The sequence below is a fragment of the Hibiscus syriacus genome, unplaced genomic scaffold (genome assembly GCF_006381635.1).
Source record: "Hibiscus syriacus cultivar Baekdansim isolate YM2019G1 unplaced genomic scaffold, ASM638163v2 tig00000002_pilon, whole genome shotgun sequence".
In the NCBI taxonomy this organism is placed as follows: domain Eukaryota; kingdom Viridiplantae; phylum Streptophyta; class Magnoliopsida; order Malvales; family Malvaceae; genus Hibiscus; species Hibiscus syriacus.
Genome location: NW_024061752.1, coordinates 12,487 through 84,575, shown reverse-complemented (window position 1 = coordinate 84,575; position 72,089 = coordinate 12,487). Strand labels below are relative to the sequence as shown.

Here is a 72,089-nt window from a genome sequence, read left to right as displayed (position 1 = left end):
ACTTCTTTCTCTTAGTGTTTCTAAAGTTGTTCTCTCTATACTTTTCGATCAGAAGTACAATACCGCTAGCAGTCTACTCCGATTTCGGGTGTACGAAATTTGGAGCGACCGTGTTAATCTCGGGGGGCGATAAGCCTATTGGAGCGATTACACACATCGGGTCGAATTCGTTTCTAAGGCAATGATCTTTACCACGACACAGTTTACAATTTCAACTTTTGAATTATTATTTATTTTTCTAGTCAGTGTTAACAGTGTGATTTTGTAGTCCATATTTCTAACAGATACTACAATATGTGCATTCATGATTTCTTCATGTTCAAATATTATTAAGAGATTTTTTTTTAAAAATCCTTAATAATTTGTATTATATAAAATTTTGTTTGAACATTCTTATACGTGTTTATGTAATTTGGTTAATCTTTTTCCCCCATGATTTAGGCTTTGCATGGTTGGGTGGTGTAAAAATGGAAAGGATAGGAGGGGTGAAAAAATGAAGAAAATAAACTGAGTAGAAAATAAAAGAAAGAAAGGAAATGAGAAGATCATCGTTTTCTATCTTCATAAAAACAAATTATTCCAATTTTAAAAATTGACATTGTGGTTGATATGAATTTATTCAATTTTTTTAAAAAATATGTCACGTTATTAACTGATGATCAAAATAAAATAAAAACGTAATTTTGATAATTGGGATATTAAACGTGTAATTTAACCAATACTTTTATTAGAAAAGTAAGAGAACTAAACTCCAAGCTCATGACGAGTGCAAGGACTTAGATGATATTTTAACCGAGGTTTTTTGTTGAACGTTTGATTTGGTTTAAATATTTTAGAGGTTTTATACTACGATAAAATTTAAAATTTAGTTTCTATATTTTACTTTTTTGAAATTAAGTTTCTATATTATTTTTGGTTTGAAAATCTTGATCTCTCTCAAACTTTTGTTCGTTTATATGGTTAACTGTTGATCTCACAATTATAAAAGGATAAAAATAATTTTTTAGTGTCTTATGTTTATAATTTATTTTATTAATTGGATCTTTAAAAATAAATTATCATTAATTAGACAATAATATTATATTAGAATTTTTAAATCAACTACATTTATAACCTTTTTAAGAGTCATGTTAATAAAAGCTATAAACGTAAATAATTAAAACAGAATCCTGACGTTTGCGAATGGAGCAAACTGGGTTGGGAGGGTCGCCCTCGCATCTGCAATACCCGATCTGAATTAGTCGGTCAATAGATTGGATACTAGTGATTAATTCAAAAAAATATTTTTATAGGTGTCGGGTCAGAATTAATAGTAAAGTTGAATGAAATCAGATGAGGAGCCAAGATTTCCTATTAGAAACAGTAAGGATTTAATTTTGTAACAATATAATATAAGGACTAATTTTTATTTTTTAAAAATAATATAGGGACCATTTATATATTTAAACCTTTAGCTTTAAAAAACTTGAACATGTAAAAATGAGTACTACTCCCCCATACAAAGCATCACTTCCGTTAAAATCGTTTTTCGGTTTACTCTCCTTCTTTCCCGTTTCAAAATTTCCATTTCCAATTTTTCTGATCCGACGTACTAACATCCATTTCGATCCAAAATCCTCAATTATTTTGGTGAAAAATGGCGACAATGACGAGCTTGATTGGGCTGATAAACAAAATCCAAAGAGCGTGCACCGTCCTTGGCGATCATGGCGGCCAAGGAATGTCTCTCTGGGAAGTTCTCCCTTCTGTTGCTGTTGTTGGTGGCCAGGTCTAATTTCATATTCAATCTATTTTTTAATAATTTATTTTAAATTTTTATGTTTACACATTTTTTATGGAAGAATAGAGCTCTGGGAAATCTTCGGTTCTGGAGAGCATTGTAGGAAGGGATTTCTTACCTCGAGGATCTGGTAAATTTTCGTTTCTTCTCCTGGAATTTTGAATTTTAATAATAGACTGAAAAATAAGAAACAAAAAACACTTGGATGTTGGAATTATAATGCAGTGTTATTACTTATTAGTTTTGCTAAATACATTATTTGAAAGGTGTTATGAATCACGATTAAATTGGATTTGATGCACCACAATCATGTTTATTATTATAATGTAATTATGATTAAATCGACACCTACCCCTATGCTATGTGAAGCTAGTTATGTTGAAGAGCATGCTTCTTTCAAAATCTAATTTTTGTTTTTTATTTCTTGCACTATAAGGCATTGTTACGCGGAGGCCATTGGTGTTGCAACTTCATCAGTTAGAATCTGGGACTGAATATGCAGAGTTTCTTCATGCGCCAAGGAAGAGGTTCACTGATTTTGGTATTTTGTCCATTGTGATGCTCAGTCATTTTGACTTTTTACTTGGTTATCTATTAATGTTCTCAAAATTATCCTTTCCATTTTCTAGTTCTTAGTATATCTTCTCCATATAATGATTGTTTACTTTGAATATGATTGTGCTCCATATTCAGTCAGCTTTTTTCCCTTTCATTAATCATTACTTTTCATGTTCTTATTTATCGAAATTCAGGTGATTATAATATTAAAAATTAATGAGAATACTGTTTATGCAGCTGCCGTTCGTAAGGAGATTTCAGATGAAACAGATCGAATAACTGGGAAGACAAAACAAATATCTAATGTTCCAATTCACTTGAGCATATATTCTCCACACGGTCTGCACTTCTGCCTCCCTATTAACTGTATAATGAATGAGAGTTATTCTATTTGTTTGTTAATGCAAGTTATTTATTAAACAAGAATGGTGAAAAATTAAAAATCATGAAAGATTTTATTTGGATAATTTGTGTCCACACACTCTTCTGATGCTTTTGCTAATATTAAGTTCTATGAACACTTTTTGACATACCCTCACCAAAGCGGTATATTGACTCTTGTTAAATTCTGTATTTATGACTAATGTTAACAATCATGGATTAGTAGTTTACCGTTGGGTTTTCATTTTTATACTCATTCCCTGTAACACCTTATATTTCTATCCTGATACACAGTTGAATCTTGTGGATCATTCAGCCGAGCACACTAAATTGTGCTCTTGCTATAAACCTGTTCCATTCTCAACTGGGAAAATTTACTCATGGAAATATAAAACATGGGGGGCATCTTTCTTCTTCTTCTTGCAATTATATATGAAACTAACTACATTTATGGAAGTTCTGATTCTAACCTCTCCATTCTGTTGTATACTGAATTACTGATACAACTCTTATTAAATATTGCTCAAGAAATTGTTTGCTCTTCTCTCTGGTGTTTCCTTGAGTGAAAATATGAAAAATAACCCCATCTTAGGACAGCTCAAAATTCATGCTTTCAATATCGAATCTCATTCATCTAAAATGAAATTGGATTTTTCTTTCTCTGTTGAAACACCTAGTTTTTCAAGAATTAAGGGCCAAATACAATTGGATTTTCTTGTATATGTAACAAAGAATAGAACTGCTTGTCTGAATCATGACTGTAATTTCCATAAATATGACTCTACTTATCGAATTAGTTTAGTGTACACTTGGTTGTACCAGAATCATTAAATGTTAAAACTTGAAACATAAAAGAGCATTGCTTTTCATATAGAGTACTTCCATCAAGAATTTCTTAAAGGAGGACTGGAAAGTGGTGGCTGGTGGGTGTTCTGCACCCCTTGGCAGCACCCTCTTCGCCCGGAACTTATATGGCTCTGCCGCTATTTCATGTAACTTTGTGACTGTGTATGCTGGCGCATTATGATTGGTCATTCATCACATTAGTATGTTTATTCTCTTAATTCTTGTTTTTCTTAGTTCTCTTGTGGCAAAGTCGAGATTTCCTTTTTGACATTCATTACATCTATTTGGTTAAGCCTTTTAATGTGTTTATTGTGTCAATTTTTATGACTACAATATGTTTGGTTTTGTTTGTCAGTTGTCAACTTAACACTCATAGATCTTCCTGGGTTGACAAAGGTTGCCGTAGGTAATACCAAAAGTTCAATTCTTTTTTAACAAGCTAAGATTTGATCTCTCTCTCTAAGCATACAAGAATCCTTAATCATAAATGATGCATCTATTGCTTTTGCAGAAGGACAGTCTGAGACTATAGTCTCAGATATTGAGAACATGGTTCGTTCTTATGTTGAAAAGGTGAGTTACTTGACTTTCTGATATCTTGAAGGGTGATAATCTTTCCAGTGCTAAATGTATATGGCTCAGGTATACGATATTCTGTCAATGAATAAGAAAAATATAACCCTCAATCAAGAGCCTGTAAATCAAGGAAATACATGATTAATGTAGTTCATTACATATCCCAAATTTGAGAGGAAAAGATGATTGTCTAATACAAAATGAAAAGATGGATAGACAGAGAAATAGTACTAATGTGTTTTTTTAATAGCATGTGGTGATTATAAGGTAGTATCTCTTCATAATCTTTCTTAGTTATTGGCAATGCGCACACGTTTTGCAGACATAATTGCTCAAACCCGAAACCTCTAGGGAGAACAACACTCCCTTTTACCACTTAGATCACCAAGTGGGTTTAATTGATACGTGTTAAATAGGAACAAATGCACAATTATACAATAGATTATTTTTAGATAGTTTAGGGTTATGCATTTAAAAAACAATGTTCAGTTCTGAATTTTGGTTAATAAAATGGCCTTGTGTCATATCATCTGTGCCTCTACCATGGGGCAGTGATGGAACTCATTAAAATTTATATTCCAATGCAATGCCACGATCTATTCATTATCATACAATCATAAGGCTCCGCTTCACTTAATAACTCATGCTTATAGAGAATATGGCCATGATTTTGTCCAACATTATTGAATTACAATGTATTCATGCATATTAAGCATCCAACATTATCGTCAACATTACATAGGGTTAGGCAGGAAAAACAACATAACATATTGGGTTTTAATACCATGTTAAACATTCAACTTTGGATTGATTGGTAGTAAGTGGAGGGGCCCGATTTTAGTATGAGACGGAAAGAAACCTGATATTTAGCAAATGTAGGATAGCATCACTTAACAGGCATGACGCAAACAGCGAAAAAAATGGATTTTCCATGTGGGAAAAGATGCTGGAACATAAACAGTAAAGAACAAGGAACATAAATTGGGCAATAAAAACATTTTTCTTTGGATACATACGATGCCTTCAACCTGAGAGCAAATGGTTTTAGTTTTGGCCCTAATGTCTTCAAAAAGCCATATTTAAATTTTCTTTTGGCCCTAGTTTAGTGTCTCTTGTACCTTCATTATGTTTCTTATTCAGTTTCTGCTTGAAAATTTCAAATTTTGTAGCCTAACTGCATCATATTGGCTATTTCCCCTGCTAATCAAGACATTGCCACTTCTGACGCCATAAAAACTTGCTAGAGACGTGGATCCATCAGGTATTCGAAAAACTAGCTTTATGTACATATACACCTATAAGCATTGTTATGCAATAGGACTTGTCCGAGGAGCAAGTCAAATTACTTTTTTATAATATTTTCAGGTGAAAGAACTTTTGGGGTGGTTACAAAACTTGACCTCATGGATAAGGGAACAAATGCTGTGGACGTATGTATTTAATCTTACATACTGCATCAGTTGCTCGGTCATAGAATGTTCGCTTATCGTCTGCTGCAAATGTTAAATGTAGATAGCAGTTTAGACAAAATTATCCTCAAGGACATGGAACATTACCATATAAGTCCATGGTTTTTTCCATATCTGATTATTGCCTGATGTGTTCATTTTAAAACCAATTCTTTCATTTTACTTTTCTTTTGGATGTGGTATATATTTGCATATAGTTGTGTGGCATTGGTGCATCATTATATTCAATGTACAAGCAGTCAGGAAAACTCCCATGTAGTTCTTAAACCCAATAACACATAAATTATATAGTTACCCAATATAAATCTTTCAGGTTCTTGAAGGAAGGGCATACAGGCTTCAACATCCTTGGGTTGGAGTTGTGAATCGTTCTCAAGCTGACATAAATAAGAATGTTGATATGATTTTTGCACGTCAAAAAGAGCGTGAATATTTTGAAACAAGCCCTGATTATGGACACTTAGCGAGTAGAATGGGATCAGAGTATCTTGCAAAATTATTATCTGAGGTCTTTTTTCGGGTTTTGTTTAGTTTTTTGTGTTAATTTTAAATATTAATAACTCACAAAAGCTTTGGACATCTAACTAATCCTTAATCTTTATTGTTTTAATTTTCTCATATTTCAGCATTTAGAGCTTGTTATCCGGCAGTGCATACCAAGCATCATTGCTTTAATAAATAAGACCATTGATGAAATCAATGCGGAGTTGGACCGCATTGGCAGGCCTGTTGCAGCTGATGGAGCGGTAACAGTGTAGATCTTTCGTAAACGGTTTGCTTAGTTGTGAATGGGATACTTCCTCTGTCTAGTTCACGCTAATTGTATTAAATGTACGTACAGGCCCAGTTATACACAATTTTAGAACTCTGCCGTGCATTTGACCGTGTCTTCAAAGAGCATCTGGATGGAGGGTAAGGGTAAAGTGCATAATTTTTCAACTTTTTTAGTACTTAGCATTGAAACTTCTGTACTGGTTCTGTCTTGATTTATTTTATGTGGTCAGATTACAAGAAATCTGATAGTGATGTATAATCTTCCTAATCTCCTTTAATGTAGCCCACAGTTCCTATATTTAAAGCTAGGTCATTTTTCCTATTCCAACAATGTGGTTAACTATGCCATTTCCTGTAGTACAATTCTAAAAACAGTAAGTTGTTGCTTCAGGCGACCTGGTGGGGATCGGATATTTGGAGTTTTTGATAACCAATTGCCGGCTGCTTTGAAGAAGCTACCGTTTGATCGTTATCTTTCATTAAAGAATGTCCAAAAAGTTGTCACAGAGGCTGATGGCTACCAGCCACATTTGATTGCTCCAGAACAAGGATACAGAAGGCTCATTGATGGGGCTATCAGTTATTTCAAAGGGCCAGCTGAAGCCTCCGTGGATGCTGTAATGTTCTTACTTGTGTAATACCTGGGTTAGCTTTCAATTCTTGGGTATGAACTTATAAATGGAAACAGCAATTTCTTTTACTTTGAATAAACACACTCATATCGAACACACATTGTTATTACATTTGGTTTTCCTAAAACAGTCAAATGATTCCTTTATAAAGGTAAATGTTGAACATTTGGGAGTTATATTTTCTTAGACTCTCCTAAGCTTTCAGTTCACAGTTATGAACATATGATAGATGCAAAAAGAAATTACTGTTACTTTGAACAAACACACTCATACAAACACACATTGATATTACATTTGGTTGAAAGAGCTTGCTTTGATATTACTCTTATTCTGACTGTTGAATGTCGCATGCTTTGATCTTCAGGTGCACTTCGTATTGAAAGAGCTTGTAAGGAAGTCAATAGCTGAAACACAGGTAAATAATTCTTTATTCACTACTTTTTATTTGCTAAATAAACTTGTGCTGTCAGTGTGAAAGTGGTAGAACTTGATCATATTGGAGTTTATAGGTTTTTCACTCTTTTTTATTGTCATATATCTCGAAGTCGTAGAAAGCTGTTGAATTTACAAGAGATCTCGCATCTCTTTCTTATGTGTATATGACCGATACTGATAGTATTATGTCGAAATTCAGTAACTCTTTTGAAGTAAACTGAGATTGTTTATGAACTTCGGTGTGTGTCAGATGCAAGTATTTTTCGAATTTTGGAACTTTCGGTTATGTCGTAAGCAGATGACATCTTCGAAAAGAGACTCATTTCCCAAACATCTGTATACTGTATTCTTAGAACTTTCCAATTAATCAGTCCTAATAATCAAGCATGCAGATTAGTCTAGCTGTATGCATTGGATTTGCAGCATCTTCAGTCGTTCTTCCTAGATCATCAATGTAAATTTATGTTCTTCAGCTGTAGACAATATGCAACTTCAATGCACCTGCAGGAACTAAAGCGATTTCCATCGCTTCAAACGGACATAGCTACTGCAGCAAATGAAGCTTTGGAAAAATTCCGTGATGAAAGTCGTAAAACGGTGTTACGGTTGGTGGAGATGGAATCCAGTTACTTGACGGCCGATTTTTTCCGGAAGCTTAATGCCGAACCGGAAAAGATTACTGGGAAGAAGTCTAGTGCAGAAGCAGACAAGAATGCAAAAACAGACGCAAACCAATCGTCCACCGGTGAACGTTTAAGTGAAAGTTATCTAAGAAGGATTGGTATGTGATTTCTTTTTTTAAGCTCAAACTGACATACATGGAATATGCATTGTCCAAGGCATACTTGGACGTAATAAATATAGGGATATGACCCTTGAAGAAGATGGCAAAACCTGATAAAAATTGAATATGGCCGTGCCGAACACATTACCTGTTTCTTGGTTCAGGATCAAACGTGAATGCTTATATAACCATGGTTTGTGATACACTGAGGAATACTATTCCGAAAGCGGTGGTTTATTGCCAAGTCAGGGAGTCTAAGAGGTCTCTATTGAGCAACTTTTATGCTCAAGTAGGAAGGAGAGAGGTAAATTTGTTGTACAATATTACATTTTGGAAAATTTTAAATAAATCTATGTCCGATATATTTGGATACTAGATGGGTACATGACACTTCAAGAGAGGTTAAAAGAATTTGTTGTCATTGTCAAATAGTTGAGAGTCTTTGAATATATAATACACTGTATTCACCCCAGATTTATAAAAAAAATGAAAAATTCTAGAGAAATTGACACCAAAATCTAAGTAACATAGAAGAAAAATCAACGTGGGAGTATGCTAGTCATACGTGCTTTAAGATTAAACTTCAACTGCCGAAAATATTATCGGTGTAATTCATTGAGAAATTAAGTTAGTTTCGAAATTACTTGGATTCTTTATTTTTATTCTATAATATATGCGTTTGATATTTATATTTGACACTTTCTTAAACATGATTGCATGTGTGTCCGTATAACATAGGTTAATTCTCTATCTAGATTGTAGAAATTTCTGAAGGAAAAAACTCATGATAACAATGTTTAAAAAATCAAATCGAAATTCTAGCCGATGAGATTTCCGATCATCTGATTCAATCGAATGATAGTGAAGTTGGATTTTGTGTTTCCCCACGATTTAGTTTTCAATGTGTAATAGTTTTGTTGATAGATAACTCGTATGCATCATTATTAAATTTGGACATTAAAGTTATCATCATTCTCCAATTTTTATTTTTGCTTAATAAATAAATGTTTCTCTTTCAAATCAATAAACATCGACAGTGACGGATCCACCTTATTACTAGAGTAGATAAATATTTATCCTGAAATTCGAATTTTTTTCGATTACTTATCTATTTTGTTAATTGTGCTCATTGAGATTTTATTTGTATCCATTCATTTTGTGTTTTGTTAACATATGTGTGTCCATTCTTATAAATATTTTTAGATCAATAACTGATCATTGATACTTTTATTATTATAATCGAAACACTGAATAACAAAAAAAAAAACGTACGAGATGGTATGACATATGTATACATGAAACAAAAGAGACTGCAGCTAGACCAAACGTGTAAGGAGTTTAGTGAAATATTGTTGTCAAAGAAATCACCTCGGATACAGTTGTGTCGAAGAAATGTCAAATCATGAGTCCGGGTCCTGCCTGCTCGCTAAGCACAACTCGTGTAGTTCATTAAGTACCCATTCCTCGCCGGTGCGTCCACCTAATACCAAGACCCTAGTCCCCCCAACAACACAAGTACTGTGACCCCAAGCAAGTTTCGGTGGTTGTCCGGGAACATTGAGAGTCCTCCATGACGGTTTCTCGTTTGAAGGATCGAGAAGGAAGAGCTGAGAAGGAGAGTGCAACCCAGCAATCGAGCCACCAAATATAGTTATCCTCCCGCAAGGCATGCTTACTGCAACGTGATCAAGACGAGGAGGAGGTATGACGGCATTTTGGTTACTGATGCTGTTGAAGGCACTACAGTCCAGTTGCCTCCACTGTGGTTCTTCATCCTCCAAATCAATAGTGTAGGCTTCACCCGATCGGAGTTGTAAATTCCCGCTCTTTGCGAGCCCTCCGAACATAAGAATTTTAGTACGACTGTAAACTGAAAGTGAATGGCCCAATCTAGATGGAGGTGTCAATGTTGTTGGAATCTCTTTCCATATTGGTTTTTCAGTAGTGAGATCCAAAAGGTAAGTGTCACTTAGTAGCAGCCCGGCATCTGCACACCCACCAGAAACAACCAACTTAGAACCATCGATTGTGCACGAGCTATGCCAAGATCTCGGAAGAGGGGGGCTTCCACCAAATACTTCTTTCCATGTAGGTTGCTTGGCATCCAAGTCGAGAACAAAGACATCATTGAGCAATCCTTGCCTTCCACACCCTCCGAATAACACCAGCCACGACCCATTCAGGCACGAGAGAGTGTGGCCCCATCGCCCTGGAGGGGAAGATTTCACACTCACCTGTTGCCACTCGGGATTTGAATCATCAAGGTTGAGAACAAATGTGTCATCCATTGGCTGCATATCGACTCCCTCCCCTCCAAAAAGCACAAGACGGTTCCCTGCTGCACATGTGCTAAAGTTGCAACGTGAAGGCTCCACTGCACCTCCAACAGTCAGTTTCCTCCAACAAACTGCCTCGAGAGTGGTCAGTTCTCGGGTAAGACGTCCCCACCCGAACTTCTTAGTCATCGTTTCCAATGTACCAGTGACTTCTCTTCCCCAGGCATTTTGACATACCATCTTCCTCACATGCTCGTTTTTAGTTAGTCGGCGTACCCTTCTGCAGACAGACCCAATAGAAGCAACATCCCTTGGTGTCAACCGTGTTAAAATGTTATGTGCCAAGACTTCATCGGAGAGTTGAAGTATCCCACACATTTCGTTATGATAAATGAACGATGGATTCCCGGTCAACTGAGAGCATTTGGCTGACTCCAACTGTTGATCACAAGTCTCCTTGAAAACCGGATATGATACATGTTTCAGATTCAGTTTTGCATCCGAAAAAACTTGAATACTGATAACGTGTGTGACGATTCCATCATCATCATGTATAGGTGTAAGTTTTAATGTGTTCACGAATGGAGTGCCGTCCTTCCTGAAATTCACAAGTTCACCTTGGAATTCAATACCTTCCTCAAGACATCTCCGCATCTCGGAAACAACAAAAGGATCTACCAAAGGGTGCCGTCTTTGAGCGCATCTGTCTCTATACTGTAGGAATCGACTAAAACAAAACAAAACAAAACAAAACAAATAAAACATCACATAAGAAGGAATCATAAATGAAGGAGTATTGCTTTAGGCCATATTGAACAAATCAACAATATGAAACAAATCAGTTAATATGGCATCTCACCACAAAAGTTATTTGATAGCCATCAAAGAGTAGACAATTATTGCAAATTTGTTAAACTGCTAATTTGAATCAAGCCAGAAAAAACTTTACAAAGTGTCTCAAATTTCTATATATGATCTATTAGAGTTTGATTAGATCATTTAATCCGTAAATTTGATAATCAGAAGCTAGTTGGCGCGGTGAGTTTCACGTACAATTATGTGCCCGGATCATAGCCATACTCTATCAGATAAACAGTCACAACTTATTTCAATCAATATTGGTCACACAAACTTAGAATAACAAATAAAACTCCATGAATAGTCAACTTTCTGCTAAAATTACTCCAAAAACAGATCTGCAAATCTTATGCTAAAAAATAAAAGTGTATTTACTTTGGAATTCAATTTCCCCCCCCCCCCCCTTCTTACTTACGTCTCATCGTCAAACATTATTAGAGATGAAAAGAATAACAGAAACTAAGATATGTTACCAGTTCCGGCCAAGGACTTCATCGGCATGATAACCGGTGAAAACCTGAAAGACTTTGTTGACATAAATGAGGGGAAAATCAGGTTCAAGAGCATCGGAAACAACGAAAGAAGTGGGAATTGTAGGGTAAGGCCATGGCTTTAAAGGAAGCTCGCTCTTTCCTTCTTTTTCTTCTTCCCTTCGTTCAAGCTTTTCTTTTTCATCTTTTGAGAAACGCTGCCGTTTTCCACTGCTTAGCTTCACTTCTAACATTTTTGCTTCTGTTTTTCTCTTCTCGCTCTGTTTCTATGGGAATGTTGTTGCCTTTACTTTCCCACGCTTCAAGCTTTGTTTTACTTTGTGCTAGATATTTATGTTTTTAGATATTTATTACCCAAAATACCCTTCTTGGCCTAACATTTTTGTGAACATATCTTGATTTTTTTTGGAATACTACTTGATTTTATATTTAGGGTAAAGTATATAAATAGTCACTGAACTTTTCAGATACTTGCATTTAGGTTCCCAACTTTTAAAACTTGCAATAAAGTCACCAAATATTTAGTTTGTTTGTAATATTTAGGGTTTAGACTTGTTGCTTCAAGTTCAATTTATCATGACAGATTTTGAAAATGGATTATGAATTTGGGGTTGAGCATGTAATTGAAGTATTTTGGAATTTGAGGTTTAGAATGTAATTGAAATATTTTGGAATTTGGGGTTTAGAATGTAATTGATGATTGTGTTGCAAGTTTTAAAAGTTGGGGGACCTAAATAAAAGTGCCTGAAAGTTCAGTGACCATTTATATAATTTATCCTAACGGCAGTGAAATGACCGTTACGTTAGGGACCATATTGTAAACGAACTAAATGTTTGATGATTATATTATAAGTTTTAAAAGTAATGGGGATTTAAATGCAAGTATATGAAAAGTTTAGTGATCATTTATATACTTTACCCTTATTTTTTAAGATTTAAAAAACTTTTCCCCGGTTAAAGCCCGTGCTTTTTAATCAAAAACGGAGAGTAGCAATTTGGTAATTAAACGAAAATCAAGTGGCAAGAGAGAAGAGTGGAAGTCCACGTCGGAATAGTGGAAAACACGTGTCGAAGGGAAATCCAATAAAAAAATATCTGAGACGATCATGCCACCCCATCATTGTTCGCTTACGTATGCATATGTATTCTCTAAAAAATGAAGATATTTTAATATATATATATATATATATATATATATATATATATATGAATCAAATATATATGTATATATACCTATTTAACCCTTGTTCTTTGAGTATAATTGCCATTTTAACTTTTTACTATTTTTAAGTCAAGTTAGAACTTACTTGTAATTCTTTTATCACTTCAGTCCAATGTCATTTAACCATTAAAACAAAGTGATGTGATCTAATTAGAGGCTGTCACATGGTAAAATAATTAAAAATGAAAAACTTTTAAAAATAAGGATAAAGTATACATATAATCCATCAATTATAAGTAACTACTTTGTTGAGTCTTCCAACTATTAAAAGGTACAAAATAGTCTTTCGATTATAAGGCGTTGTTTTGTTGAGTCTCCCGACTATTAAAAGTTACAAAATAGTTAATCGACTATTCATATGTTCCAAACTCATCATTTCCGTTTAAAAATTGACGACCTTCTGAGCATGATGTTAACATATTAACTGTATATAATAAAATCATATTTTTAATGATTTCTAGTGGTATTGTCGTTGCTTTCAAGTACTGACTCGAGGATATAATGTTTCAAGCATTGACTCGATGACATAATGTAAACGGAGAATCAATCCACAAAATATAGCTCAACCGATTTTGTGATCATATTTTATCATATCCTAATCATCATGTTAACATTCATATCAGACGACCGCTAATCTTTTAATAGAAAAGGATGAGTTTGGAATATATGAATAGTCAGATGACTATTTTGTAATTTTTAATACTCAAAGGACTCAACAAAACAACGCCTTATAATTGAAGGACTATTTTATAATTTTTAATAGTCGAGGGACTCAACAAAATATTACCTTATAGTCTAGGGACCATTTGTATACTTTACCTTAAAATAATTAAAAATTCCTTTTATGCATGCTCCCATTTTCGGTGTTAATTGTTGGCCTACTTTCAATTTCTCTGGGTGCTGAAGTATTAAGCAATAACAGGAAGTGATAGGGATATACATTTGATCGAAATTTAATGGGTTTCTAACTAATTCGATTCGAATAAATTATAATTTTATTTTATATTTTGAATTTGAATCAATTTGAGTTTTTTTTTTTAAGATTAGGATCGAGTCAAATTTCGATTTATGATGAAAAAAATTGATATGAGATGATAGTATTTCTTATATATTTAGATATATGGGTTAGTGCAGATTTTTACTTCAAAAATTAAATTAAATTTCAAGTTGAATAAAGACCTCTTAAATTCGAGTCAATTCAAATAGAAAAATATAATATTTGAATCGGATTCGGCTAGACAAAATCTTGATTCTCCCGACCTATTATCATCTATGTCTAGAAGTGATAGTTGGTCGAATGGGCTTATATATTTAGTTTAATTTCATAATTTTAATATCTTATATATTAAGTCTCTACATGATTTTATCAAAATCTAACTAATTATATATAATAATAATATTTGTGTAATTGCGATAAATTCACTTGAACATTTTGGGTTGGAGTGGGCCTAAATGCCAAGAAGTGAAAGCCCAAAATATGTTCATAATCAGCCCTCCACCGCTCCACGCCACAGTCGATCACACTAGAGATCTGCTACATCGTTAAAACCTAAACCAAAACCAACTAAGACTCTTTTCTCAGTTCCCCGTTCTCACTCAAGTACTCAACAACGCACAAATTTGTTGAAGAACAGAATAAAAGGAAGGGGGGAAAAATGGAATCTCAGGATTGAAGATGAAGCTAATCTCTGCAACTCTTTCTTTACCAAAATGCTCGTATCTCTCCGCAATATCTTCCACATCAACCGCAGAATCCCTATCAGAGTAAGCCACCCATTACTTCTCTCTCAAAACCTTCATCTCATCACGTTTTCCCCACCATCCAATAACTCTCTTGTTGTCTACCCTTTTGTTTTATTCACTAGTTTTTGTTTCGAGATCAAGCTCCCATTTGGGACCAAGTCTAGTTATAATACCAACAATTTTTTAGTTGATTTCGATAAGGAATCGTTGGTTAAGAGAATGACCCGAAGGTTGTGAATTTGTTTGGTTCAAGCTTGGCGCCCATTTGGGTGTCTAAGGTTTTGATCGGTTTGAAACAGGAACCTCATTTGGCGTTGAAATTTTTCAAACGGGAGAAAACCCAGAAAGGGTTTAGCCCAACGAGTGAATCATATTGTAGATTAGTGCACATTTTTGTTTTATAGCAAAATGTATTTTGATGCTACTACTGTTCTTAAGGAATTCATTTTGTCAAGGCGTGGAGTAGTGTTTCCAGGTTTTGATTTTTTCAACGTTCTTTGGTCCACAAGGAACGTTTGTCCATATGGGTTTGGGGTGTTTGATGCTTTGTTTAGTGTGTTGGTGGAATTGGGATTGCTTGAGGAGGCTAGCAAATGCTTTTCGAAAATGAAGAGATTTAGAGTTTTGCCTAAAGTTCGTTCTTGTAATGCATTTTTACATAATATTTGTAAGTCAGGGGGAAGAAACCGATCTCAGAGGTTTTTGGAGGAAATGATCGGGGCTGGCATTGCTCCGTCGGTATACACCTATAATATAGTGATAGATTGTATGTGCAAAGAAGGGGAATTGGAGACTGCAAGAATGCTGTTCAGACAAATGAAAGAGATTGACTTAACACCGGATGTTGTCACATATAACTCCCTAATTGATGGATATGGAAAGGTGGGATTATTGGATGAAGTCCTTTTATTTTTTGAAGAGATGAAGAACATGGCGTGCGAGCCTGATGTAATTACATACAATGCCATGATAAACTGCTTTTGTAAATTTCTGAAGATGCCTCGAGCCTTTGAGCTTTTTTTGTGAAATGAGGAATAAGGGGTTGAGACCAAATGTTGTTACTTATAGCAGATTTATGGATGCTTTTTGCAAGGAAGGGATGATGCAACAAGGGATTAAATTCTTAGTTGATATGAGGCGGCTTGGTCTTTTACCCAATGAGTACACATATACTTCTTTAATTGATGCAAATTGTAAAGCTGGCAACCTAACTGAAGCATTGAAGCTGGCTAATGAAATGTTGCAGGCAAATATTGCCTTGAACATTGTTACATATACAACTATAATCAATGGTCTTTGTGAAGCAGGGCGAATAGAGGAAGCAGATGAAATTTTTCGGGCAATTTTGAAAGCTGGATTAACTCCTAATGTGCAAATTTATACCACTCTCGCTCACGGCTATATGAAACTTAAGAAGATGGAGCATGCCTTGAATCTTTTGAAAGAAATGAAGGAGAAAAACATTAATCCTGACCTCTTGTTGCATGGAACTGTCATTTGGGGATTATGCAATCAGGATAAGATAGAAGAAACTAAAATTGTAATCGGTGAAATGAAGGAATCTGGATTGAGTTTAAATCCTGTCATATATACTATAATCATGGATTCTTATTTTAAGGCAGGGAAAACCACTGAGGCACTTAATCTGCTAGAAGAAATGTAGGATCTTGGTATTGAAGTTACAGTTGTTACTTTTTGTGTTTTGGTTGATGGTTTGTGCAAAGCAGGATTGGTTCTAGAGGCAATTAATTATTTCAACAGAATGCCAGAGTTCAATTTACAACCTAATGTCGCAGTTTATACAGTATTGATTGATGGCCTCTGTAAAAAGAATTTCATCGAAGCAGCCAAAAGTATGTTCGATGAAATGCCAAGTAAAAAATTGGTTCCTGATAAAACTGCTTACACTGCTTTAATAGATGGAAATCTAAAGCATGGAAAGTTTAAGGAAGCTTTGAATCTGCGAAACTGGATGATTGAAATGGGCATGGAGCTGGATTTGCCAGCTTACACGTCCCTGGTTTCAGGCTTTTGCCGATGTGGTCAGTTACAGCGAGCAAGAGAATATGAGATGATAAGCAAGGGTATCCTTCCTGATGGAGTTGCAAAACAAAATGGCTAAGAGGGGTTTAATTACTAGTCCCGTCCATCATGTTGTTCCAAGTGTACAAACTTAAGGTCTAATTGTTAGGTCATCTTGTTCAAGTTGTTTGGATAATATGAATAGGACTGGGGTGTACCATAATAAAGAATAAGAAGCTGAAGGTATTTGTTGTCGTGAGAATGCAAACAGATTTGAGTAGATTCGTCAATAAAGGATCCATGGTGTCACATTTTAATGATGCCAAACCGTGACGACGGTTCATTTTGGAGTCAACTGAGCATTTGATGTACAGTGCCTAGATCATATCTTCCATCCCTTGATGCTAACTGGTGAGTTATAGTCGCAACTGATAACTTTGGTTTCTTCAATGTGTAGAAACAGTGGGAAATGTGCATCTTATTGATACATAGCTTTTATAGGATGAGATTACAGTTTATGAACAAGAAAAACTACATTTGTTTTTCTACTCTTCCATATTTGCTTTTATTTCTTATGTTATCATATAATATTGAAAGTGACTGGGTTTATCTTTGCTTGGACAGTCTAAAAGGTTGTGCCCACAGTACTAAAAATGTTAGAGAAACTAAACATTTCAAAGAATTAAAGCAAATCTATGTTACTCAGACTCAAGTGTGAGTGTTGGATACGCTATGTGTCTGACACAAGATTGTTCAATCTTTTTCTAAGTTTTCCATGCATTTGGAGGGTCTTTGTATGGTCATGTATACATACTTATGTCTGGATGTGCCTGTCATGATTGTTGGACACATGTACGTTGAGGAAAATGAAGAGCCAGAGTAACATAAAAACAGCTACAGCTATTGTTGTTGCCTCCAAAAGTTGTTTTGTACCGACAAACTGCCATGGTTACAATATGAACAATTCCTGTCGTGAGCTCATAGTCTGAGCTTACATCTATGCCACATGAACATTTTCTGAAAATTTCTGTCATCTTTTGTTGTTCAAGAATCTGACTGCCCCTTCATTTGTGAATTAAGACGTCCTCTTTCTTTGTTAGCTTTCTTGCGAGGGTTGCTTTTCAGTTGACCTGTATCATTCTAAGTACATGGGTTTTCATTTTATTATTTTTTTATTATCATTTAGGTAATGCAAAGCTGCGTTTGCTGTCAGGAACAATCTTCTACTCTGATTATCAGTGCAGATAAAGAGTTTTAGAGCAGATGATACTGTTCTCTTTATCAGGTAAATTTTAGTATCATATATATATACACACACACACGCGCGCGCCTGCATATGTATATGTGTGTGTGTTCCTCTGTTTTATATGGGGAACAAGTGCCCCAAACTGTTAATGGATGTCTTATCTCAGTTTTTGATTCCTTGTTTATTGATGAGTCTGTATATCTTGCATGTCAAAATTCACGAATGCTAATGATACGTTGATATTGGTTTCTATAGTTACTTTGTTGATTAGAGTTTCTTTGTTCATCAAGTTTGGAGCAGACAGTTATAGTCTCAAGTGTCCATGTTTTGACTTATGAGTTTGGTTGCTTCTTTAAGAGGACACCCCCTAATTGACATTCTGACTAACTATTTAACTTAATTTTTTCCGCAGAATCAACTAATAATCGTTTTTAGAAATGGAACTTTTTGACAAATAATTACATTGGTTCAGAGTTCTAGGATTGCTGATTTGTTCTCAGTAATGGAGTTAGTGAACATGTGTAAACTGACCGCAAAGGCTATGTTTGATCTACAAACACAGAGGAGATCAAATGGGGCGTTGGAGTTTGAATTCCGGGATGTGCTTCGATGTTGAAGCTGACGAAGGAGAATGTGAAAGTGCTTGAAAAGCTTTTTTGGGATAGTATTTACCAACTCTTCTATACCTGACTCTGGTCGAGCTGTGGGTTCGATTGATATAACACAGGTACTTTAAGTTGGAGGCAGTAGACGTCTGGCATGTAGAGCTCCGGGGCATAACAGGGATTGTGTACATCAGAGACATTGATAGTGAAGCAGAAAACTGCACATACTGTAGTCGATACCCCTAATTGGATTTCAGGGCCCTTCTTCATTGAGCCATTGAGGAGAACGTAGCACTGACAAGGCAGGCCATGTTTGGCCTGCAAACATAGCGGAGATCAGACGGGTGTTGGAGTTTGAATTCCTGGAAGAGTCAATGAAGGTTCAGTGGATCTATCTATGGATTGGAAGAAACGTGAAGTGTTCGGAAAAGCTTGTCCGGGACAGTGTTACCTACTCTGTTATGCCTCTGATTGATGGGCAGTTGTGGGCTCAACGAGTATAAAACACATATACTTGGTGTTGTCTGGCGTCTAAGAAATGCTGGGCATATAGCAAGGATTATATGTGTCGAAGACAACAATAATATAATCCTAAGCCAGACGGACAACGGTTGATACTTCCGAGGCATTTTTGTCTGAGTTCGAATAATTTGCAAAAACTCGTGAATATTTCTTCTGTGTCATTGGCATTTTTGTAAACACTAGTTTAAGGTTTGTAAGCATTTTATTGTTTCAGAGCTTTAGGATTTAAAAATACATCTTTTTTGTTTAGAAATCACATTCTTTACCATGCAATACGAAATTTTAGTTAATTTTACTTAACGATTAATAGAAGTGCTTATAGTTAATAAAGAAAGCCTTTAACGGTCTTTTGTCTTGGTAAAATCAACTTTGCATTACAAGGGTACCAATAAAATTTATTTTTTTAACATAAAATTAGTATTTATTTATATTATTTTAGATCTCATAAATCTTATTTTAATACGAAGAAAATCAAATTGATTTTGTTTTATTATATTGATAGATGAAATTTGAGATCTAAAATATATTTTATGGATATTGTTTTTGTGTAAATTTTATGATATTGTTTTTAAATTATACTAATAACTTTTAAAAATTATTATTATTATTCTAATACAATTTCGATTCAGTTTTTGCCCTGAATAAAAAAATCTAATGGGAGTCGGTTGCAAAGCAGACCAGCGTGTTATGCAAACAGGAAGGGTCATAGACCCCAGGGTGGGACGCCATATATATAACTGTTACTGCCCTGTCTACGGTATATATATATTTGAAAGATGGACATATATACATTTTATTTAAAATACCAATATTTAAATATTTTATGTTATCTTAATTAACATATTTAATGTATGATTTTAGTAGATGAATTAAAAGATTAAAAATGAGAAAGAGAGGGAAAGTGGGAGTGGGAGTGGTGGGCTGAGGGTCGTACTCGCAGTGCTTGTCAAAAACATGTCTGTAGTACTTAAATGGTCGAGGGCCATGGGCAAGTGGATGAGGCGACGCCACATTTCACCATCGGCTCACATGCATGGAACCATCCAACCGACTTCACATGTATCTCTTTCTTTCTCGTCTTTCGTTCTTGTTCGTATTCCACCACTTTCACTTTCCTTCAACTCACCAATTGCTGAGTAGAAATGGGGGGCGTCAGTGGATCAATGCTAACCCAAATTACTTCAAATTTGGGGTTTCAAATACCAAATCCAGCGCTGTCCGCCGCCCTTCTTCAACCTCTCTTGTACACATTTCATGCTTCCTTTCTTGCTTTGCAGATTAATGTACCGTCACCACCTTTTCTTCAAGTACAACTACTTTTCAGTAGTTATTGACAACCCCGACACAATTTATAAATATATTCGTTTGAACGTAAAGTTTTAAAAAATAGAATAACATTATCTTTTATCATTAAAATCATTTATTGGATTTAATATTAAATGAAATATTCATATATGAGAAGTTAAAAAAAAATTTGGAATAAATTTATATTAGTTGCCTTATACTTTCTTACATATTTTTATTAGTAAACGTATGGTAATATAATTTATTCATAACACGTGAAATTGTAAATAAAGAACAAACACTTGTTATAGAAACCCTCTCTCTTTTGTCTTCGATGAATGCAACTTGTAACTTTTAAGGAAAAATACAATAAATATTGAAGAAGAAATTTAATTTGTTACCTAACTGTTTGACTTAAACCTACTATGATGACGTTGATGGAAGAATTTAGGGTTCCTTCTAAAGCAATAAATTTCTAGTGTATTTAGGGTCGGTTTGATATTATTTTTGAAAAGTAATGTTGAAAAGTATTGTAAATAGATATTTTTAAAAATGTCTTTGAAAAATAAAATTTAATTGTTTAGAATTACGGTTAAAAAATGGATTTGAATTATAAAGTGTCAATTTCAAACATTATATTGTAAATTGAAAATATAGTTTTTGAATTATATTACACTTATAGTCTTATTCATAACAAATTCGAAGTAAATTTAAAATAAAATAATTGTATACTCAACATAAATATTATAAAAAAGATACATTATTTTGTATTCAATGAAAATATTTATAATTAAATAATTTAAACATTAATAAATAACTATACATGTATGTGTATTAATTTTAAAATGAAATAAAATAAAATGCAGTTTTATTTCAAAAGTGATTTTCCACGATAAAAGTTAGAAATTTTAGATTTTGAGATTGAATTAAAAAATCACTTTTTTAGATATTTAACAATATTTATGGGATAAAAATCATTTTTTTCCTTATCAAAAGCATTCCCAAACTGAACGGTGGGTGCAAAATCATAGTCAAAAGGTGGTGTTAAAACCGAAACTACTTATACATTTGTATTATTATTAGTATACTATATAGAAAATATATAAAATTAATTATATTTAAATATTCAATATAATAATACTTATACATTATTTTTTATTATAAAATCACGTCAAAATTTAACTACTTTATAATTTATGTATGAAATTAAACATTCTGAATGTACATCACTTTTGATAAGCATTGTTGAACGTTTAAAGTTTAAACCTTATTTTGCAGCATTTTTTTAGAAATATTTTTCATTTATTTTTTTAAAAAAAAAAATAACACTTTTTGATACGTCTAATATGTATATATATTTGACACGATGATTATATCCAATATCGGAGTGGGGGGAAAGAGATAACATAGGAAAAGGAATATGAAAAGAAATGGACAAAGGGAAGAGTGGGGAAAGAAGGGTTTGTCCTTTATGATGTCCTTTACAAGGGGATGCCGGGGCAAGGATTCTTCACGGTAGGATTAGGATTTAGGACCCTACTGTCCCACACCCTCCCTTTTGTGTCTTTTATTTGTAAGTCAAAGCAAGATGGTGAACTCATGCCACTAGTTCGTAACTTACTTAGGTTTTATAATTTAAACTTTAAAATTCACTTTGTGTTCAATTTAGTCCCTACCGTCACCCATATTTAAAATATAAAAAAATAAAAGGAAAAGAAAAACTTGGTAATTGAGCTTATAAATGAATCGATAAATGAACTTATAAATAAGTTTATTCGTGAACATAATTGAACCGAACACACATTTGTTTGTGTTCATTTAATTATTTATTTTTTAAATTAATAACTGGTATGTGATTAATTGATTAACTAGTATAGATCGAGTTTTATAGGGGCCCATCATGGGGGTGACTCTCCCAACCAAGTTTGAACATAAATTTTTTATTCATAATCATTTATTTAATTTAATAAACGAACAAAAATAAATATTATATGAACGATTCAATAACAGTATGTCTATCTTTATGTTCTTTCACACCCCTAATCTTTAAAGATGGCATTTAATAAGTTTGAATTTTGATATTTAATATGAAAAGGTCACAAAAAATAAACTTTTGGTGACATTTCATCTCTTTTATAAAAAATAAATCAATAATATTAAACTAAACGATAAAAATTAAAAATAAATATGAGTTGATTTTGTATTAAATAAACTCTATAAGCACTAAGCTAAATAAAAATAAAATATGAAACACTTAAAAAGTGTCACGTGACGTATTCTGATTATCTTTTTATCAACTGACATTAAAAAGAAAAAATTGAGACAATATATTAAAGTGAAAAAAACATGACATACAAAAAAAAAAAAACAACTCAATAAAAATGTTATGCTTTAGAGGACAACTCAATAGAAATTTTTTACTGTTATACTTGTAAACCTAATTTAGGTGTGACATTTTTCTACACTAAAAATGTACTCAAAAATCAAAATAACATTTATGTGTTTTCTAATATCTTTTACTAGGAAAAATAATTTATATTTAACTTTTTATAGTTGTTAAATGATTAATAATTAAAATTTATTAATTAATCTCGGTGGTTAAAGGGATTAAAGGAAATATTATTCTCTTTAGAGGTTTTGTATTTGAGCAGTTGTGTTTGTAGGGTGTATGTAGTTATCAATTTTTTAAGATAATTCTAAACGGATACCATGTTATAATTGTCGACACCCGTTTTCACCCATAGCGTTATTATTATTATTATATTATTATTATTATTATTATTATTATTATTATTATATCTAAAATTAAATTATACTCGAACTCGTAAATTTCATTGCAAAGACAATTAATTAATCGACTAGGTACCGATTTAGGGCACTGTGGGTGTGCTAATCCTTCCACACACGTAACCGATTCCCAAACTCGAATTTTGATAACGCATACTGCAAGTTTGTTGTTTTAATTAAAACTAATATTTTATTAAAATGACAAATACGTTTTTGGGTGTCCAATTACACCCTAATCAAATATTGATAGAGACTCCTTAGACCACGTTTTACTAATAAAAGGTCACTAAATTATTCGAGATGTGACCCCCTTTTTCCCCTTTAAGAAGAATCGTTTCGACAATAATCATCCTAGACTATTAAAAAAATAAATAATAATTAATTTTAATGCAAAGAAACAATATGTTCATGCAGGCTCAGAGGAGTAATTACTCATAATTAATTTTAATGTTCATAACTTTTTATATACTTTAAATATATATTTATTGAATGATAAAGCAAGGTTTATTAAATGATGACAGAATGGCCAAATTGTCACTAGATCAATTTGAAACATTAGCAGTGTCTACAGAAACTAGTGTTTTGTAACTTAAAAATAAATAGAAAATTTTAAATTATTTTAGAACCATCGTTAGTGACGAAAGAGAGACTTGTCTTGACGTCGGTGTGAAGATACGAAACAAGAGGCGAGATGGGCAGAGGGTAAGACCTACAGGTCGGTGGCCCACACATGTTTGCTCCATCGACCCTGATATCAACAGCCTCTTTTTCTATGGAGGTAAAATGGAACTGAAATTTAATTTAAATATGTATATATATTTTTGGTATGTATGGATTTAGTTTTATTTCATTTGAAAATATTTTATTTTATAAATTTTATCGTGGTTTAGGAACACGTTGTTAAAAGTCAGAAATAAATTTAAAACGAAGGGAGAATTGAAGAAAAAAATAAAATTAGAGACTAAACCACAAAACAATTAGATTATTTATCTACAAATCAAAACTATATAGTTTTGAAATTTGGGATTTTATTTTTCCAAATTGATATGATATGAATTCGAAAATAGACTCACTAAATTAAATTAACTTGAATAACTTAAAATTTTAAAAATTATTTTTTTCGAATCACTCAAGATTAGATTTTATACGGGATAAACTTGTATGTATTTCTTTTATGTATGTATATATATATATATATATATATGAAATGCGAGTATAGTTTGCAAGTGAGCACTGTTTTGAAAATCGGACCGGACCGGCCGGTTCAACCGGGAATCATTGTCTAGTCCGGTTCAATCTACACCGGTTGAACTGCTACTAGTGAACCGGACGGAACCGTTGAACCATTCGAACCGGACCGGCTAAAAACCGGAAAAAACCAGAAATTTTTTTTTTTTTTAAAAAAAATTGAACCAAACAACGTCGTTTGTTAAACGAGCCAAGTCGAACTCGAGTATTGCCGAGCTCGACTCGAACTTGAAAACTTTAAAAGTAAGCTCAACTCGACTCAAACTCACAAGCTAAAAATTATTAAGTTCAACTCGAACTCGAAATATAATATTGAAACTTGAACTCGAAAAGGCTTGAACTCAAAAAAAAATTAGAAGCTCGATTGAAGCCTAAAATTCGAGCTTGATTGAAGTGAAAGAATAGTTCACTTAATGCTCACCAAAAGGCTCCATGATTTTGAATGTCAAATTACATCTATTATTTATAGAAGTTAGTTGAGATGTTCTTCTATGTTTTTTAATCATGTGAGATTGTTTTGTTCTCATATTTTTACTTTTAGACTTTTGGGATGTTCTTCTATGTTTCTTAGCCATGTGGGATTTTTTTTAAAAAAAATTAAACCAAACAATATCATTTTGTTATGATTTTTTTGCCTCAAATTTATTTTTTTTAATTATATTTATATAATTATATTTATTTTTTAATATGTTTTACCTTAAATATTATGTTGTAGTTAATTTGAATCATTTTGTTTCATTTGATTTTATGGTTTTTAACTTATATATGTTATGACTTGCTTTGAATATGATTTGTGTTATAAAAAATTATTTTTTATTAAATATTTTTGGTATTTTTATTTAATTTTTTAAATAATTATGAAGTCGTCCGATTTTTCCGACCGGTCGGACCGGTTGAACCAGTGAACCGGTAACATGATCGGTTCGTTAACCGGTCCGGTTCTGAAAACCATGCAAGTGAGTCAAATATTTTATAATTAAAAAATAAAAAAAAGGCAACATTTTGAGGAAGAATTCATCATGAGAGTCTATAATTTTGATTGTTTTCTTTCTCTTCAGCTCCGGATTGTTGCTGTCTCCTTATACACTTCCTTCTTGGTATTTTGTGCCTTTTTTTATATCTACTTCATTTCTTTTCCTTTCTCTCTGGTTTTTGTCCTCTTGTTTCTTATTTTATTGATTTCTTCAAAGATTTTTCAAAAGAAAACCAGAGGGGATGTACAAACCATCCTCCCCCTCCCATGGCAACAACAGCCCTCTTTAATTATTAGTTGACTTTGATGATTTTTCTGGGTTCTAGGTTTGCTAGTTTTGAAGAAGCTTGTTGATAGTGTTTGGCTGCTGAGAAAGATATCAAGCAACAGTTAAGAAAGTTTAAACATAATTATCTATTGAAAATGGCCGCCGCTTCATCATCGGCAGTTCCACTCCAGATGAAGAAGAAGAGAAATCAACCCGGAACACCAAGCAAGTATCTCTTAACAATATATACATCTGCTTCTGTCTTTTTTTCTAATTCAAAAACTCAAGATAATTCAATGAACCCTAATCCAGAAGTTGGTCAGTTTTCCTTCTGGGTTTGTTTTTTGATTTATTGTCTTTTCCACCCAATTTTTTTCTTGGGTAAGCAGATCCAGACGTGGAAGTTATAGCACTGTCTCCCAAGTCTTTGATGGCAACAAACAGATTCATTTGTGAAGTGTGCAACAAAGGGTTCCAAAGGGAGCAAAATCTGCAGCTCCATAGGAGAGGACACAATCTGCCATGGAAGCTGAAGCAGAAGACAAATAAAGAAGTGAAGAAGAAGGTCTATCTTTGCCCCGAACCCACTTGCGTTCACCACGAGCCGGCGAGGGCACTCGGCGACCTCACCGGCATCAAGAAGCATTACTCGAGAAAGCACGGCGAGAAGAAATGGAAGTGCGAGAAGTGTTCGAAGCGGTACGCCGTGCAATCTGACTGGAAAGCTCATTCGAAGACTTGCGGGACTAAGGAATACAGATGCGACTGTGGCACCCTTTTCTCAAGGTAAAATCTTCAATCATTTAGGTTATCAAAGTTGACAAACCATGTTAAAAAAAGTTGATTGATAAAGATTTGGGGACTGGGAGTTGGGCAGTGGTAAAGCCTGTTCTTTTGTTTCACCTTTTTGGATTACTTATCTTTTTTTACATTAGATATCTCTCTCTTCTCTTCTTCTTCTTCATCATCTTCTTCTCCACTTTAAAAAAAACTGGTTTTGCACGTGAACAATAATCTGCGAAACTGTCATGACTGATGAGGATTCTTTCTTGGCAACCAAACAAAACAATTAGTAAATTTTCCCTTCTTTCTCCCTTGGTAACATCGCCTTACATCTTTTTCATATTCACGTGTTGTTAATTCATACGCTGTCACCAAGTATATTGTTACTGGATTTGTTCTCATGTGGTGAGATTTTTTATTTTACTGCCACTGTTTTAAACGTTAGGGTTCTTCTTGCCTGGGTGGGGCACTTCTGTTTGCTGAAAACTCGTTGGTCTAAGCCTGAAACTGCTTTTGTCATTTGTTTATGGCTTTCATACTTATGGAAAAATATTCTTTCTATGAGATAATGGAATTTTTTTCAGGGTTTTCCTTTTCTTTGTTTTTATTCATTTACTGCTTCTCTGGGTATTTTCATCAAGCAGGAAATGATTCCCTCACTTCATTTATTGAACACCTTCTTCTCAAAATGGTAAAAATGATCAAACAATGGAAAGTTTTTTATTTATTTTCAACTCCTTTGAGTTTGGGCTTTCATTAATGGAATTCTATTAACAGTTTTCCTTTTTTTGTTGTTGTTGCAGACGTGACAGTTTCATCACTCATCGGGCCTTCTGCGATGCGTTGGCTCAAGGAACCACCAGTAACTTAGCCACAATGGGAACTCATCATCTCTTTGGAAGTAATCATCATCAAATGAGCTTAGGATTATCCCATGTGCAAGCTCAGCATCAACCGTTGAGTAATATGTTGCGGTTGGGAGGCGGCGGAGCCGCCAAGTTGGAGCACCTCATCGGCTCCACGTCCAATCCTTCTTCGTTGCAAAACATGCCCGGATCGGCGTTCTTCATGGCGGATGCCGCGAACCAAGGTTTTCATCAAGATCACCATGGGAATGGACCTTACATGAACAAACCATTTCATGGTCTAATGCAACTTCCTGACCTTCAAGGCAATACTAACAATTCGGGGGCCAACTCCGCCAATCTTTTTAATTTAGGCTTCTTCCCCAACAATGACGGCTCCAGCGGCATGAGTGCCGGTGAAAACGGCACTGCGTCGGCCACCAACTTATCGAGTTCAGGGTTTTTAAGCAGTAATCAGTTTAACATGGGTGATGAGGTTGGTTCGGGGCTGTCTTCTCTTTACAGCACTACTTCAATGCAACATGAGAACATTTCTCCAAACATGTCGGCAACCGCATTGCTTCAAAAAGCTGCTCAAATGGGTTCAACTACAAGCAACAACACTTCCTCATTGCTAAGGGGAATAGGGAGTTCTTCGTCGAGCGGGGTGAAATCCGATAGACAAGTTTTCGCCGCTAACTTCGGCGGCGGTGAAGGAGGAGGAGGAGAAACGCTGAGATCACAGATGGAGAACGATAACAACAATCTTCAAGGACTACTGAACTCTCTTGCCAAGGGTAACTCCTCCATTTTCGGTGCCGGTCATGGACAAGATCAAAGCAACTTCGTCGGAGGATTCACCGGAAGCGGGATGCAAGTCGAACATCATGTCAACAACACCAACTTCTCCAACGTTAATGAAGCTAATAAGTTCGCGGCAAGCATCGGCGGGACCGACAAATTAACATTGGATTTTCTGGGTGTCGGAGAAATTGTGAGAAACATCAGCGGCGCCGGTCAACACGGGATCAATATTGGCTCTTTGAACCCAGAGATGAAATCATCAGCTCAAGCAACGTCTCAGCAATTCGGTGGTGCAAAGCTTGTCTAAGTAGGCAAGCAAAGCTTTTGTAGGGTTACTAAGTAGCGAGAAAAACGATAAACTTATGCTCAATTTCTTCTCTTGAATTGAACTTCATGAATCAGGGTTTCCATTTCTAAAACTAAAAGTGTTTTAAGGATGAATTTGGCTGATTTTTGCCATGAAACAAAGATGGTAAGAATTTGTTTAAGTCCATACTCGGACAACCGTTTAACTCCGACATCAAAACGACCCTCTTTACGTAATTGGAAACTCTACACTTCTCTCCTTCCAAAGGTATCATTTTAAAGGTAGTACGTAATCATTTGGTTACTTATTCTTATTCTTACATTTTAAATAAAAATATATATTAAATAAAAATATTTTTTCTTTTGGATAAAATTGTAAAAAGTTAAGAATAGGTCAACATATCAGCGTGGACAGCAAGAATCTCAACATGCTTACTACATTCCAACAGAGTGGACAAGCGAATAATTATTTTCTTTTCTTTTAACTATTTTTTAATTCCTACTGATCAATTCCAATGTTTATTCGATGCAGGTGATTATTATCTTTAATGTATTCATGTAATATAATTTAAGAGAATTTATTTGGCCACCTAATACCTAACCCCATTACATTTGGAATTAATTGTTGACATTCTTTAGACATTTCCCCCACTATTTTCTCTTTTTCTTGGCTAGTTTAATTGTACTAAAATAAAAATGCATTATGTTTGACTTGGTGAGTTGAATATATTTGAGGGAATTTAGCTTTACATGTCTCATTGAATCAGTCAAAAAGGTTACATAAAGATCAAAGATGATCCACACATATATACAAACTTATAAAAATATTTGTTTCTTAATGTTCATAAATTAAAATACATTTTGAAAAATTATCATAGAATTCATGTCACAAGCATAGATAAATACATTATTTTATGTATTTTTGTTCTTTCATAGGAAGTGATACTGCAATTATGTTTCTAAATTTAGGTGTTCAACGATTTTCACTTATGATTATCATAAAATATCAGCCAAACGTGATCTTAATTTATCATTATGGGGTATTTAATGAGATTGAAAAAAAATATATACAGTAGTTTTTTGGGGGATAAATCGGTAAATATACAGTAGTTTTATATAATAGTGTTGTGTCGGAAATTTCTGAAATTCAGACAGAAGCAGTGAAAGCATCAGGAATTGTTCGTAATTGGAGTTATTGGGAAACTGTATAATATGGCAGTTTTGTCGCAATTGGTGTCTCCATTTTCACTTTATGGAATCAATGAGTCCGTGACTCACAGTACTTATTTTACAAAATATTTGATTTTTATTTTATTTTTTAATTTTTAACTTCCCAGGAAAAACAGGTTAAATTTATAATTTTTTAATAATTTTTATTAATTATAAAATGATTTTTGTTTAAATTTTTTTAATTATTGATAATACGTACACACTTTATAAACGTAGTTATTCAATTTTAAGTATTGCACGCAGGATATTCCTTGGCCTTTCTTTTCTTCCTTTCTTCATTCGCATACGATTTTCATTTGATTTATTCTGTTATAGTTTTTCGTTTTTTGCATGTGACCTTTTTTTCAACTAACAATTTTGATAATAATCATTATTTTTCGACCAATAATTATAAGAAATCTAGTTTAATTATTGATCTTTTAGTTTTACAATTAATTTGATCATTTAATTATTTAAATGATGTTAATCAAATCATTTATTGTTAATATTTAATAGAAGAATTAACGTAATAGTTAATAAGAGTAGTGATAGAAGAATTGTAATTTGGTTTAATCTAACATATAATTTTGAATTTATACACATTTAAAATAATAATAAAATTCAAAAATGTTCATGTTTCATAAAAATAAAAGCATTTAATAAATAAATGTAAGATGATGTGAAATATATGACCATATTAATAGAATATATAAATTAAATATCAAAATTCATGAATTTAATCAAATCAAAATAAAATTTTATCTTGCAATTCACATTAAAGTCATATATAAAATGTGAACATTATTCATGACAAATTTGACTTAATTTTTATTTATGATATGCCACTAATTTTATCCCCCCCATGGAATATTTACAACTACAAGAGGACATGGAACCCTAGAAATTGTACAAGGTAGGACCCTTTGAAATTTAAAGAACCCCATGCATTAAGGATTTGGCCACCTTATATAGTTATAGAGGTCACATGTTAATTTACTAGGAAAACTTTATACAATGATACATTTGTACGTTGCATATTTTGCCTATGCCTCCTCACGTATGTGAATTAGATAGGTATCAACCATCAAACAACAAAATGCACTTATTTTTCTACAAGAATTCATATTATTATTTGTAATAATATAAAACTAATTAGAATGCACCAAACCCACCTAGGATATTTTAAAGATATGATTTTATTTATGTTAATTAATATATTCATAAAAAATACCATCATATATATTATTTAGGGTTTCACTTTCATTTTCTCTTCATTTTCTCCATCCTTATTCAAAATTTTCTATCCAAATCAATACATACACTTCTTTTTATAAAGAATCATAACGTATCATGATTGGATGAAAGACTCTAACTTTTAAATTAAGATTGAGTGATCAAAATATCAACCTGCCCGTTTTGGATTGAAATCTCTTTTCATATAAAAAAAAGGATCAAATAAAATTATTTATTATGAAATATAAAGTATAAAATGAGAGAATTAATATACTTTTAAAGATACGTTTGTCTAGCTAATAGCAAATGCATGAAGCAACCAGACAAGTGATCATTCCAAGGGCACATTGGAACAAATTTCTCTTGATTTGAGAACACATGCACCCCAAGGCATAAAGGAAACGACATTTGATCCTGATTCTACAATGGCGGCTGCCTAATCATACAACAAATGCAATAAAAAGTAGTTGAAAAGGTAACAAGAGAATGTTCTTTGGGGGGGGGGATAAAGTCACCATCTAAAGTAAGAAAAAGAAAAAGATTGTAGCATGGGACTGATTGGAAACTTACATTAACAGTTGAAGAGAAACAAGGAAGGAAAGGTTTCATACAATACCTAGCTTGGAGTTAGGGGGTCATTAGCTTCATCTTTGTCGATCAATGATCGAAGACTCGGACTCTATCCGATCTCTAATTTTTCCAGAGTTGTTAGCTTGAAAAGTCTTGCCATCGAGCAATTATCTAACATGAAATGTGAAAATGATAATTAATATTACGATGATAAGATATCTCTTATAAATATGGACATAAAATTTTATGCTAGAGTGATAAATTTATATAATGAACGAAATTATAAAATTTTAAAAGATGAAATATATTATTAATAGAAAATAAAAAACATTAAAATCATATAAAAATTTAAGATTTTTAAGAACTATTGTCCCAAAATTCCTTCCATGCATCCCTAGTCTCAAAGTTTATCTAATACTTTGAGTATAGATATCATATTAATATAAAATAATTTTTCATTAAAAAATGGTAATAATTAATAAAATAGAAAGGGAATGATGAGTAATGCATGGCGAAAGAAGAAAAGATAGATATTTTGCTTAGGCAATGTAGATTCTTGAGGGCAATACTCGTGACATTGTCAGCCCATGAAAATTTTCTTTTAAAAAATTGAAATAAAAAACAAATAAAGAAGAATAAAATGAAACAGACAATAAAAGAAACAAAACACATATGTACTATACAACTCAGGACTGTCATCTGCAGGATAATGTGTCAGAGACTTCAAAGGAACACGAGAAAGATTTTTTTTAAAAAAAAAAATTAAATTAAAAGCATATTTACTGCTGAAATTAAAAAGTAAAACTTTTAAAAATCATAATTTTAGTTAAAATTACATACCTTTGTAATTTCTACATATCTTCTCCTTTTTCGCGTTTTTAGATTTCTTTCATCACTGGAAATTCCCACGTCCTCTGAAAGAGTGGTGGCTTGTCGGCGCCGTAATATTTGTGTTTCTCTCTGAACTCAAGCTGCTTAATCCGATTCCTTGTTGTTGTTGTGTCGCTCCTCCGGTCATGCTTCGAACAGTTTGCCCGACTCCGAGGAAGTCCCGAGTCAATCTGTCTGACCCGCCGCCGCTAACATTCAAACTTTGCTGCTGCGGTGGCGGAGGCGGTGTTTTTTCATGTTCCATGCTAGTTCTGTTTGCATAAGTGTTAAATGTATTGACTCCACTGGAGCTTCCGAAAATGGGGGAATTACCACTGGCTATGGAGTTCATTAGTTCATGTAGATGGTTGCCGGCTGTGGTTTCCCCGAAAATGCTGTTGAAGTTTGAGGTTTTGGTTCCGGTTGAAGAAGATGTTACAAAGCTTCTTAGAAGAGAATTGTCGTTGTTGTTGCTGATGCTTGAACTCGAGCCCATTTGAGCAGCTTTTTGTAGCAATGCGGTGGCTGACATTTGCGGCACCATGCTATTGTTTTGAATCGATGAACTAAACAGAGAAGGGATGTTTGAAGTGATTTGATCACTCATTAAGCTCTTAGAGAAGAGATTCGAAGGCTCGTTTGTCCCACCACCGTTCCCGCCATTGTCGTTGTTGAAATTATCGGATATTAACAAACCCGAAGACGTTAAATTATAATCTGCACCGCCATTGTTGCCGCCGTTCGAAAGGAAGCCGAGGTTGAAGAGACCGGCTGCTGAAGGAGAGGTGCTCGTGTTGTCGCTATTGTTTTCCTGAAACTGCATTAATTCATGGAATGATTTGTTGTTTCCCAACAACTCTTGGTTGAAAATCTGGTTCGATTCTTGTATGACAAAACCGGGTGAAGTAACCATCGATTGCTGTTGTTGTTGTTGTTGAGTTCGAAACGACGAGGACGAAGAACCCATGGACGGCGGAAGAAGATGATCAAACTGAGAATTCCTGGAACCACCACCAAGTTTTAGAGTCTCCCTGGTTTGATTATTGTTGTGGTCTTGAATCGATGAAATTTGGGTTCCAACTTGAGAAAACCCTAAGTTCATGTAATTACTACTTCCATATAACTGGCTGCCGATGGAGTTTAAAGGAGTCGGGTGCCTTGCAGTCTCTTGAGCCAATGCATCACAGAACGCTCTGTGAGTTATAAAGCTGTCACGTCTGCAAAACCAAAGAATGTTGAACAGATCACTGCTCGTCTGCCATGTTTTGAACATAAAATTATAGGGATTTTGAATTTTTTTTTCCCCTATCATTTTGAATAAAGATAAAAAGAAATTTTCACTAAGAACTTTGAAAATGATTTAATAAACTTTGATGATAAACTACCATTTCAAGAACTGGGTGTTCAATAAATGCAACGAGAGAATGTATTCAAAGCAAGTGAAAAGTGATCAATCAATGCAAAAACTGATGGGAATACAACTGAGTTTCCGGTCAGTAATGAACATCTCGTTTTTCTAAAAAAAGAATCAGAACAAAAAAACACAATCAGGTTTTCACTAATTCTATCCCTTCCCTATGGTTGAGACTGCAAAATTCCTACTTGAAAAGCAACGAGATATTACGGTGGTTATCGTACTGTTTCGACTCAATATTCACCACAATCAACACCGAAACGACAATAAACACACCCATAATATTAAATTACAATCGTAATATAGTGTAAAGATCGTATCTTAACGATAACACGACATAGTTTAAAACGATATCATGAGAATGGATACTAGCAAGAGTACAGACCTGAACATGTCTAGCCAACCCACAAGAGAACAAATGTGGTAACAACAACACGGAGAAACTATACATGGAAAAGCATCACGTGAATTGGAAAAAAAAGGTAAAAAAAAAGGGCGGTGGTTCCAAGTAAAAACAAAAGATGAACTGTTTCAATTTCTTTCTTTCTTTTTTTCGTTTTTGAAGATGGGTTTAAGCTGTAAATTGGATTGATGGAATTGAATTTGAATACCTTGAGAAGAGAGTGCCACAGTCACATCTGTATTCCCTGGTGCCACACGTCTTGGAATGAGCTTTCCAATCGGATTGCACGGCGTACCGCTTCTCGCACTTCTCGCACTTCCATTTCTTCTCGCCGTGTTTTCTCGAGTAATGCTTTTTGATGCCGGTGAGGTCGCCGAGTGCCCTCGACGGGTCGTGGTGAACGCACGTCGGTTCGGGGCAAAGATAGACCTTCTTCTTCACTTCTTTGTTTGTCTTCTGTTTCAGCTTCCACGGCAGATTGTGTCCTCTCCTGTGAAGCTGTAAATTCTGCTCCCTTTGGAACCCTTTGTTGCACACCTCACAAATGAACCTGTTTGTCGCCATTAAAGTCTTTGGAGATAGTGCCACCACCTCCGCATCTGGATCTGTCATCATAAAAACAAAATTGTCATCACTAACAAAAAAAAACGATCATATCATAGGGTTTTCTAAAATTGGATACTTGCTTGGAGTTCCAGGTTGGTTTCTCTTTTTCTTCGGAGGCGGCGACCATGGATCAACCCGCGGTCCGGTTGATGAAGAAGAATGAGGTTGTTTCATGATCTGGTTTTGATTTTCTTCTCTAACTCCAAAGAAAGGACCCGAGGAAGATGGTGCAGCAGCCATCTTTAAACAAAAAACTCACCTTCTTGAGTTGCTGTTAATCTTCTTCTGCGAATTCCAGTTCTCAGATATGATATCTCCTCGAAAAACCCATTAATCTAACAGCAAACCCATATTGGAATCTCATCTGAAAAAGGCCAAAGGCTCATCGAGATAAAAAGAGAGAAAAGGAAGACGAAAGTAATAAGAAAATCTAAGCTATGGACATCTTGCTGCTTTTAAATGACAAACTGCGAATAAACTGAAATTGTTTTGCTTTCCCTTTCTCTTACTTGGTGTCATGCAGAGATACTTACACATATATCATCGTCATCTCAAACCAGATTTCCCTTTTCCTTTTAACTTTTAGCTGATTGGCTTTGGTTAATTTGTTTTTCAAATTTCGCAAAATCAAAATTAAATGGAAGTTTGAGAGATGAAGAAGAAGGGTAAGGGGTAAAAGAGGGTCGGTGGATCCAATCCATTAGGCGCAAAACGACATAGGATGGTGCGTAAGAGCAGGCATCGAGCCCTCCCTTTCCCTTTCCCTTTCCCTTTCCCTTCTCCTCTTCTTTATTTTCGTTGCATTTTACTACACTCACTTGCAGACAAACCTGCTACCGTCACTACACGCACTGTTAAAATTATATATAAAAAAACGGTAGAATTCAACTATAATGTATCGTTTTTTTTTATTAAAGTCATTTTTCGATGATATGAATGTGTTATGTTGTTCAAGTATTAGCATGACGGATCCTAAACTTTTTTCGAAGTGGACATACATGCATTAATAACATAAAATTTTAGTAGATGATAAAGCACAAATAAAATTTGAGGTAGATATAATTAATAAAATAAATAAATAATAAAAGAAAATTTGAATTTCAAGATAGATACGTGATCACATTACCTAGTTCGTAAATTTAACATGGGTTTACATTAAAATTATGGTTAGATATGATTGTATTTTTTTATTTTTTTTTATTCAAATATGTATGATAAGAACTTAGTGTAGTGTAGGTAAGAGAACTTAATACAAAATCATAGACAATAGATTCCAACTTTTTTTCGGGTGAAACTAAAGATCTTGAAGTGAAGAGACTTTTGCTGTTGTTTTTAGGGTTAAATGTTCAAATGGTACTCAAAACTATTTCCTTTCATCATTTTGGTCGCGTGAATTTTTTTTATAATGAAATAATACTTGAAATTGTCTACTTTTATCCTAATCGGTCTATTGACTAATATTGTTAATCGTCTATGACATGTCATGACAGGAAAACGACGTGTGGCTAGATATAAATAACTGAAAGAAAAAAACTCTTAATTTGTGTGATAAAATAGGGACCAATATGTCACATCAAGAAATGGGAAACGGCATTTTTGTCATTTTATTAAAAATTGGGAGATTTTTTTAAAATTGAGGGGAACAAATGGAAAGACATAGTCCAACCTTTAGAGATAAACAAAATTTTCAAAATGGTTTTAAAGAGACATATCTAATATTTTAATAAAATTAAGATTATATCATTCATTGATATATATATATATACATATATTAATTTCACTCGGAATATATTACTATTAACTATAGTGGTAAGTTATACTTCTAGTTTTAAAATTTTCATTAAAGTTTTGTTTTTCATTTAAAAAGTAATCATATTTTCTAATCTAATTTAGTAAGAAAATATCTCATTCATAATTCATAGCCCATGGAAATTGATTTTTTAATTAAATTTATGATTTTTTTTAATTAAATTAAGAAATTGAACTAAAAAAATCACAATTAATTATAGAACTGATTTCTTAAAATTTTATTTGCTTTTAATGACCCATGACAGCTAAAATATTTATTTATTTTCCTCAAAAAGGAAAAATACCCAGCACAAGAGCTTTCATTCCTTAAATTAATGACAGCTTAACTACTTATTAGTAATTACTCATATGATTTGATGTGGCTTTAATAATATTTGGGAGGATGGTAATTATTTTAATTAATTAGGATTTAAGTCTCTAATTAATTTAAACCCCAGATATACCAATGTCCCTTTGTCGATATGATTGATTTATTAGGAAATAAATTAATGCGGCCTTTTTTATATATAATTTTTCATTTCCATAAAAGAGAAATTATAGGTTTAATTGTAAAATAAGTGTTCAAACTATATATATTTTTATTTTAAGTGTCTAATTTTTTTTATTCAAGTAAGTGTTTAATATTTCGTTTCATAACTATTCTAAGTAGGGGTGTAAACGATCCGAGTTCGAGTATTCCTGAGCTCGACTTGACTCGAAAACTCTGAAATGGAGTTCGACTCAACTCGAAAACTCACGAGCTTAAAATTTTCAAGTTCAACTCGAACTCGAAATCCTGAACTGAAGCTCGGGAGCAGCTCGAAAAAGCTCGAAATGAAAAAAAAACTTAATTCGATTGAAGCCTCAAACTCAAACTTGAACCTGAATCTTAAATACATGAAAATTTTACTGTATTTTAAAAAAAAAATCAATACATAAATATTAATATTATTAATAATTTATTTTAAAAAAATAAAATCTTAATATATTATATTTTCGAGCTGCTCACGAGCTTTTCGAGTCGAATATCAACTAGCTCATTTCAGCTCGTTAAGAACTCGAGTCGAGTCCATTCAATCCGAGTATTTATCGTGTCTTGATCGAGTCGATCTCGAGTAGCTCGCGATCTATCTCGTGTCATTTATAGCTCTAATTGTAAGGTAGTTTGATATATCCGTTAAAAAGGGCATTATCCACCATTGATGGGTCTTCAAGCTCTGCAATATATTTTACTTAACTCGTTATTACAACTACCATAAATAAAATCAAACTATGAATAGATAAATTCTCTAAATTAAAATATTAAGACTGATTTTTTGATAATAAGATTTTTAATTTTATAAGAGAGAGTGAGACAGAGCATTGATAAAAAAAATTAAAGTGTTTAGGATTAATTTTTGGGTCCTAGAATTTATATTGACGTCACATGGTATACATTTATCCGATAAAATATTTTTTAACGAGTGTAAGAGAAAAATCTAGAAATGTGAATGAAATGAAACATTAAGCACCGGTTTTTTTATAATAAAAAAAACAATTAGATATCTAAAAAAATTAAAAAAATATAGTTTGACACATATTTTATAATTAGGTCAAATGTTGATAATATATCATATTATAATTTAAACTCGATTTATCTGGACTCTTGAGAAAACTACGAGCATCTATCAATATAATAAAATCAATTTGATGACCTAAATTAGTTGTAAATCAATAAGATTACTAAATAAACACTTATTAGAGAATTAACGTTAAATTTAACCATAAAAAATAGATGCAAAAATATTAGAAGAGTAGAAAATTTCACCATTTTTATTAAAAGAGAAAAACTTGTAAATAACAGTCGCTTGGTAAAAGATCGACAACGAAACGAACCTTGAAAATTAATCTAAAAACTATTTGTCTCTTACGAAATCAAGGTTAATGTATTGTGGTCTAAAATTTGAATCTTGATCCTCGTATTCACTACATCGTTGAAGGCTTAAAAGATTTATCAAACCCTATATACAGGGGTAGGATCTAATGTTAATTTTACATCTTTTTAGGACCGCTGAACGAGAGAAATCAAAGATTGAGATTAATAGTAGAAAATGAAAATATATTCACTGAAAAAAAAAAATCTCATCTTTTAATTTCCACATCTAACGATCATAAAAAAATATAAAACTAAGAGTTTTACATTGGATATAAGTGAATCATAACCCATATATATATATATATATATATATATATATATATATATATATATATATATATATATATATATATATATATATATTGTTGGGGAAAGAAAAGAAAAGAAAAGGAAGGTTCTTGGTAAGCAGAGACGAAGGCATGGATGTAACAAAGTACATAGATAACACAGCAAGAAATGGTCGGGAACAATGATGACAAAAGTTGGAAAGGTTATAAGCTATGCTTCCTTCCATGCACGAGGAAGAATCCTTCCACTTTTGCCATGCAACTTTCCTGCTCTACCTTTTTACCTTTTCTTCACAATAATGAGCTTATATATCTTTCTACGGGCCTCTTTTTTTTATTCAAATATCAGCTTTAGAAAATTTATTTTCTGAATTAACATTCATTATAAATTAATTTTCAGATTAGCATCTGTTAGCAAAGGCATATTGCATACGACGTGGCTTTCAAAAAGTATTTTTTTGTAAGAAACATCTTTTAACATTCATTATAAATTAATTTTCTGAATTTTTTTGGCTATTTTTCAGGCTACACGGTTCCATGAGAAAGAAGAAACAACCTTAGAAGAAGAGAAGAATGGGGTTAACTTGATGGTGTTTATCAGAGAGAGCTAATACTTGAAAACATTCTACTTAAATCCTCCGACTACTAATATCATTTCAATCAGGTCCATACTTCAATCTAACCATTTTCTTTTGTATTATATATCAACTTGATCATGATGTAGACTAGATAAGTTAAAAAGAAAATATCGAAAGAGTGTGTACATATTATATAAAGAGTTTAAATCCGATATTTAAAAACAAATCAAATCATTAAAATATATCATTTTGGCTCACTTGAACTATGCCTTAGATAAAGTCTTTTACAATTCAAGTCAATTTAATATAAAGTACTATTTAAATGAGATATCCTTGGTAATATGCTCGATCATTCAGTTTTGCCTTACATTTAAGGCATATGTCGACCCCCTCAAGCTTCTCTTGGACCGGATAGCTGTTACTGGAATGAGAATAATAAAAGTGCTGTCGGTCAAAGACGCTTATTTTCGCCTCTCCATAATCAATGGCAGCCGGTTAATCGTTCCTGGAATTTGGTTTGGAATTACCTGTCCTTGAATGAATTCGTGGTTTTCTATGGCTGGCTATCCTTGACAAATTATTGAAGAATCACAATCGTCTCACTAGATCTCTTGCTCACAGCTCTTCATGTCCTCTTTGTGGTGACCCCGATGAAACTCTCTTGCAAATATTGAGAGATTGTGATAATGTTCGCAGGTTATGGAACCCTCTCCCAGGGACATTTGTTCATGATAATTTCTTCAATTATTCTCTGCAGAATTGGGTTTTAAATGGAATCTCATGTACTCATCTTTGCCGTTTGAATCATGGGCCGTGGCAACAACTATTCGCATCGCTCATTTGGAAAATATGGAAACGTCGGAACTCCTTCATCTTCACCGGAGTCTGCTCTGATATTTCTGGTCTCCTTCATAGTAGTATTTCAGTGGGCAAAGCTCTACAATATCGCTCTTTCCCAGTACTCCTTTCCCTACTCGTCAATTGCCGAACACATTCAATGGTCTCCGCCTCCAGTCGGATGGTTATGCCTTGCGCAAGTTCGATCGGAGGAATATTTCGCGATCATTCTGGCTCACACATCCTTTCGTTCACAAAAAGCATTGGAATTACAACAGTTTTACATGCTGAACTTTGGGGCATTTTGGAAGGCTCAAAGATTGCAAAGCTTAATAATTTTAGGCATATCTTTGTTCAATCTGACAATTTAGAAGCGATCAAACTCCTAAACCCTCCATTGCAAAACAGTCCTTTCCCCCCTGGTGCGATCCATATTTCTCCTTTGTGAGGATTGGAATATTCAATTCGCATACATCCCTCGCGAGTCCAACATGGCGGTTGGTTTTCTTTCTAAACTTGATAGCCCTTCGATCCTAGCTATATATGAAGCTTCCTCTCCCCCTAATGGTTTGCTTGACATTATCCATCGCGACTCTTATGAACCCCTTATGTTCGCTTACTAAGCTAGCTGCTAATGTACTGGCTTTTACTAACGCATTAGAAACATCAGAAAATTTCATTACCATGAACAAATGTAAAATAATAACTTGAACAAAAGAATCTACAACAACAGAAAATCAATATTAAACACTTGTCTCTCTAGTTGTTTGAACGAAAGCAACACATTAATCTGTTCCAACAGTCAGTTGCCTCCTTTTGAGATGGTTGGTCGCGGGGATCCTTGAAATTCGCTTTCTCACTAAGCTCTTCGAATGCATCGACGAGATTTTGGAGCCTCGCGACGAACTCGATCAAGAGATGCGAATGTTGCTAGAGATAACGAGCTAGCTCTCTCGTATATTTTGGAGTCCTGACCAGGCTGCATCAAGGCTTCTGCGGTAACGGAGAGACGGGGCCAGGACGGTTTCTGTGTCATACTCTCTCAGGTAATCAAATCCGGAGGCTCCACCGACATATCACTCAGGGATTTGATCACCACTTTGTACTCATCCTCTTTAGCTTCTTCTTCAAGGTCCTTGTGATGCGGAGGGGATGCCCAGCTTTCTGAATTGACTAGAAGATATGATTTGTCATCGACCTTCATCTGCAAATCCTCTCCGGCCTCGTGAACTTCCCTCAGTATGTCTCCAGAGCTTAACTTCTCCATCTTTTCGACTTTTTCTCCGAGCTCACGCAGCACTTTAGCCCCCGCGGTACAAGCCCTCTGCATGTCCAGAGCGAAAACCTTTCTCTTCTCCGGTGGTGCCTGAATTTCCGAGAGCATACACCCGTGCATCGCCATCACCATGAATGCACAATGCCTCAAAGCACCACTCACTTTGACAAAGTTCCTCCATGGATAGTTGAATGATCTGTAAGGACCATGTGGAGGCTCCCATGATGCAAAATCAAGCAAAGTATCCTCTTGGCTTGAAGATTGCACAACTGATCTGTAGGCACTATACAATGGATCATCATATGCTTGGTATGTGAGAATTTTGGAAGGGATCCTCTCATATTCAACACATTGCAGATACCCTTTAACACACACTAGACAACAATACGATTCGTCAATTTAGCACGGTAAACAGCACTCTTGATGTGCGTCTCTGCCGAAAGTCTCAGCGAGCTCTTGTCAGGGTAGGTCTGTCTGTTGAGGACCGCTGAGCCGGGACATCAACATCTCATCTCTCAGACTCACAGACTTCTTCCGACAGAGCTATCTTGTAACCCCCTAGACCCGGTCTGTGAGTTAGACCCAAACCTAAGTGGTCACATATCCCATTCAGAGGTTTTTTTTTTCCACTTATAGGACGATAAATATAATATAGAACATAATATTAATAATACAAATATGTCCAAAATGATAATAAAATACATGTCACCAAACATAACCAAAAAAAACATATAGAAATATGTTCGTACAAAATAAAGTAGTTGATTTCTCCTGATGCCAAATCTGCTAGCTTATGGTCTGCTGTTATCTGAAAAATGGTAAAAACTACAGAATGAGCTAAAAAGCCCAGTGTGTTCCATACAGTGTATATAAAAACATACTGATAAAAATATTCCAGTAAAGTCGGTTTATGCAATCATGTCGTAAAAAAAAAATATGAACACTACCCCCAGCCCATCACAACAGAATGTGTAGGTTCCCCAGAACCATACACCAGCCCACACAACAAATAAGGCCCTGAGCACAAAGCCGAGGAACCTACGGATATACTTCCTTCAACGATACCCCCAATGATGGAGATGTTCATGAATGTATTTGAATGAAAACAATGATTAAATCTTTAAAACATAAAAGTGTTCATGCTTAACAATAATATACAGAAATACGGAAATCAGAAGACAAGTCAGTAGTATACAGAATTTCAGATATCGAATATTCAATATTCAGAAGATCGGTATAAAATACCGTAACCAGAATTCATTTCAGAAATATGTGGCAAATCAGATGTCATATACATAATGTTCAGATGTATATTTTAAAACAGAAATAATTAACACTGTCGGGAAACACACCTGTAACAGTCTGAGAAATCAGATAGGGAAGCCTATTGCTGGGTCTGTCGATCACGTTCTGCTGCAGCGCTAGATCCTACGAATTGGAAAAATCCATATTGGAATCCTAATATAAATAATCTAAATATTATTTAAATAATATACAGAAACCTACGGGTAATTCTCGTAGTACGCGGTTCAGGCTGATCTAACGAACGGATAATACCGGACCTAATTGATCCTTGTTCAGGTGAAACACGAGTACCTTCATAAAATATTTTATTGAATAAATCCTTGACCAAATCTCATTTAAATAATCAAAATATTAAAATATTAAGCCTTTTGGGTTTACAAGCTCGATTCGGGAATTTCGGGTCAGAATTTGGCAAAACGGACTTCGGAATCAAATTCAGGACGTCGAAAAATATAAAGTATGACCTTTCAAAATTTCGAATTCTTGGTCAAAATTAAAGTCAACGGGGTTGACTGACGATTTGGAGACTTTCGGGTTTGAATTTAGTAAAACGGATTCGGAACATCGAAAACTATCAGGATAGGTATTCTTGGTCAAAAACAAAGGTCGTCTAATAGCTGGTCAAAGCCGGTCAAAGTTCTGGTCAAAGGAGGTCAACAAACTGTCAAACATTTTACACAAATAGCACCCTTTTTAAAAAAATTACCAAAATAGCACCCATTTCGAATTAATTCCCAGAATAGCACCAAAACCGAATTAATTCCCAGAATAGCACCGGTCAACGGTCAACGGGTCGGGTCGGGTCGGGTCAACGGGTCGGGTAAACGGGTAAACGGGTCGTGACCGGTCAAACCGGTCAAAACCGGTTAAACCGGTCAAAACCGGTTTCCAGCGTTCACTCGCCTGCGGCGGCGCGTGTGGGCGTGTGCGACGTCCTCCGGGGCTCTAAAAATCACGGAAAAATTTCTAAAAATTATTTTGAGCGATTTCGAGATACTTACAAAGATCGGTTCAAATTTTTGAACGGCGGAGAGCTCGATTTCGACTCGGCCGAATCTTTGACTGATCCACCTCCCCACGCGCCGCCGTCAACGGAGATCGAGGATGACACCGGCGGACTCGGAACGGCACAAGGAACACGATGGTGCGGGAGGTGTCGTAAAAGGAGCAACGATCGGCGATGAATTTAGGATTTTCTAGGCGATTGAGCTTAAAAAAAACGTCGATGCTTTAACTTGAAATTCACGACGTTTGGCAGCGTTTCGCTTCAATTAAATTGAAGGGTTTGTTCCTCGCTTGATGATGAACACGATGGTGGTTTTAAAATGACGATCGGAATTCGGACGGCGTCGGGATTGTCGTCGGCAGTTGAGGTTGGGAGAGGGAATTTGGGAAGAATTGGTTTCTGAAATCAGAAACCAATTCACGTATATAATAGCCCTTACCTAACATTTTAGGGTAAATTCAGGACTTGGTCCCTGAATTTTCTTTAATTCTTAAACAAGCTTCAAGTTTTAAAAACTTCCAATTTAGTCCCCAAATTTTCACCAATTACTCAATTAAAACCTCAATTCCCAATTAAATATTATTTTAAAATTTTCGGGTTGTTACAATTCTCCCCTCTACAAGAAATTTCGTCCTCGAAATTTACCTTATGAAAACAGATGAGGAAATTGGATCTCCATTGACTCCAATGTCTCCCAAGTAGCTTCTGAGGGGCTACTATTACTCCACTGAACTTTGACCATTGGAATACGCCTATTCCGAAGAACTCGCTCATCCCTCTCTAAAACCTGAACAGGCTCCTCCTCATATGACAAATCAGGTCTCAGCTCTACCTCATCAACCTGAATGATGTGATCTGGATCTGGACGGTATCGCCTCAACATAGAAACATGAAAAACATTATGAATACGACTGAGCTGGGAAGGCAACTCAAGCTGATAAGCAACAGGTCCAACTTTCTTCAGAATACGATACGGCCCAATAAATCGCGGACTCAGTTTACCTTTACGTCCAAATCTCAATACCTTCTTCCATGGAGATACCTTGAGAAAAACCTGGTCTTCAACCTCAAACTCGATATCCTTACGTCGCTTATCTGCGTATGACTTCTGCCTATCAAATGCCTCTCTTAAGCGATCACGGATCAGTCTGACAGTATCTTCAGTTTCTCGAACCAAATCTGGACCCAAAGTTTTTCTATCATGTAACTCTGTCCAACATATAGGAGTACGACATCTACGTCCATACAGAGCCTCGTACGGTGCCATGCGAATACTTGCCTGATAACCATTATTGTAAGCAAACTCAGCTAATGGCAAGAAATCTTCCCAACTACCACGGAAATCAATCACACAGCCCCGTAACATATCCTCCAACACCTGAATCACTCGCTCAGACTGTCCATCAGTTTGAGGATGAAAAGCTGTACTGAAATTCAAACGAGTACCCATAGCCTCATGCAAAGCTTTCCAGAACCTGGAAGTGAATCTCGGATCTCGATCAGATATGATAGACAACGGAACACCATGAAGTCTAACGATCTCAGAAATGTACAATTTAGCCAGTTTATCCAGAGAATAATTAACTCGAATAGGGATAAAGTGCGCTGACTTGGTGAGTCGATCAACAATCACCCAGATAGAATCCTTTTTGGAAGGAGTTAGAGGAAGACCAGTAACGAAGTCCATCGTAATACGCTCCCATTTCCACTCAGGAATCTTAATTGACTGTAATAATCCAGATGGATGTTGGTGCTCTGCCTTAACCTGCTGACAAGTCAAACACCTCGCCACAAAATCTGAAATATTTTCTTCATACCAGTCCAAAAGTAGCGCTCTTTGAGATTATTGTACATTTTGTCCCCGCCAGGATGCATAGCATAAGGACTACTATGAGCTTCCTGAAGAATAACCCGTCTCAACTCATCATCTTTAGGGACGCAGTAACGACCGTGAAACACAAAATACCATCCTGATCCACAGTATACTCCAAACTCGATCCTTGCTTAACTTGTTCAATAATGGGAAGCAACGAGTTATCAAGGAGTTGTTTAGCCTTAATCTCCTCGGCCAAAGTAGGTTTAACCTGTAACTCTGCTAACAAACTATTATCATCAAATAAGCTCAAGTTGGCAAATAAGGCTCTGAGGTCTAATATCGCCTTACGGCTCAAGGCGTCTGCCACTACATTAGCCTTCCCTGGATGATATTCTATCTCAAAATCATAGTCCTTTAAAAGCTCCAACCAGCGACGCTGTCTCAAATTTAATTCTTTCTGAGTAAGCAGATACTTCAGACTCTTATGATCAGTATAGATATAACACTTTTCTCCGTAGAGGTAGTGTCTCCAGATCTTTAAAGCAAAAACCACAGCAGCTAATTCCAGATCGTGAGTAGGATAGTTACGCTCATGCGGCCTTAACTGACGTGACGCATAAGCGACAACTTTCCTATCTTGCATCAAAACACATCCTAATCCAGAATGAGAAGCATCACTGTAGACAGAAAAATCCTTCCCAGATTCAGGCTGAATCAACACTGGGGCTTGAGTTAGAATAGTCTTCAATTTCTCAAAGCTAGCTTGTTGGTCCTCAGACCAGACAAATGGAACATCTTTCCTTAATAGTTTCGTCAGAGGAGCTGCAATAAGGGAGAACCCCTCAACGAAACGACGATAGTAACCAGCTAAGCCCAAGAAACTACGGATCTCAGAGACGTTTCTAGGTTGCTTCCAGTTCAGAATAGCCTCCACTTTGCTTGGATCCACCTGAATGCCATCAGCGGAGACGATATGTCCAAGAAAAGTCACTTCGCTGAGCCAGAACTCACACTTGCTCAACTTAGCGTATAGCTTATTCTCCCTTAGAGTCTGAAGAACAATTCTTAAATGCTCCTCATGTTCTACTTCACTTCTAGAATACACCAGTATATCATCAATGAATACACTACAAACTGGTCCAAATAAGGTCGAAACACTATATGCATCAGATCCATAAAAGCAGCAGGGGCATTAGTTAACCCGAATGACATCACTAAAAACTCATAATGCCCATATCGAGTACGGAAAGCAGTCTTCGGAATATCCGAATCTTTCACTTTAAGTTGATAATAACCAGATCTTAAGTCTATCTTTGAAAAGATAGAAGCCCCTCGAAATTGGTCAAATAGATCGTCGATTCTGGGTAGAGGATATTTATTTTTAACAGTGAGTTTGTTTAGTTTTCTATAATCAATACAGAGTCTCAATGTCCCATCTTCTTCTTGACAAAGAGAACTGGAGCTCCCCACGGTGATACACTGGGTCGGATAAATCCCCTGTCCAACAACTCCTGGAGTTGGATTTTCAGTTCTTTAAGCTCCTTTGGGGCCATACGATAAGGAGCCATTGAAACCGGGGTGGAACCAGAATAGACTTCAATCACAAATCGACTTCTCTATCAGGAGGTAATCCAGGCAACTCCTCGGGAAAAACATCAGAAATTCCTTGACAATTCGGATGCTTTCAATATCGGATTGCGATCTCCTAGTGTCCAAAATATAAGCAAGAAACGCCTCGGAACCCTTCCTGATCATCTTCTCCGCTACCAAGGCAGACACAACATTCGTCAGAAATCCCCGTCGTTCCCCAATCATTACAATCTTTCGATTATCTGGGGTCTTCAGAACAGCTCTCTTAGTCTCAAAATCAATATTTACTCGATGTTTGTCCAACCAATCTACGCCAAGAATCAAATCGAACTCTTCAAAGGGTAACTCCATCAGGTCAGCCAGAAAAATCTCCCCATTGATCTCTATAGGGCACTCTCTAAAAATACGATCCAACACAATAGATTGACCTAAGGGACTTTGAACTATCACTGAACGCTCAGTATTCTCAACAGGAATATTTAGACCCTCAGAAACGGAATGTATACATAGGAATTTGTAGAGCCACTATCAAACAATGCAAAGTATGGAACTGAATGAATAGTAACAGTACCTGCAGTCACATCAGGCCCATCTCGATCTTGTCGAAGTCTAGCAGTGTAAACCAATGCAGGTTGTCTGGCTTCAGATCTGATTGGACCCCTACTCTGAGATGCTCGGCCTCTATTAGCCGATCCAGGTGCTCTCTCCTGAGTACGACCACCTACAGGAGTCTGAACAGTACTCTGAGTACGAGCGGGAGTACGAGCTGGCGTCTGAACTGTAGTAACTGATAATGGACAATCCCTATAAAATGGTCACCAGAACCACATTTAAAACAGGTACCAAATTTCTCCTGCATTCCCCAGGATGAGGTTTTCCACAATAATTACATGGCTGCGAACCAGAATCAACAGGTCTAGAAGATTGAATAGCTGAAGAACTGGATGCTACAGGCCTGGCACTTGCACTACCTCTCTGAAAAGATTCACCCCTGCCTCTTGCTAGGATGTGCAGAAGAATTAACAGAACCAGAAGGCCTCCTGAATCGGGTTTGAGCTCGATCACTATCTCTCCGATGCTCCATACCCAGTCGCTCTATTTCCTCAGCAGTCTTGGCTATCTCAACCAAAGCATCAAAATTCCTCTCTCGGTGAGTAGCGACTCGACTCCTGATTTCATACCTGAGTCCATTCTCGAACCTCAAGCATCGATTGTCTCAGTATCCACAAGTCCAGGAGCATATCGGCTCAATCGGATGAATTCAACCTCATAATCCATAACAGACATATTACCCTGCTCCAGATTCTGAAACTCCTGGCGTCGCTCCTGCAGATATCTCTCTCCGATGTAGCGACTTCGGAAGCGCGTCTTGAAAAGATCCCATGTTTGGTTCCTCGGAATACTACCAGAAATGGATTGCCACCATCTGAAGCTTTCTTTCTTCAACATAGTTAGGGCCCCCTTTAACTTTTGCTCAGGTCTGAGGTCCATCTCATCCATAATCCTTTCTGTGTCCTCCAGCCAATACTCAGCGTCTGTCGGAGGTCCACCAGTAATACCCTCGAATGGTACTACACCAGCAGCAACCAGAGAATTTGAAATCTCTACTGCAGTCATGTTACTAGGGGCTCTAGCAGCTCTCTGAAACATGCGAAGATAGCTCTATTAATGGCGTCTTCATTCATCTCAGAATCCTCATCTTCAGTGACGGGAGGGTCTCTCACAGGAGTAAACTGATCATCATGAGAAAGAGTCGTATCTACTTGCTGAACAGGAGGATCACGTGGTGACATCGGATCATCTATCGTAACAGAAGGTCGAGTGATCGCCCTCTACCACGTCCACGTCCTGTCCTACGACCTCTAGCAGTATTCATCGTTGGATCTATAAGGCTCTACAGAAGAATTTGAAACATATGTCAGATTAGCATCAGGGATCTCGATAAAACTTTAAATCATAACTAAGGTGACATTTTTTTTTATTTCTTAAAAATTCAAAGTTTAGGACCCATATACAGTCCGAGTGTTTAAAACCGAAAGCTCTGATACCACCAAATGTAACCCCCTAGACCCGGTCTGTGAGTTAGACCCAAACCTAAGTGGTCACATATCCCATTCAGAGTGTTTTTTTTCCCACTTATAGGACGATAAATATAATATAGAACATAATATTAATAATACAAATATGTCCAAAATGATAATAAAATACATGTCACCAAACATAACCAAAAAAAAACATATAGAAATATATGTTCGTACAAAAAAGTAGTTGATTTCTCCTGATGCCAAATCTGCTAGCTTATGGTCTGCTGTTATCTGAAAAATGGTAAAAACTACAGAATGAGCTAAAAACCAGTGTGTTCCATACAGTGTATATAAAAACATACTGATAAAAATATTCCAGTAAAGTCGGTTTATGCAATCATGTCGTAAAAAAAAATGAACACTACCCCCAGCCCATCACAACAGAATGTGTAGGTTCCCCAGAACCATACACCCAGCCCACACAACAAATAAGGCCCTGAGCACAAAGCCGAGGAACCTACGGATATACTTCCTTCAACGATACCCCCAATGATGGAGATGTTCATGAATGTATTTGAATGAAACAATGATTAAATCTTTAAAACATAAAAGTGTTCATGCTTAACAATAATATACAGAAATACGGAAATCAGAAGACAAGTGAGTAGTATACAGAATTTCAGATATCGAATATTCAATATTCAGAAAATTGGTATAAAATACCGTAACCAGAAATCATATCAGAAATATGTGGCAAATCAGATGTCATATACATAATGTTCAGATGTATATTTTAAAACAGAAAATAATTAACACTGTTGGGAAACACACCTGTAACAGTCTGAGAAATCAGATAGGGAAGCCTATTACTGAGTCTGTCGATCACGTTCTGCTGTAGCGCTAGATCATACGAATTGGAAAAATCCATATTGGAATCCTAATATAAATAATCTAAATATTATTTAAATAATATACGGAAACCTACGGGTAATTCTCGTAGTACGCGGTTCAGGCTGATCTAACGAACGGATAACACCAGACCTAATTGATCCTTGCTCAGGTGAAATACGAGTACCTTCATAAAATATTTTTATTGAATAAATCCTTGACCAAATCTCATTTAAATAATCAAAATATTAAAATATTAAGCCTTTTGGGTTTACAAGCTCGATTCGGGAATTTCGGTTCAGAATTTCGTAAAACGGACTTCGGAATCAAATTCAGGACGTCGAAAAACATAAAGTATGACCTTCCGAAATTTCAAATTCTTGGTCAAAAATAAAGTCAACGGGTTTGACTGGATGATTTGGAGACTTTCGGGTTTGAATTTAGTGAAACGGACCCCAAAAACGGATTCGGGACGTCGAAAACTATCAGGATAGGTATTTGTGGTCGAAAACAAAGGTCGTTTAATAGCCGGTCAAAGTTATGGTCAAAGAAGGTCAACAAACTGTCAAACATTTTACACAAATAGCACCCTTTTTAAAAAAAATTACCAAATTAGCACCCATTTCGAATTAATTCCCATAATAGCACCAAAACCGAATTAATTCCCAGAATAGCACCGGTCAACGGTCAACGGGTCGGGTCAACGGGTAAACGGGTCGTGACCGGTCAAACAGGTCAAAACCGGTTAAACCGGTCAAAACTGGTTTCCAATGTTCACTCGCCTGCGGCAGTGCGTGTGGCACGTGCGACGTCCTTCGGGGCTCTAAAAATCACGGAAAAATTTCTAAAAATTATTTTGAGCGATTTCGAGATACTTACAAAGATCGGTTCAAATTTTTGAACGGCGGAGAGCTCGATTTCGACTTGGCCGAATCTTTTACTGATCCACCTCCCCACGAGCCGCCGTCAACGGAGATCGAGGATGACACCGGCGGACTCGGAACGGCACAAGGAACACGATGGTGTGGGAGGTGTCGTAAACGGAGCAACGATCGGCGATGAATTTAGGATTTTCTAGGCGATTGAGCTTAAAAAGAACGTCGATGCTTTGACTTGAAATTCACGACGTTTGGCAGCGTTTCGCTTCAATTAAATTGAGGGGATTGTTCCTGACTCGATAAAGAACATGATGGTACTTTCAAAACGACGATCGGAATTCGGACGGTGTCGAAATCGTCGTCGGAAGTTGAGGTAAGGAAATGGAAATTTGGGAGGAATTGGGTTCTGATTTTCAGAACCCAATTCACGCATATATCATATATATAAACCAAATACCTATTTTTTTTGGGGGTAAATTCAGGGCTTGGTCCCTGAATTTTCTTTAACTCTAAAACAAGCTACAAGTTTTAAAATCTTCCAATTTAGTCCCCAAAAATCCACCAATTTTCACAATTAAAACCCCAATTCCCAATTAAATATTATTTTGAAATTTTCGGGTTGTTACATTTACTCCAAGGTATCGACCTTTTAAATGTGCTCCGTCAACTATAATAACTGGGCGCATGCAATTAATAAACGAACGAATCTACAAAATCATATACACAAGAAATATAATCATTTAAATGTGAAATGCATGTAACTAACAAAAATGAGTTAACAAAATTATATTGATTTACTAACCGCATCACCAATGGCGATAAACAGCAACTCAAAGCATCCATCTCTATCTGTTTTGATATGAGTTACCGACCCAGGATTTTTCAGCTTTAAATTGTGACAATAAGCCGGCAGTTGGGCAAACGATGCTTCTGGCGACCCCCTCAACAATTCCAAGGAATAACATTTGGCTCTCCAAGCTTGAGAATATGAAATACTAATCTTGAACCGAGCATTCATGTCAGTCATAATTTCATGTCCCCGATATACCCTACCATCCAAAAACATTAACTCAGCCAGAAAACCACCCAACACCTTTTTGTTTGCCTGTCTATGGTAAGGAAAAACTTGGGTTCTTGAACAAGTATGTTTATCAATAAAAGTCCTAACTTGAAACATTTCGCAATCTTTTATCCTCTTTGATATCATACGCCACATACAGTTTTTGTCAATCATACACCTTGTTTCGAAACGATCTTTGCTTGATTTGTTAACTTTTAGTTGATAGCCATCTTCCACACATTTCGTATACAAAGCTATCTTCAAGTCTTCCTTTGTATCAAAACAATCATCTTTCTTGATACGAATATTTTTTGTGTAACAATCAACTGCTATCTTTACCAACTCTTCTTCCGGTATCTGAAGTAATTCTGGCATATTCCAGTTATACTCCCGTGGCATTTTTTTCGGGGACTTTTCTTTGGGGATTTCTTCTTCTTCTTTTTCTTCTTCAGTGTTATATGAATTACAGAATGGATGTTCAACATGTTCATTTACAGTCGTAACTTCCTCCTCATTATCATCAACAACATCTTCCTCGGCAACGGCTGTTTCATCATCAAAATTCGGGTATTGACCAATATCAAAATCATTACACGCAGGGTCTGTTTCTTCTTCTGAAAAATCATCAAAATTCGAGTATTGACCAAGATCAAAGTCTGGGTATTGACCAAGATCAAATTTCGAATACTGACTAGTACTCACAATTTTTTCTGTTGGCTTATCATCGTCTAACTGGTCAATACGAAAACCGGAATTTGGTGCTGAAAGTTGACTGGGATTTGGATTAGGGAAAGGTTGTGGGTTTTGAGATTGTGTTTGGTATTGGAAATGTGGTGAAACAATATTTGCTTGATGATGAAATTGTGGTGGAACCATTAAATTTTGAGCACCATAAACTGGGGTTGAAAAACTTAGTTGATTACTATCCGCTACTGACCCAACTTCACTACTTCTAGGTTCAGCAACATACAATGTAACATCATCACTTGAAACACTAATGTAAACAATGAATTGTTCAACATCTTCATTGTCGGTTAACAAATAAACTTTACCATTTCTCTGATAAGATAGCCTAAATCCACTTAGGGGCTCTAAATTCAATTTATTTGCAACACGTAACATTAGAGTTTCATAAGTTAACTTTTTTAATGACAGTTTTAGTTGAAGATTCATGGGTAAAGGCATATATTGTAAAACACCATGAACATTCTCCCATGACCCTCCAAAACATAAATCTATCCAAACATGATCAACATTAGATGATTTCATTATTGTAAATTAATTTACTAAACAAACGAGTTGCGAAACTAAAACCTGTTGCCGGATGGGGAAGGATGTCGTTGGATATAGGAACGGATGTCGCCGGAGAGAGTGATAGATGGAGATGGAATGAGTTGTGATTTAGGGATTTAGGTTATGAGTTGCTGCTGCTGCGTAGTTATATACCCAAAACATTTGTGTTGCGAAATTAAAACCTGTTGCGAATTCAGAAATCGAGTTACAAATTTGAAATTCAGTATTGCGATAGTCAGAATCTCGTTGCGATTTACGTATTCGCGTTGCGAATTAGGAAAATCGCAACACGAATTTGGGAAATCGCAATGCGATAGTCAGAATCGCGTTGCGAATCTGGAAACTGATTTGCGATACCGGGGATCGCGTTGCGAATTATCGATCGCGTTGCGATTTTACGTATTCTCGTTGCGATTTACATATACGCGTTGCGATTTACGTATTCTCGTTGCAATTTACGGATACGCGTTGCGATTTTACGTATTGTCGTTGCGATTTACGGATACGCGTTTCGATTTTACGAATACTCGTTGCGATAGTCAGAATCGCGTTGCGATTTATATGTTCGCGTTGCGATTTTCATATTTGCGTTACGATTCTGGAAAATCGCAATGCGAATTTGTACTATCGCATTGCGATTCTGGGAACTGATTTGCGATTCTGGAGATCGCGTTGCGATTTTTATTTCGCATTGCGATTTTGTTGGTCATTTTGGCAAATCAAAAAAAAGTTGGTTAAAATCGTAAATTATAAGACATTTTTTGTCACTGAGGCGATTCTCTTTAAAAATATATATATATCTTTTACTATGATATGGTATTTTTATCAATATTTAATATTATACAACATTTAACTTAAAAAGAAAAATAAAATTAAAGTAACCAAAAATTAAACCCCAATCCCAGTTCGACCATCGCTAAACCCCAATCCCAATTAGGGATGGCAACTCAACCCGAATCCGACGGGTTCCGACCCGACTCGACCCGATCGGGTCGGATTTTTTTTAAAAAAATTCGGGTTCGGGTCGGGTCGGATCGGGTTTAGGGTAAAAAAAATTCGACCCGACCCGACCCGAAAAATATATATAATTTTATCCTATATATTTAGGGATAATTACAATAATGTCCCTCCATATATAATTTTTTTCAATTAAGTCACTGTTTTCATTGAATAAAATTTTTATTATTATTATTTCGGGTCGGGTCGGGTCGGGTCGGGTCGGGTTTCTAAGTCATATATTCGGGTCGGATCGGGTCGGGTGGCCCAAAAACCCGACCCGACCCGACCCATTGCCATCCCTAATCCCAGCTGACCACCGCCAAGCCCCAATGGCAATCGACCACCGACAAACCCCAATGTCAGCAGACCACCCTCACATTGTTTTCTTTATCAGCAAATGTTTCTTCACTATAGTTACGTCCGCTAGACATAGACCTGCTCCCACATGACAGAAAAATCAAAGCTTCCTCCGGTCAGATTCAACGGCAACAACTCAAATCCCCCATCTTACTTACCTTGACCTTCAACGGCAACAACAGAACAACCCTTTATCTTATCATTATTGTTTCTATTGCCATGATTGCCTTTGACAGAACAACAGAAATGAACAAAATCGATGGGAAAAGAAATCTACTAAATATACCTTAAGGACTAACTTTGACAGGTTTTCGGTGACTGAATCTAGAGGAAGCTGGTGGTTTCTCCACCGGAAACAGAACATCCGACGAATCCATTCTCCTCAAAGGAATCCACTCTGATTTCGAGATAGCAAACTCTCCACCTTCTCCATCTCTATCATCAACAGCCTCCACATTGGTCTCCGCCTAAAAAACCGTCGTTTTCACCTCTTGTACTCTCTCCTTCAACTCGTACACGACCAATTCCACTACACAGAAACCCAAGCCGCTCTTCATCTCGTACTTCACCGCTGGCCATTGATCTAGATAGATCTTCGATCTCGGTTGTTGTTGTTGCTGCATCTGCTCGGTCTATTCACTCTCATCGATGTTTTGGTGAAACCGCGAAGATGCTGTAATTATGATCATGATTCAGTAGACGACGATGTAATGATACGACGACATTCATAGTTCTAATACTTTAATATTTCTTTTAAATTTGAGTTAATCGCATTATATGTTTTTGAAGTATGAAACTTATTTTAAATTGATCTCTAAACTTTTAAATGTTTCAATTCTATCTCTAAATTATGACTAAAATTCTAAATTAATCCTCAAAATTTTGAATATTTTAATTTCATCCCCAAACTATTACCTTCATTCTAAATTGGTCCCCAAACTTTTTAAACATTCAAATTATATTATTATAAAATTGGTAGGTCAAGTTATATACTAGTCACATCCATTCTTAATAAAATCGGTAGATCAAGTTATATTATTATATATTTGAAAAAAATTTAGGCTAAATTATGGTTGAAACTAATTGCATATTTGGATAGATTTGGGATTAAATTGGAATGCCCAAAAAGTTTAGGGACTAATTTAGATAGAGGGTTATAGTTTAGGGATGAAATTGAAATTTTCAAAATTTTAAGGTTTAATTTAGAATGAGGGTTATAGTTTAGGGATGGAATTGGTATATTCAAAAGTTTAAGGACCAATTTAAAATGGGGCAATAGTTTGGGGACATATGGTGCAATTAACTCTTTAAATTTTAAAAGTTTTTATAATTTTTTAATTTTTAAAAGATAAAATAAATATGATTACAAATTAAAACATAAAAATAACAAAATAAAATTTGAATTTTTAATAATTTTTTGGATTATGTTTTACATTCTTTATGATTTTGTTGAAATTTTCAAAATTGAAAAATTCAAAGGAGAGATAAAATTCAAAACAAAATGTAGAAGCAAACAGATTCTTGTTTTATAAGAATTTCGAGAATTTAATAAAAGATAAATAATGATAAACATAAAATATAAATGAATGATTTATTTTAAATAAAATCGATGGTTTATCTCTCTAATATTTGAACATAAAAACAAATTTATTATCTTATTACAATTAAATAAATAATAAATAAATTGAGAAAAATCTAATAAAATATGAAAGCACGCTTTTATATTCATTTTGAACTGTACAACATTGTATTTTAAAATATTATTTATTATTATATCACAATCAAATATAAATAGATAAAATCCGATAAATATTAAATTATAGGATCCATTTCAAATCATAATTTTATTATAATTTGAACTGTTCGAATTTATAAATAATTAATGTCTTATTAGTTTAAATTATTTCTTAATTAAAACTAGGAAATCATTCATTATTATGTTAAAATTAAATGTTTTAACATATAAAATCTAATAAATATTAAATTATATTTATTTTACATTACATGCACATTATAAATTAAACTATTGAAATTTATATTAATGAAGCATTAATCTAGTTTGTATAGTTGTTGTAACATCTAAAATATCACGAGTTTAAGTATATTTTGGAAGAATTACATTAGATTTAGGGATTATGAATAGTTTAAGTATTGTAATTTGAATAAAACTGTAATATTTTAATTTTGTTTGACCCACTTTAGAATCTCTAATTTTCAGATACAATCAATTCAAAGTAATTATATATATATATATATATATATATTATTTAAATAAATGCATTAAGCCCAATAAATTACAAGATCCTTTTACAAAAGCCTGTTTACAAATTCAACCTTTAAAACCCAAATTACCAGCCTATTATCCAAATTTAACTCGGTTAAAACTCAAATTCAATTACAATACCCATAACCCATTAATCGATCAAAATTCATTACGTGCATGTGAGGTTATCTCAAACCCTAATTAAAACAACTGTCGTCGCGATATAGTTCCACAACAATCATATGTAAATTTAAAGAAATTTATAGAAAAAATGCAAAAAAAAAAAAAATCTAAAAGAAGAATTCTAGATAAATTTATTCTTCCTTCACTAGACGAATCAATAGATAAAATACGGAAGCGATGTAACACCTTAAATTTCAAACCCTAAATCTATAACATCCTTAACCTGGTTTGAAAATCGAAAGAATTCCAAGAGGATTATTAAGGCTTTCACTTTAAAAGATATCACAAAATATTAGTAGCATTTATATATTCTAATTCTGTGAATAAATTAGCAGCCACATGTGCAAGGCCATGAATATTTATTAAGCTGCAGTGATTGCCCATATAGAGAAAGAGATGAGGTGAGATTAATTTATATTATAATAAACAAAAAATAATTCTATATATTTTATAGTATTTTATAGTATTAGTATTTCAATAATTTAATTTTGAACTTATTAAAATAATTATATGTAAAATTATCTCAAGTTAATCAGATTAATCTAGGTTAATTAAAAGAAAATCTTACAACGTATCTTTAATTATTATCAATTATCAATCAGTGTAACACCTTAAATTTTAAACCTTAAATCTATAATATCTTTAACCTGGTTCAAAAGTCGAACTCGAATCAGTAATGTCACACCACAATCCATGAACCTCGATTTATCTATAATATCTTTAACCTGGTTCAAAAATCGAACTCGAATCAGTAATGTCACACCAAAATCCATGAACCCCAATTTACAAATTTAGGTCTAATTTAAAACATTTTAATTAATATGTTAAATTATGAGTTTAGTATCTAAATTATCAGTTTTGATCAATTTTAGTACCTAAACTTTCAATTTTTTAAAATCATACCTAACGTTTAGTTTTTGTTTAATTTTAACACCCGATTGTTAAAAACTTAAAGACAGAGTTGACGTGATATTTTTAATTATTATTTATATGATTATTTAATTAGTTTTAATCGATTAATAAGGTGATGACACGTATCATCACCTTATTAGAAGAAGAAAAACTAACAAAATATTCCGCATGGGGGATTGGCAAGATTTGATCCTAGGACTCTAAAAAACAACCAAGCACTAAACCATCAAAACTAGGCAAATAATGTATTTTACTTCAGCAAAGCGTATATTTAAATTATATTAAACTTCCACTATAAATAAACCAAAATTCTATAATTCCAACTTTAGATATCACGAAAATATTCAATTATTTGACCACTAAATAATATTTAGAATTTAATACAAAACAAAGTTATTATTTAACTTATACTCACTTCAATTTAAAATAAAAAATAAAATAATTATTTATAAATTTTGTAAAATTAATATTAGTTTATTTAAAAAATTAAATTTATGATATTTATTTATAGTGAAATATAAAATTTAAATTATTTTAAAAATAAATAAATATCATAAAAATTATATTATAAGTAGTTTAAAATTAGATGTATTTAATTATTTAAAATTTAAACTAAAAAAATTAGAAAATATATTTTAAAATTATTTATATTTAGTTAATCATTAAATTTTAAATACAAATTTATAATAAATTATATTTAAAATTATTTAAATAATTTCAATGATAAAATATTAATTTTAATTTGACATTATTAATTAATTATAAATAATAATTTTAAATACTTGTTTAATTATCTTCTTATTTCTAATAAAATGAGAAATTATTTAATTTTAAATTAATATTTATATAAGTTAAATAATAACTTTGATTTGCATTAAATTTTAAATATTATTTAGTGGTTAAATACTTGAATATTTTTGCGAGGTATCTCAAGTTCGAATAATAGAATTTTGTTTTATTTATAGTGACAATTTAATATAACTTAAATATATGCTCTGGTAAAACGAAACCAAATGTGTGCTTAGCTTTGATGGTCTAAAGCTTGGGTTTTCCATCTGAGACCTAGGTTCAAATCTTGGTAACATCCCTTGGGCGTAGATTTTGTTAGATAAGGTGGCTACACATGTCACTACTTTATTAGTTGATTAAAATTAGTTAAATAATAATTAAAAAAATATCCTGTCACTATTAAAATAGTTTAAAATTGATAATTTAAATATTAAATGAGTAATTTACTCTAAATTAATATTTGATTCACTTAAATTATTTCGTACTAAATCAAATTTATGCATGGCAAAATTTCCACGTTAATGCAAATGGGAATGTTTAATTCCCAAAACAATGTTGTAATGCTATTATTTCTCCAAATGGGGTGTTTTCTACAGTTAAGTTTGATTTCCCGGCGTCTTCAACAGATGCGTCTTTGCATGGCAGGTTGGAGCTCTCGACGTCTTCAACACAATTTTCATGCATGATGAATATCTCGACGTCTTTCATGTGTTTTTGCAGCCAAAGGTTACAACAAAATCAGGAAACCGAAACCATGGATTTACTTTTGTTGCTTTACTGCTTATTGTTTGAGATATGAAGATTGTTTTAAGCTCATTATTTATGGTATAGAAAACTGGGTTTGATTTTGTGTTCAGTGCATTAGATGCAGGTTAAAGTTTAGGAAGCAAATTCTTTTATGATCACTTTGAACAATGATGAGTTGTATTACTTCCAAGGATTGAGAAAGAGCATTGTAATATCAACCATTCGTTCATATCAAGCAGCAAGTGCATTATTAATCAAGTTGTATTATCAGTTCGCAAAGTGCATTATTATTATGACGTTAAACATCATCTCAAACACTGAAACCTACTCTCATGTGTTAGACGGGTTTCAGACTTTCCTAGTTTTGCTGTAACATTTGGCTGTAAAAACACATGAAAGACGCCGATATATCCATGAAAATTGTGTTGAAGACGCCGAGAGCTCCAACCTTCCATGCAAAGAAGCCAAGAGCTCCAAGCTTCCATGCAAAGACGCCGGGAGATCAAACTTAACTGTAGCAAACACCCCATTTGGGGAAATAATAGCATTACAACCTTGTTTTGGGAATTAAACATTCCCATTTACATTAACGTGGAAGTTTTGCCATTTATGCACATAACAACTTTATCACAAATAAGCCACTAATAAAAAATTATAACAATGTGATATGTAAGTCATTAACAATTAATCGGCCCAATTATACTCAACTATATACATTTTATCCTTTTAGTAAAGATTAAAAGCCAACCTTAAGACGTGTAAGAATCTCTTACATTTCACTACGAGTATGGATACTCATCTTGAGCATCGATATCAAAAGATTCAAAGTTTAAATAATTCTAGTTGATATAGGTATTCACTTGTGAGCATCGATATCACCTGAATGGTATTAATACTCATCCTGAGTATCTATGTATTAATATCTCCTCTAATTGTATCGACACTCACCTTAAGTATCAATACTAAAATTAAGTTTGAAGTTTGTAATATTAGTCCGATATCAATACCACAAGGATAAGTATTGATACTTGAACGATATTGATAGCACAAAAACATGGTACTGATTGTCACACCCCGATCTAGGGGTTAAATTTTTCCTATTTTAAAGTGTTGACTCAAATTCATAATTTGGAAAAAGTTCAAGGACTTGAAGCATAATTTTTACTTCTATAAATAGAGTGGATATATATATTTCACTTAATTGGAGTTTTTGTGAGGGTTACACCTACCCAAATTAGAAAACTCATCTTACATTTCCATTTTTGTTAGTTTTTCGTTCTTTTCTCTTCCTCCATATTCAAACGCATATTTGTCGTTGTTTGAGCATCGATTCACGATACCGTCGGTGCAATTGTGTTCCTGAGGTTGTTTTGAGTCGACCGGTGTTAAGATTGTCTCCTTTTCGCTGGCGTGAAGGGTGGTGAAGCAAGCAAATTTTCGACCGTTCATTTTTTCATTTTCATCGGTATCCGTAGCAAAACAACACTAATAAGTGACTCCTCGACCTTTAAAATTAAATTCTATAAATTTTGGTGGTCGTCCGACCATCATAGATCATCACACGCGGCCCATGCGCCTCCCCCTATGTTTGGGTTTCGTCTACCGCATGGGGTCTTCTAGAACCGGTTGGACTGATCTAACCAGTTGGATCGGTTTGAATCGTCGAGCCCTTAGAACTTTTGGCTGAGCCATTTAAGTTGAGTCGAGCTGAGCCGCCATTGACCAATCGTTGACTTTTTTTAGAAAGTAATATTTTGGTTTTATCGACATCTTGAGTATGTTTTTGTGATCTGTTTTGCCAAATTCGAACTCAATAAGATATTTTCAACATTTTATCCTCTAATTCGATCTGATTTTCGCGTTTATTCTTTGTTTTTGATGTAATTCTTTTTGCCATGTATATGAGATATTATGGGACATCAAATTCAAGTTCGAGACCAATCAAATGATGTTAGATGACTGATCGATGTAGCTAAAAAATTGAGGTAATACTTTAATGTCCTATGCATGCTTTATATTCATGTTGGTAATTGGTCAGTGTGTGGATGAATATGATTTAAACAGAAGATGTGATTGATTATTTTAAACTTATAATCAAACTTACTTTGATATCGATATGATGTCGGTAAATTGATTTAGAATTAAATTACTTGTATAAGAAATTAGGTGATAAATAGGAAATTCCAAGCTCATGATTAATTAATAAAATAGTTAATCACAAAATGTTCAGCTCCGATTATTCATGTGCTACGATTTAATGTCCGAAATGTTTGGTTGAAAAACACTGAAAATACCATTGGGTTGTAAAACGACAATGATTGTCCCAAAAAGTGGAAACAACTAAAAAAAAGCCATACTTGGTTTGATAAAACTACTGATTCACTTGTTAAAACTTCAGAAAGATTCAAACTGATTCACTTGGTGCATACTCGACAAGGATTGTATATGACATAATTGAATGAAATGTTTGAAATACCCTTGAAATCTAAAATAACCTATATACCCTCGAGTTTCCAAATAACCTAAATACTCTCATGACTTGGATTAAGTGAATGTCTTTGGATAAGTTCTGAAAACACTGGTGAAGCTTTATATGCTATAACGATCCTAAAGATTATAGAGTATGACCCAAGTTATTTCGGTCATTCCTAATAATCTTATAATACAAGAATAAGGATAACTATCGTATGAATACATTTTCCTATCCTCGATTCGTTAAGAAAGATTGTGAAGGTGAATTGTTCAATTTCATAATGTAGCTGGTATTAAAGAATTGGCATTCATGAAGTGTTCCTATCAGAATTCTTGGTAAGTACCACAATGATGAGATATGTGCAGTTCAACTTGACTTGGGAGCCGATTATGTCATTATAAATATAAAATACTTCGAATTACCATTTATCTTTATTAAGTCATTTCACCGAAATTTCTTCGAGAATCAAAGTGACTAAAATGACCTTATTGGTCTGAATATTAGAATATCTCCTTATATATATGAAATCTTGAATAACCTTGGTGTCATAATTCCTAAATACTCTTATGATGAAATCCTAAATGGTTCTTGTATACCGATTTTCAAATGTGTGATTTGATTCGATAGCTATAGAACCCCTTTTAAGGGAGACTAGATTCAAGAAATCAGTTCAAATATGTCTGAAGTTTTGCCGCCCTTTCTTATAAATATCTTGTACTTCTGAAAAATAAATTGGGCCTCTATTGTGTTCCATATTCATATGAATATTTCCTCTGATTTAAAAATGAGACCATTTTCTCTGATTTTTAAAAGTATGACTCTGTTTTCTGAAATAGAAACATAATCCATGATTTCTTTTTTTGAAACAAAGAATATATAGTTTATGATTTTTTTGATATTATTATTTTACCGTTCTGGGTTGGTTGTTATTTGAGGAAGTATTTCAGTCATAGTCAATGACTTGTAAGACCTTACTATAGGCTTCTTTGCTTTATACAGAGGGTAAGTCTTTACCGTAAGTCCTTATGCTATATGCAGAAGGTCCTTACCGGGTGTACATATGTGTATATGATTTAAGGGAACCTACTGTCACACCCTAATTTAGGGGCTAAATTTTAGAAATTTTAAAGTATTGAATTAAAGTGATATTTTGGATGAATGAGGATTAATGTGTAAAATCATAAAGTTGATAAACCATTTTAGAAATCGAGGGACATTTAGGGACCTAGCCCTAAATTTGCATACTTTTTGTCGACAGAGATACAATTGAAATGTTTAAAGTTTGGTTTCTGATTACAGACCAGAAATAAAGCCCATAAAATTTTCCTATTTTCTCTCCCCTATCAACCCCTTTTTGAGCTCCAATTTCTTCACAGTCCGACCACCATTCGTCAATCCGAAACCACCAACAGACTCACCTTTGAACGGAGAACAAAACCCGACTTCTATTTCTTCGTGAATCGACGTCGTTCGCCGTAAAAATCAACCAGAAGTTTTGTTTGTTTTAACTCTATCGCTATTGGTTTTCTGTCGATTTAGGTCGATCATGCCACCCGTTTTGACACCTCCCACACCATTGTGTTCCTTGCATCGTTTCGAGTCAACCAGTGCCCTTCTTGTCTCTGTTGTCGTCAGCGTGTGAGGAGGTGAGGAAAATAAAGTTTCTGGCATTTCGGAATCGAGCTTTCCGTCGTTCAAAATTGTGAACCGAGCTTGGTAAGTGTCTCAAAATCCCTTAAAAAATTTTAGAAATTTTTGTGGAATTTTTCCGACCCTCTACGACCCTGCACGTGCCACCCTTAAGAGTGGGGAAAGTCCACCGCCTGATGGACAGCTTGAAATGGGCTGCCCGGATCCGACCCGCCTACCCTACCCGCTTGACCTGCGCTGAGCCAACTCAACTGAGTTAACTTTTCAGGTCAACTTGTTGACTTTGACTGAGTTAACCCGTTGACCATTGACTTTGACTTTGACCGAAAAAGTTAAAATTTTCGAAAATAACATTATGTTGTAAAAAAATAAGAATTTTTGGTATAAAAGAGTAATACCTTGGAACGGCAATGAATTGACCAGTCGACAAGCATCAGTTCTTGGAGTTGTTCAGCTCGATATGTTCAATAGTCCGATTGATCAACATAGATTGTAAAGGTCCTGAATCTTTGTTATCCCCTATCAGCTCAAATCACTCTGGTCATATTTGAAAACACAAGTAACTCAGATGTAAAGGATTCTGAATACCCTTCTGATTACGTAAAGCTTCCGAAAAATGTCCGAATAAGATATAATCCATATAAATCACATTCTGAATAACTGATTATTCTATCAGTTAATGAACTCTTCCGATAGTGATTCTAACTTCCGGCATTCTATCGGTATACTGAAGATCCGTGTTTCTCTGCCCGATAAGATTATCCAGTATCTCCGAATAATATCTGAAACCTCTAGTGTGTTCCCTTATCACTAGGATGTTTTCTCTGATTGCTGTTCTGATCTCAGTTCTGATTTCCGATCTCTATTATGATTTTTTATCTCTGTTCTGATTTCTGATATCTCTGTTTTGATTTATGATATCTCTATTTACTGAATGAAAATGTTTTATTTGGGATATTCTATGATCTAGCATAAAGGCTCTGGTAGGTTCAGGTGCTGCTGTTAATTTATTTTATAGGTTCTGCACTGACTGTTAATTCCTTATGGACCTAAGGCGAACCTTGGGTAGGCTCTACGGCCCTGAGATTTTTCTTGGATATGCCTCTATGGCCCCAAGAATTTTCTTGGGTAGGCTCGTAGGCCCCAAGGTACTTCCTTAGGTTATATATTTATGGGGAACTGCATTGGCGTTCGGTTGGAGGGACTACTATGGTTTTGAAAACATGTTTTAAATAGTTTTGCAGGAACACACTAGACAACCTATTCTGATCTCCTGAACTCAGTCATCCAAAATAGTTCCATATGAACTCAAAGCTTATTGTCCGTTACTACTTGAAATATTAGTAGGATCTCTGCTCAGCATAAAGATCTGTGATGTCTGAACCAATAAGAAAATTATGCCTATCTGTTATCTGGATGTTCCTCAGTATCATCTGGTAGTTGTGTATTACTGAGCTTTTCAAAGCTCACTCTGTTACTTACCTTTTCAAGTTAAAAGGATTGAACCAATGCATTTATCGACATCAGTAAGGGAGTTCTTCTGGCATTGTTTGCAGAGTATGGTATATGTGATTAGGGGCATGTGGTTTGTATTTTATTTTTATATTCGAGTATGAAAATCTATTTTATTTCTGAATACTGATAAATTTCATCTTGTATTCATAAATTATTTTATGAGTTTACATGTTTTGATAAAAGTTTAAAATTTTTCGAGATTTTTACAATGGGTCACTCCTATGGCCCTAATGTGACACTCCAGATAGGATCGGGTCACCCACATCGTTCTGAGGGGGTTACATTTAGTGGTATTAGAGCTTAGGTTGAGTTAAAATTGTTCAAGATAGACCGGTCTGTCGAATGTCAAAAGATGTATGATCTGTGCATGCCCCTAGACTATAATCGTACTTTTCTGAGCCGAAATTCCAAGGTTGAGTCCTTCTCTATAATGAGCTATCCTAAGTTTTCTATCCGTTAGGGCTTTACCTTTGTATAAAGGAATACCAGTAACGTCTGTCTAAATTCTGTAAAATACCTCACGAGTAATGTGAGAGTTACTTATTCGAGAAATTTTTAACCGACTGTAGAAATGAAATTGGGATGTGTTACTGCTATATGAATCTATTCTCGTAACCAAGGCTGAATTGATTCCACAAGGATAAGTCTGTTCTGATTCTTTTATAGGAATGAGGAAGAGTTCTGACGAAAATGTATACTCAACTGGTTAAAGATTAATAGATGACCAATACTTTTGTAAAAGTTACATGAAGATATAAAAGAACTGATGAAAGCCTCATTTATGCATTTATGTGACTTAAATGAATTTTGAGGATGAAATTTTTTTAAGAAATGGAGAATTGTCACACCCCAATTTAGGGGCTAAATTTTAGAAATTTTAAAATATTGAATTAAAGTGTATTTTGGAAGAAATTGAGGATTAAAATGTAAAATCGTAAAGTTGGTAGACCATTTTAGAAAGTGAGGGAAATTTAGGGACCTAGCCCTGAATTTGCCCATTTTATGTCGACATAGATAAAATTGAAATGTTTAAAGTTTGGTTTCTGGTTACATATCAAAAACAAAGCCCCAAAATTTCCCTATTTCTCTCCCCCATCAACCCCCTTTTGAGCTCCGATTTCTCCACAATCCGACCACCGTTCATTGATCCAAAACCACCAATAGAATCACCATTGAACACAGAAAAAAACTTGACCTCTATTTCGTCATGAATCGACGTCGTTCACCGTAAAAATAAATCGAAAGTTTCGTCAGTTTTAACTCGATCATCGTTGGTTTTCTGTCGATTTAGGTCGATCCGACCACCCATTTTCGGCGCCTCCTGTACCATCATGTTTCTTGTATCGTTCCAAGTTCACCAGTGTTCTTCTTGTCTTCGTTGTCACCGACGTGTGAGGGCTGAGGAAGATAAAGTTTTCGACGTTTCAGAATTGAGCTCTCCGCCGTTCAAAATTGTGAACGGAGCTTGGTAAGTGTCTCAAAATCCCTTAAAATAATTTTAGAAATTTTTGTGGAATTTTTCCAACCCTCTACGGCCTTGCACGTGCCACCCCTGAGAGTGGGGAAAGTCCACTGCCTGTGGACAGCTTGAAATGGGCTGCCCAGATCCGACCAGCCTGCTCGGCCCGCCTACCCGACCCGCTTTCCCGCGTTGAGTCAACTTTTCGGGTCAACTCGTTGACTTTGACTGAGTCAACATGTTGACCATTGACTTTGACCAGAAAAGTCAAAATTTTTGAAAAGTCATATTTTATATTTTTCGACGTCCTGAGTTCGAATCTAAAGTATGTTTCACTAAATTCAAACTCGGTAAGTTGTTTTTCACTGATTTACCACCTGATTCGATTCGTTTTTCTCAATTAAGCTTTGTTTTTGATGAAATTTCTATTGATGTGTATCTAAGGAATTATTGGACATTGATTTCAAGATCGAGGGCCTTCCAATGGAGTTTAAATGGTCGATCGATATGACACAGAAATCAAAGTAATACATTACTACCTCTTTATGCTTTATGGAAAATGTTGGTATTGGTAAATGCATGAATAAGATAATGTTTGGTCTAATCTGTGTAGTTAATTAATTTCTACACTCGATCTGAATAAGGTAAAAATTAGGTAACTGAATATAGCTCATACGACTAATATAAGATATTGGAGGACAGTTGGAATTAAATTACAAGTTCTAAGATTAAATAATAAAGGAATCAACAATGGATATCTATATTATAAATTATATCATTAAAGGTTAAATACAAAAGGTAATTGGATGATAAATTATGAGAACACTTCGATTAGGTGAAATTACAAAAATACCCTTAGTTGTAAAAATATAAGAATTTTTTGTATGAAAGAGTGAATACCCTGGAAGAGCAATGAATTGACCAGTCAACAAGCATCAGTTCTGGGAGTTGTTCAGCTCGATATGTTAAATAATCCGATCGATCGACATAGATTGTAAAGGTCCTGAATCTTCATTCTCCCTTATCAGCTCAAATCACTCTAGTCATATTTGAAAACACAAATAACTCAGATGTAAAGGATTCTAAATACCTTTCTAATTATTTACCGCTTCCGAAAAATGTTCGAATAAAATATAATCCTTATAAGATACGTGCTTCTAACTTCCGGTAGTGATTCTAACTTCCGGTATTCTATCAGTATACTGAAGATACGTGCTTCTCTGCCTGATAAGATTATCCAGTATCTCCGAATAATATCTGAAACCTTTAGTGTGTTCCCTTATCACCAGGATGTTTTTCTGATTTCTGTTCTGATCTCAGTTCTGATTTCCTATCTCTGTTATAATTTTCGATCTCTGTTCTGATTTCTGATATCTCTGTTTACTGAATGAAAATATTTTATTTGAGATATTCTGGGATCTGATATAAAGACTCTGGTAGGTTCAGGCGCTGCGGTTAATTTCTTTTATAGGTTCTGCACCGACTGATAATTTCTTATGGACCTAAGGCGACCCTTAGCTAGGCTCTGCGACCCTGAGATTTTTCTTTGGTAGGCCTCTGTGGCCCTGAGAATTTTCTTAGGTAGGCTCGCAGGCCCCAAGGTACTTTCTTAGGTTATGTAGTTCTGGGGAGCTGCATTGGCGTTCGGTTGGAGGGACTACTATGGTTTTGAAAACATTTTTTAAATGGTTTTGCAGGAACACACTAGACAACCTATTTTGATCTCCTGAACTCAGTCATCCGAAATAGTTCCATCTGAACTCAAAGCTTACTGTCCGTTACTACCTGAAATATCAGTAGGATATCTGCTCAGCGTAAAGATCTGTAGATGTCTAAACCAATAAGAAAATTATACCTATATGTTATCTGCATGTTCCTTAGCATCATCTGGTAGTTCTGTATTAATGAGCTTTCCAAAGCTCACTTTGTTACTTACCTTTTCAAGTTAAAAGGATTGAACCAATGCATTTATCGACATCAGTAAATGAGTTCTTCTGGCGTTGTTTGCAGAGTATGGTATATGTGATTAGGGGGCATATGATTTGTATTTTATTTTTATATCCGAGTTTGAAAATCTATTTTATTTCTGAATATTGATAAATTTTATCTTGTATTCATAAATTATTTTATGAGTTTACATGTTTTGATAAAAGTTTAAAATTTTCTGAGATTTTTATGGTGAGTCGCTCTTATGACCCTAATGTGACACCCCAGATAGGATCGGGTTACCCATATTGGCCTGAGGGGGTTATATTTAGTGGTATCAGAGCTTAGGTTGAGTTAAAATTTTTCAAGATAGACCGGTCGGTCGAATGTCAAAAGATGTATGATCAGTACATGCTCTTAGACTACAATCGTACTTCTCTGAGCCGGAACTCCAAGGTTGAGTCCTTCTCTGTAATGAGTTATCCTAAGTTTTAACGTCCTAAGTTTGAATCTGAAATTTGTTTCATCAAATTCGAACCCGGTAAGTTGTTTTTCACTGATTTTCCACATGATTTGATCCGTTTTTCGCAATTAAACTCCGTTTTTGATGAAATTTCTATTGATGTGTATCTGATGAATTATTGGACATTGATTTCAAGATCGATATGGCATGAAAATCAAGGTAATACATTACTACCTCTTTATGCTTTATGGAACATGTTGGTATTGATATTTGCATGAATAAGATAATGTTTGGTCTCATCTGTGTAGTTAATTAATATCTACACTCGATATGAATAATGTAAAAATTAGATAACTGAATATGACTCAGATGACTAATATAAGAAATTGGAGGACAGTTAGAATTAAATTACAAGTTCTAAGATTAAATAATATATGAATCATTCATGGATATGTATATTATAAATTATATCATTAAAGGTTAAATGCAAAAGGTAATTGGATGATAAATTATGAGAACACTTTGTTTAGGTGAAATTACGAAAATACCTTTATGTTGTAAAAAGACAAGAATTTTTTGTATGAAAGAGTGAATAACCCGGAAGAACAATGAATTGACCAGTTGACAAGCATCAGTTCTAGGAGTTGTTCAACTCGATATGTTCTATAATTCGATCGATCGACATAGATTGTAAAGGTCTTGAATCTTCGTTCTCCCTTATCAGATCAAATCACTCTGGTCATATTTGAAAACACAAGTAACTCAGATGTAAAGGATTATGAATACCCTTCTGATTACGTAGAGCTTCCGAAAAATGTTTGAATAAGAGATAATCCTTATAAATCACATTTTGAATAACTGATGATTCCGTCAGTTTATGAACTCTTCCGATAGTGAATAACTGATAATCTGTGTTTCTCTGCTCGATAAGATTATCTAGTATCTCCGAATAATATCTGAAACCTCTAGTGTGTTCCCTTATCACCATGATGTTTTCTCTGATTTCTGTTCTGATCTCAGTTCTGATTTTCGATCTCTGTTATGATTTTTGATCTATATTATGATTTCTGATATCTCTGTGAATGAAAATGTTTTATTTGGGATATTCTGGGATTTGGTATAAAGACTCTGGAAGGTTCAGGCGCTGCGGTTAATTCCTTTTATAGGTTCTGCACCGCCTGGTAATTCCTTATAGACCTAACGTGACCCTTGGGTAGGCTCTGCGGCCCTGAGATTTTTCTTGGGTAGTCCTCTGTGACCCCGAGAATTTTCTTGTGTAGGCTCGTAGGCCTCAAGGTACTTCCTTATGTTTTGTAGTTCTGGTGAACTACATTGGCATTCGGTTGAATGGACTACTATGGTTTTGAAAACATGTTTTAAATGGTTTTGCGAAAATACACTAGACAACCTCTTCTGATCTCCTGAACTCAGTCATCCGAAATAGTTCCATCTAAACTCAAAGCTTATTGTCCTTTACTACCTGAAATATCAATAGGATCTTTGCTCAGCATAAATATCTGTAGATGTCTGAACCAATAAGAAATTATGCTCATCTGTTATTTGCATGTTCCTCAACATTATTTGGTAGTTTTATATTACTGAGCTTTCCAAAGCTCACTCTATTATTTACCTTTTCAGGTTAAAAGGATTGAACCAGTGCATTTATCGACATCAGTAAGATAGTTCTTCAGGCGTTGTTTACGGAGTTTGGTATTTGTGATTAGGGGGTATGTGGTTTGTATTTTGTTTTTATATCCGAGTCTGAAAATTTGTTTTATTTCTGAATACTGATAAATTTTATCTTGTATTCATAAATCATTTTATGAGTTTATATGTTTTGATAAAAGTTTAAAATTTTCTGAGATTTTTACGGTGGGTCGCTCATGTGGCCCAAATGTGATACCCCAGACAGGATCGAGTTACTCGCATCGGTCTGAGGGGGTTACACCTACACATTCTGGTATTCAGATGGAGGATAATTTGCTGATTTTTAAACTAAACTTTACTCTCTCTTTAAAAGTTTGTTTTTTTAAATAAGTTATTACTATTTTAAATTATATGTACATTTTTTTCTGTATTGATGAAACACACTGGACTTTTTAACTCAATATTTGTGATCTATCTATATCTAATTCTTCTGATCCATAGACTTTCCTACTATTGCTTTAAAGAATAATTAATAAAATTTCAATTATTCTCTAGAGCCTATCCTTGTCTGCTCTACTACAGAATTTCATGTTTTACCACATATTTGCTTGTCCTTTAGTATCTTTTGGTATTTTTGTATTACTGAGCTTTCCAAAAGCTCACCCTGTTACTTACCATTTAGGTTAAAGGAATTGATCATGTGCATTTATCTACATCATCAATGGGAGTTCTAACGACGTTGCTTGCAGAGTATGATACATGAGTAATTAGGAGGCATACAGGTCATAGTTTGTTTTTTTATACTAGAATCTGAAATATGTTTTTATATTGTGTACTATGGATTCTGTTTTAATGTCTGAATATTTTTTTGAATTTATATATTTATATTGAAATGATTTTATTTGTTAAACTTTTGTTTTTCATGGATTTTCAGAGTGGGTCGTTCTAGTGATTCCTAATGTGACACCTCTGATCGGATCGGGTCTCCCGCATCGGTGTGAGGGAGATTATATTGATACTCCTTAATAGGAAAATATAGATTTTTCGATGTTAGAGTATACCCAAAGTCCAATCATGAGATAATTATAATAACATACTTTTACTTCGTTTATTAATATAAGACATTACAATTGTTAGTTCAATTACTTTTCTACGAATATTTATATAAATTAACTAGGGATAAATTCCACTTACACTATATAAAATTAATAAGTTTCACATTAATTTATAATAATTGGATTTGAATAAATACATAACTTAAATTAAATTTATAACCTATGAAAAAAATTTCTCCAAACTTACGGTAAAATAATAACCTTTTTCACCTTAAACTTCATCTCCT

General features: G+C 34.5%; 3 protein-coding genes and 3 pseudogenes across 3 annotated transcripts; 3 read left to right on the top strand and 3 right to left on the bottom strand.

The window, feature by feature from the left end:
* The first annotated feature begins 1,607 nt into the window (after window positions 1-1,607).
* Window positions 1,608-8,611, top strand: LOC120128113 (annotated as a pseudogene).
* Window positions 8,612-9,539: 928 nt separating this feature from the next.
* LOC120190062 (adagio protein 3-like) lies at window positions 9,540-12,108 on the bottom strand. The gene is made up of 2 exons (XM_039193473.1): window positions 11,843-12,108; window positions 9,540-11,238 (listed from the first exon to the last, which is right to left on the bottom strand). The coding sequence occupies exons 1-2, from the start codon at window positions 12,091-12,093 to the stop codon at window positions 9,636-9,638; spliced, it is 1,854 nt and encodes a 617-aa protein (XP_039049404.1). The 5' UTR covers window positions 12,094-12,108; the 3' UTR covers window positions 9,540-9,635.
* Window positions 12,109-14,658: 2,550 nt separating this feature from the next.
* On the top strand, window positions 14,659-19,328 carry LOC120189088 (annotated as a pseudogene).
* Window positions 19,329-25,935: 6,607 nt separating this feature from the next.
* LOC120127129 (protein indeterminate-domain 4, chloroplastic-like) lies at window positions 25,936-28,557 on the top strand. Its single transcript, XM_039145372.1, has 3 exons — window positions 25,936-26,115; window positions 26,166-26,566; window positions 27,367-28,557. The coding sequence occupies exons 1-3, from the start codon at window positions 25,936-25,938 to the stop codon at window positions 28,517-28,519; spliced, it is 1,734 nt and encodes a 577-aa protein (XP_039001303.1). The 3' UTR covers window positions 28,520-28,557.
* Window positions 28,558-32,397: 3,840 nt separating this feature from the next.
* LOC120188098 (protein indeterminate-domain 5, chloroplastic-like) lies at window positions 32,398-35,534 on the bottom strand. Its single transcript, XM_039191872.1, has 4 exons — window positions 35,357-35,534; window positions 34,904-35,187; window positions 34,426-34,822; window positions 32,398-33,617 (listed from the first exon to the last, which is right to left on the bottom strand). Exons 2-4 carry the CDS (start codon window positions 35,061-35,063, stop codon window positions 32,423-32,425), a joined length of 1,752 nt encoding a protein of 583 aa, XP_039047803.1. The 5' UTR covers window positions 35,064-35,187; window positions 35,357-35,534; the 3' UTR covers window positions 32,398-32,422.
* A 5,448-nt stretch (window positions 35,535-40,982) lies between these two features.
* On the bottom strand, window positions 40,983-41,903 carry LOC120126138 (annotated as a pseudogene).
* Window positions 41,904-72,089: the final 30,186 nt, after the last annotated feature.

Excerpts from the sequence above, each read along its gene's own strand:
- LOC120188098 (XM_039191872.1), bottom strand. The coding sequence starts at position 35,063 with ATGGCTGCTGCACCATCTTCCTCGGGTCCTTTCTTTGGAGTTAGAGAA. Across the intron at positions 34,823-34,903 it reads AAACCAACCTGGAACTCCAA|ATCCAGATGCGGAGGTGGTG; the intron begins GCAAGTATCCAA and ends TTATGATGACAG. Across the intron at positions 33,618-34,425 it reads TGTGGCACTCTCTTCTCAAG|ACGTGACAGCTTTATAACTC; the intron begins GTATTCAAATTC and ends TTGGTTTTGCAG.
- LOC120190062 (XM_039193473.1), bottom strand. The coding sequence starts at position 12,093 with ATGTTAGAAGTGAAGCTAAGCAGTGGAAAACGGCAGCGTTTCTCAAAA. Across the intron at positions 11,239-11,842 it reads GAAGTCCTTGGCCGGAACTG|TCGATTCCTACAGTATAGAG; the intron begins GTAACATATCTT and ends GTTTTGTTTTAG.
- LOC120127129 (XM_039145372.1), top strand. The coding sequence starts at position 25,936 with ATGGCCGCCGCTTCATCATCGGCAGTTCCACTCCAGATGAAGAAGAAG. Across the intron at positions 26,116-26,165 it reads TTGGTCAGTTTTCCTTCTGG|GCAGATCCAGACGTGGAAGT; the intron begins GTTTGTTTTTTG and ends TTTCTTGGGTAA. Across the intron at positions 26,567-27,366 it reads TGTGGCACCCTTTTCTCAAG|ACGTGACAGTTTCATCACTC; the intron begins GTAAAATCTTCA and ends TTGTTGTTGCAG.